At 34.6% G+C, this 72,089-nt stretch overlaps 1 protein-coding gene, 1 long non-coding RNA gene and 1 other non-coding gene across 3 annotated transcripts; all 3 read right to left on the bottom strand.

Moving 5' to 3' along the window:
- Positions 1 to 26,698: 26,698 nt before the first annotated feature.
- Positions 26,699 to 29,321, bottom strand: LOC107950564 (uncharacterized). The gene is made up of 3 exons (XR_001698108.2): positions 29,123 to 29,321; positions 28,785 to 28,838; positions 26,699 to 28,109 (listed from the first exon to the last, which is right to left on the bottom strand). It is a non-coding gene; the product is annotated as an uncharacterized lncRNA (long non-coding RNA).
- A 5,158-nt stretch (positions 29,322 to 34,479) lies between these two features.
- LOC121215731 (small nucleolar RNA R71) lies at positions 34,480 to 34,586 on the bottom strand. Its single transcript, XR_005911707.1, has one exon. It is a non-coding gene; the product is annotated as a small nucleolar RNA R71 (small nucleolar RNA).
- Positions 34,587 to 61,137: 26,551 nt separating this feature from the next.
- Positions 61,138 to 62,533, bottom strand: LOC107950565 (protein SRC2 homolog). Its single transcript, XM_016885444.2, has one exon. The coding sequence runs from the start codon at positions 62,192 to 62,194 to the stop codon at positions 61,259 to 61,261; it is 936 nt and encodes a 311-aa protein (XP_016740933.2). The 5' UTR covers positions 62,195 to 62,533; the 3' UTR covers positions 61,138 to 61,258.
- Between the last annotated feature and the right edge of the window lie 9,556 nt (positions 62,534 to 72,089).

The following is a 72,089-nucleotide window of genomic DNA, read 5'->3' as shown; positions in this document are numbered from 1 at the left end:
TGTTTCATAATTTCAGGAGCCAAACTATCGTAAAATGTGACTAAAAGTGATTAAATGTGATTAATATGTGCTGTAATACGTGCTTTGATATTCATATGATTAATGTGTAAGTATTCATGAAAGATGATTAAATGTGTAAAATATGACATAAGAGTAGAAGATGTTTGGATTATGTTGCATGTATGTTTTGCTGACGCATAATGACTTGTTTACGTAGTGGTTATACTGACCATTCACTGAGCTTGTTGAACTCACTTGTAACAATTCGATTTTCAGTAGTGATGGAACAGTGGTTCGAGACCACAAATTTCTGTCGTGTCGACTCAAAAAATATTATTTTTATAATATTTATATTCATTAAAGTCGTATTAAATTTTGTTTAAGAAATTTTAACGTTTAGATAGTTACTTTAGGAAAAAGGACTAAACTGAAAAAGGTGCAAAATTTAGTAAATCTTGAATTTCCATTGATTTGATAGTTTAAATATGAAATGAAAAGGGACTTATATAATTTAGTCCATTTGGATATTAATGGACCATAATAGGCTTTTAAATTATGGTTTTTTAATATTTTAATTAAGGGAGATTATGTACTTTAGAAAATAAATTAAAGTTTAATAAAATAAAACCAAAATCATCATCATCATCTTTTTGGATGTTCCACTAAAAAACTAAGGCATTTCACCATTTTTGAAGCTTCATATTCGGCTATCATAGGAACCTTGCATGTAAGTCCGTTTTAATTCCATTTCTTGTAATTCTTATGTTTTTGAGATAGTTGTAACTAGGTCCAGCTAGCCCATACCTTCGTTTTTAAATCTATTAAAAATTTTGGAAGTTTCCATTGATGATTATTGGATGTTTTTGATGAATATCATGTATTTGGAGTTTTGATTTTGTTGTTTGATGATTTTGTAAAATAATTTTTGTTAGATTTTAATTTTAGGGTTAAATTGTAAAGATGATAAAATTTTAGGGTTTGATAGTGAATTTAATGTTAATTAGGGACTGTTAAAGGCCTAGTATATTTGAATAGATTTTTTATTTGAGAAAAATGGTTAATTTGATGAATTTTGGGTTAAAGGACTAAATTGTAAAAATTGTAAAAGTTTGGTGTAATTGTGTAAATTCAAAAAATAAAAGGATTTTAATTGTAAAATAGATTGGAATGTGAAATGTAAGCTGATAACTGAGAAATTCTATATTTAGATCAAGATCCCGTAGATACTCGTGGAAAAGGAAAAATTACGGAATAGTCACTGAACTTCTACAACTACTACAATTCAGTCCAGGTAAGTTCGTACGATTTAAAATTTAATATCTATATGAATTGTTGAATAGTATAACATGGTATAATATATATTCAATTGTTAAAAATGAATGATTATTTGAGATATGTTATTAAATTTGATGATCGGGTTGGATTGATCGCTGGATGAGTACAATCGTGATATGGTGTGTTATGGGGATTGGAGTGGAGATGGTTACGGAATGATGTATATATATTACCCGATTAAATCGAGGTTCAGCATTTGTTGCGAACTCTCGTGTTTTATTCTTTGTTTGGTGTGTTTCGGAGGGACTAGCTGTTATGAGCATTGCTGTGTTTCGACTGGACTAGCTTTTATGAGCATTGGTGTGTTTCGGAGGGGTTGGATCGTTTGAGCATCTGGTGTGTTTTTGTTGGACTAACGATGTACTCCTATCCATAAGTTGATCTTCGAATTAAAAATCTCGGTAAGGTAATTTTGTTTAATGGATTTGATGGATTTGCTATAAGTTGAGTATTAAATTGAATATATGTGTGATTTATCAATTGAGATTGTCAATGACAGGGAGCCTTCGTGGTTGAATGGTTATTGTTTGAATTGTTGTATTTACTTCAGTAAGATTTATCGTTTTAATATGTTGAACTTACTAAGCTTCATTGAGCTTACTTGTGTTGTTTAATGTTCTTGTAGATACTTGAAAGGTTGGACGATCTGATTGGCACTCAAGTCACACTATCCAGCTTATTTCGGTAGTTTTTTAAATGTTTGATTTTGTTTATATGGCATGTAATAGACTTTTGTGTAGTTATTACTAATGTTTTGGAATAAGTAAAATGCTAAGCATGATATTATATGTAAAATTCCATCTTATATAATGTATGTGAATGAGGTAGATGTTTCAATGCAAATAGAAATGGTATGTGTTAATGATATGTGTATTTAATGTACCTATGATAGGTACATTGGTTAGGTGTTGATTTGATGAATTGATAAGTTGTGTTTGAGGTTTTATTTTGATGTACAATTGTATATACTTGTGGTACCAATGAGGGCACATTGGTTAGGCACTTAATAGGTTGATTTTGGTATGTTTTTGGCTTGATTAATGTCATTTTGAATAGGTATTTTGGTTGGTATTTGAGTTTCTTAAGGTCCAAGTAAGCTTGAAATGGTAAAGTTGTTGTTTAAGGTTCATTTTGGGTCTACACGGCCTGATACATGGGCGTGTGACTCAGCCGTGTGTGACATAAGGCCAAGCGACACGGTCGTGTGTCCCCTGTAGGTTTAAAAGCATGCAAGTCAGGCAGTTACACGGACTAGCACACAGCTTGGCACACTGGCGTGTGGCTTGGCCGTGTGACCCTACTCAGAGAATTACACGGATGAAGACACGGGCTGGGACATGACCATGTGTCCCTATTTCGAAGGTTACATAGCCTGAGACACGGACGTGTGTCTCAACCGTGTGAGCCAAACGGCCTGGCCATACGATCGTGTGATCCCTGCAGTCCAAAAGTTTTTGACTCTTTCTTAAACTTTCCATATGTTTCCAATTTAGTCTCGGATTGTTTCTAAAGTATTTTTAGGTCCTCAAGGGCTCGATTAAGAGACATTATGAATGTAGTTGAATGTAATTAGACTAAGTTTACATTGATGTATGAATTGAAGGGTTTACTGTTCTGTTTGTACTGTAATGCTTGATAACCTCATTCTGGCGACAGATACGGGTTAGGGGTGTTACATTTCGTGGTATCAGAGTTACGGTTTAGTCAGTTCTCGGATTGAACGTAACGTGTGAAAATGTCTAGAATTACATGTTATATAAATCTACAGTAGTGTGACGTGTTTGATCTGATCCAACCTTTGTTTTTCTTATAGATTGTAAAGATGTTAGACGAATCTAATCGTGCTGACAATGATGAGGTTAATAGTAATGTACCGACCTCTGATCCTGGGACGAGTAGTAATGTTTCGATTCCTCCAGTACAAGAGCATGAACTTAAAAACATGTTTTTTGGTTTTATGAACTAGTGGTTCAACGAGTTTATGCAAATGAGTAATTTGACTCAACGACCTCCATCCCCTGTTATACCTCCGATTGCACCTCCACCTCCTCTTGTGATTGAGCCTAGTCGACATATTCTGATTGAGAAGCTTAGAAAATGTGGTGTTGAAGAATTTTGGGGTAGATCAGAAGATGATCTGGTTAAAGCTGAGTATTGACTTCAGAACATCTTGCGAGTTTTTGAAGAAATGGCTTGCCTTCATGATGATTTTCTTAGATGTGTTGTTTCATTATTAAAAGAGGAAGCGTACAGTTGGTGGATTACATTAGTAGTTGTGGTACCGATGGAGAAAATTTCCTAGGATTTCTTTCAAACTGAGTTTAAAATATGTCGGAAAATGGTATCTGGACAAGAAAATGAGAGAATTTCTTAAGTTACATCAGGGAAATAGATCAGTGGCTGAGTATAAGAGAGAATTTGTACATTTTAGTAAATATGCCCAAGAAATTGTGCCTACTTAAGAAGAGATGTGTATCCGGTTTAAAGATGCCCTGAATGATGAAATTCAAATGATGAACGGAGGTACTAAAATTCAAGAATTTTTTGTCTTATTTGACTGTACACAGAAAATGGAAGAAGTATAGAATCAGAAGATACAATGGGATAGACAGATTCGAAAGTTTCATAAGAAAGGTTCTTTTAAGTCGTTTTTTCCATCACCTGCAAAGAAGAGTAAATAAGATTTTAGTTGAGCTACCTCAGTGTCTGAGCATCTGAACAAAAACAAATCGCATGATTTCAAAGCTCCTACTAAACCAGTTGATAGTATGGGAAGTGTACGGAACACTTAGAATCCCAATTGTAGACATTGTGGAAAAAAACCATCCTGGCGAGTGTAGAGCTAAGTCGGGAGCCTGTTATAAATGTGGGTCAATTGACCACTTTCTTCGGAATTGTCCTAAACAGTTAAAAAAATGAAGAATAGAATGAAAAGTAAATGTCTACATTTCAGAAAAGTAGACGTCCGCGTTAGAATTGTGCTACTAGATTTGCTTGTACAAGGGCAAAATAAACCATTGTTCAACCAGAGGCTAGAGCACCTTCTCACACATATGCTATTCGAGCCAAAAAGAAAGCTGCTACTCGTGATGTGATTGCTGGTATATTTTATCTCTTTGATGTTACTGTTTATGCATTGATTGACCTTAGGTCAACTCATTCTTATATTTTCTCTGCGTTAGTAATGAAAAAAAATTACCTGTTGAATCTACTGAATATGATATTAAAGTTACTAATTCACTAGTTAGAGTGTGATAATTAACTTAATTTATTGTAAATGTCCACTGAAAGTTAGAGGTTGTGAATTCCCTGTTGATTTGATGTTACTACCATTTCGAGAATTTGATGTTATTCTAGGTATGGATTGGCTATTGTTGCATGATGCTGTAGTAAACTATAAACAAAAATGGATTGACTTGAAATGTCAGACAGGAGAGATGATTTCAATTGAGTCTGAAAGTCCGAAAGATGTTAGAATTATTTCAACTATTTCTGCATAGAGATTGATATGTAAAGGTAATGAAGCGTTTCTAGCATACATTCTTGATACCAGAAATTTAAAATCGAAGCTAGATCAGTTACCGGTTGTAAGTGAGTTTACTGATGTATTTCCTGAAGAGTTGTTGGGTCTGCCTCTTGATCGTAGAGTTGAGTTTGTGATTGATCTGGTTTCTAGTAATACACCGATATCGATATCACCATATTGCATGACACCAGCTGAATTAAAAGAGTTGAAAGCACAGTTGCAAGTGTTATTAGATAGGGTTTATTCAATTGAGCGTATCTCATTAGGATGCACTTGTGTTGTTTGTGAAAAAGAAAGACGGCTCATTAAGATTGTGTATAGACTACAGACAGTTGAACAAAGCCACGATAAAAAATGAGTATCTCTTGCCATGTATCGATGATTTTTTTGACCAATTAAAAGGTGCCATAGTGTTCTTGAAGATAGATCTCAGATCCAGGTATTATCAATTGAAGGTTAAAATTTGTGATGTGTCAAAGATTGCTTTCAGAACTCGTTACAGTCATTATGAATTTCTAGTAATGCCATTTGATTTGACTAATGCCCCTGCTACTTTTATGGATCTAAAGAATCAGGTTTTTCAACCCCATTTGGATAGATTTTTTGTTGTGTTTATCGATGATATATTAATTTATTCCAAGATAGAATCTGAGCATACTCAACATTTGAGAATCATATTACAGACTCTGGGAGAAAAATAATTGTACGCAAAGTTTAGTAAATGTGAATTCTGGCTTTGCGAGGTTGGATTTTTGGGTCACATAATATCAACTGATGGGATTCAAGTTGATCCAAATAAATTTTCTACTGTGATGAATTGGAACACTCCGAAGAATGTTTCAGAAGTGCAAAGTTTCTTGGTTTAGCAAGTTACTACCGATGTTTTGTTAAAAAAATTTTGTTCATTGCTTCATTGATGACTAGATTATTAAAGAAACATGTCAAGTTTGTTTGGTCTGATAAGTGTCAACAAAGTTTTGATCAGTTGGAAAATATGTTGACGGAAGCTCCAGTGTTGACGCAGCCTGAGTCTAGGGTAGCATAAATTATCTTTAGTGATGTGTCTGTCAATGATTTGGGTTGTGTGCTAATGTAGGCATGAAAAGTAGTAGATTATGCTTCTCGATAGTTAAAGTCGTATGAAAAGAATCATCCTACTCATGATCTTGAGCTGGCCGCGATTGTATTCACTTTGAAGATTTGAAGACATTATTTATACGACGAGAAATGTCACGTGTTTACATATCACAAAAACTTAAAGTATTTGATGACTCAAAAAGAACTGAATTTGAGACAGTGACGTTGGTTAAAGTTACTGAAAGATTATGATTTGGTTATTGATTATCATCGGGGAAAGGCTAATGTGGTTACGGATGCACTCAGTCAAAAGTCGTCATTGTTTATATTTCGAGCGTTGAAGGCCCATTTAGCTCTAAATGAAGATGGTTCTATATTAGCAGAATTGAGAACAAAACCCCTGTTTTTACAACAAATTCAAGAATTGTAAAACGAAAATTCGAGGTTGATGTTGAAACGACAGTTGGTTCAGAATAATGAGTACTGAGTACAGTGTTGATGATAAAGGTACATTACGTTATCTTGATAGAATTTGCGTTTCGAATGACCTAGATTTAAAACGTGATATTCTATTTGAAGCTCACAGTAGTACGTATTCTATTCATTTGGGAAGCACGAAAATGTATTGTGATTTGAAGCAAAAGTACTGGTGCCGGGTATGAAACAGGAAATTTGTGAATTTGTGGCTAAATGTTTAATATGTCAGCAGGCAAAAGCATAGCATCAGGTACCGTTGGGTTTATTACAACCTGTTATGCTTCTTGAGTGAAAGTGGGAGAGAGTCGCAATGGATTTCGTATTTGGTTTATCTGTAACTCTGAAAAAGAAAGATTCGATCTAGGTGATTATTGATAGATTGACTAAATCAGCACATTTGTGGATCATGCTCATTCAATCTTTTTAACACTTAGTAACATATAGGCATGTTTTGACATGCAAATCACATATTATCATGATGTAACAAAATATCACATTTTAACAGTAATGAATAACCATATATGTCATAATATCACATAACATGAGAATGAGAACAACATACTTTTCACATCAATAATCTAACATAACCATACAACATACTTTCACGAAATAGTCAGTACAGAATCACTTACTTGTATAGTTTGTTTTGACGTATTTATTCTTCCATTTTTAAAATACTCAAAGTATTATCAATCATGTAATAATATTTTATTTAATCATTTTTTACGATATATATTTATATATCTTACAATAAGTTAGACTCAGACTTGAAACTCCACTCTAACGAACGTCTACACTCAAATCTTAACCATAGGAATACAAATATGTTATCAAGTGACTTTCAATTATAAATCATCCTTTTCAAATACCTGTTTATTACACACTAACATCAAATCACCCATTTAAACTTACTCTTATGATAATCATTTGTAAAATGGTTTCATTCCCATTACCAGGATCTTTCCGGAATGGTATTGATCGCCCTTTAATTAAAAATAAGGTAAAATATGTTAATACACAAGGGAAAATTACACTATATGTCTTAAAGATATTCGGCCAAAAGGAAAAAAGTTGGGAAGAAAATAGTGATTTTCATCCCACTATCACTTACTTTGATTCGATTGAATTAGAATAAAAGATGGATCACCGTGGTCTTGAGTTGAAGAGGCTTTCGAATCAAGAGCAATTGATCACTTGGAAAAGTGAGTTAATTGTATAAAAACAACATAAAATTAAAATATTTTACAAACTTAATGAAAATAAAATAAAAAAGGGGTTTCGTTACAATAGAGAGTTGAATAAACCATAAAATAATGAAGAAAGAAGGAAAATCACTAACCGTCGGTGGAGGCGTGACGATAGTGGCGATGGTGGTTCGGCAAGGACTCAACAGAGGAGGAGGAGAAAATAGGGTTGTGGCACAAGAGGAAATAAGGAGAGATTGCAAAGGGAAAAAGAAATAGAGAAGATGAAGAGATAAAAGAAGGTTACTTTCAATGGTGGTGTATGGTGGTGCTAAGCGGCGGTGGAGCAAAACCAAAAAGGAAATGAGAGGCTACAAAAGGGAAGGTCCAGCGGTGGTTCAGTTGGCAAGGATATGGTGGAGGAGAGAAGGAAAATAGTGTAAATGTGGTGGTTGATAGCCAAAGTGAAAGAAAAAAATGAGAGAAAATGGGATGAGTCAAGGTGGTGGACGATAGTAAAGAGAGAAGAGTAAGGAAAAATGTAACAAATGATGATACTCACTTGTCTAGGTGCATTGAATCAGCTCAAATGGTAAAAATAATTCCAAATGGTTTGTTGAGGGAACAATGAAGCAAAAAGGGAATCATGTTGGAGTAAATATGGTATGTTGACTTGAAAAGAAAGGAAATAATCTCCCTTATGCGTGGTAAGAGAGCGTTGGACGGCGGTGTAATAGCATGCAAAAGTTGACCAAAAATTAAATAAAAAAATATGAGAGTGAGGAGATTTGAACCTAATAGTATTAAGAAACTTTTAAAGCTCTTAACCACTAGGCCATTTCACTTTATTGTTCTTTATAGAAAAAATATATCAAATATGGGATATGACTTTTCTTAAGGTTTGAAGCAAAACTGTACATAGAAAATAATACGAGGGAAGGGATTCGAACACTAATCATTAAGGAAAACTCCACCACTACTCAATCACTAAAAAAAATTCGTTTGTGACCACTTTCAGTTCATTAACCCAATTTCTACTAACTCGATTTTTGGGATGTGACATACTTAATACATGGTCCCATTGTGTTGAAATTTTTGAAAGTTTAATAACTCTAATGGTATGTGCAAAAGATTATTTACCAAAATGGTACATTTGGTGCCAAATTAATTCTTGGCTAATTACTAATATATTTGAACATAAAAATGGACACTTGAAAATACTTAATATTTTTTCTAAGTACATGTCATTCTATTCAAAATTTGAAGACATACCCTGTTGTTGCTTGAAGATGTGATGAGATGAAAGCTTGCAATCTCAAATTCAACTCTTCAAATTAATTTCTGTATCTAATCTGCGCACGAAAACAAACCGTACGCTGAGTATACACCTAGTGGTATTACTATAATTCAAATACTGAAGGTAAAAACAATATATATACACATTAAATCTTACCACTATTTTACCTTTAATAAATCATTCATGCATTTAAACTTTAATATTATTTTAATAATATGTATTTTAAATAGCTTCTCTTCATTTTAACTTATATATCTTCTTACTATATTAATATCTATTTCATGCATTTCATCAATAACCATTTCATATATTTCATTTCTGTATCTCAATTCAATAACTTATTCTATTTCATATCTAAGACTTTACAACATTAGTCTTTCAATAACTATTTCAAATTCATTTCAATTTCCCATTCCATCTTAATAATTCATTCATTATTAATGTAACATCCCGATTTTGGGCCTAGTCGGAATAGTAGTTTCGGGACCACAAATTCGATGAGGAAAAATTAATTTTTCTTATATTTTTATGGTCTACGATTTCAAGAAATGATTTTGTGAAAATTTCGTTCAAAAATTTCGACGTTTGGGCACTCAATTTAGTCAAAAGGACTAAATTGTAAAAAAGTGCAAAAGTTAAGTTCTACATGTTAGTGGTGTCCAATTGTTATGAAACTTTAAATTGGAGGTCCTTATATGGTAATTAGACCACTGGTTAAGTTGATAGACAAAAATGGACATGAGATAAGTGAAATAGGAAATTTTTAAGTTGGGGGCAATTTGGTAATTTAGTAATAAAAAGAATTAAAAAAGGAAAAAGATGGAAAAATGTGCTCATCTTCTCCATGGTGAACGAAAATAGCAAGGGGGAAGCCATATTTATGGTTTTCAAGCTTCCAAGCTTCATAGTAAGTGATTCTAAGCCCCGTTTTTAATGTTCTTTACGTCTTTGGAGTCCGGGTAACTTGATTTAGCTTATTCTAGCAATAATTTAACCTAGGGTTTATATTTGGAAAAATACCCATAGGTGAAATGTGTTTATTTTGATGTTTTATGGTAGAATATGAAGCTTGAAATTATGTTAAACAACTTTTGCTAAGCAATTTTAAGTGAAAACGAGTAAAACGACATAATCGGTAAAAAATACCTAATGTTCATAAGTACATGTTAGAGTGGGAATATGATGTTGCCATAAAAGGGAAAAATTTCCAGCATGTCATAAAACATAAGAATAACGGATGAAGTTTAATTTCCGAGCTTTAGAGAAAAAGTGTAATTATGCAAAAGTTTAGGGGCAAAATCATATTTTTTCCAAAGATCGAATCAATGATTTTTTTGATGAATTTGAGTATTAAATAATTTAAATTTGCTATTATAGATCAATAAGAATGAAATTCAGAGTTAGATTGGGGAAAGAAAAAGATAGAGGACTAAGTAGCTAGATTTAGTCAAATTTTATACCGAGGTAAGTTTATGGTAAATAAATGAAATATTTTGATAATTGTTATTAATGTTGTTATTTTTTAGCAATTATGTATTTATTTCATGAAAATATCTAATGTTGACTTTAGTATGAGATGACAGAGAATCAGTGATAAAAGCCCCGTTGAAACATTAGGAATGTATCGGATACAAATGTCATGACATTAAGGGAATGAGATCCATTGTAAGACCATGTCTGGGACATGGCATTGACATCATTGAGATTATGAGAGGTTTCATGTAAGACCATGTCTGGGACATAGCGTTGCCATCGAGATGAGAGGTCCCCCGTAAGACCATGTCTAGGACATGGCATGGGGCACCGATATGAGAACTCCCATGTAAGACCATATCTGGGATGTAGCGTTGGCAGTACAAGAAACATCTCATGTAAGACCGTGTCTGGGACATGGCTTTGGCATGTTATTATCAGAAAAGAGACCCAAGTATCCTTATTATTCCAATGTGGCTTAACGGGCTAGTAAACAAATTATGTTCCATGAAAGTTCAGGTAAATGGCATAAATAGCAAATTCAGGTGAGTTATAAGAGTTAATTGAGAACCAAAATTTCAGCAAGAGAAGAGTAAGTTATAATCATGAGTTATCTAAGTAAACAAGTAAGTGAATGAGTAAGAGATTAAGTAAAGAGGAAATTAGAGATCATGACACTTGAGTATATTTATTTGTGTTAAATGTTGTTATTTATTTGCTTGTAAATTTACTAAGTTTTATGCTTACTTCCTTTATTTTCCTTCTTTTATAGTATTGCAAAGCTAATTCAGGGATCTTAAAGACGTCGGAAAATGCTCACACTATCAACAACAACAACTCGTATTTTATGATGATCAATGTTTGAGCTATGGCATGTATAGGGACTTAGTCATTTTGAATGTATGTCCTTATGATATTGCTAAAGATGATGTGTAAATATATGATAATGTTTAACTATTAAAATGGCTAAGTAAGAATATGTTTTGTCGAAACCTTTTTTTGGGAAAATGGGGTCGACTTGAATTTTGAAAAAGAAAATGAAAATCGGAGTCGCCACCAATCTTTTATTCAGGTGTGATTGGATCACCTTGAAAATAATTTCAGGTCTGCGAATTTTGAGAAAAAAGGTTCGGGAGTCGGTTACGCACGAGGAAGGGTTAGCACCCTCGTGACACCCAAAATTGGTACCGAATTGATTGTTTAATGTCTAAGTGTCGAAATTTTGAAAAAGATTTTAAAATACGATCCTTCCTTTTTTTTAATGTTAATTTTATAAAAGATGCTTGGATAAATCGAGGCGAATGTTGAAGACCTTCTCATCTCAGAGTAATAAACGGTCATGCCCAATGCGTTAGGACACGGCATTTTAGTCCTCGAGAATAAGCTTGTCTTTTGATTTTCAAAACCCTTGCGGTGAAGTTAAAAAGGGATATTCAATTGCTATAAGTCAAATGAAAAATTGAAACCTAATACTTTAGGGCACAATTTCTCAGAATTCCTAGCGTTGAAGATAACCCTTATTGTTTTTTTTAAATCTTCATTTCGAGAAAAACGACATGTCACATCCAATACATTAGGACACGACGTATCGAATTCCTGAGAATGAGTTTTTATTTATGTGTTAATTAAAAACGATATTCGGTTTCTTAGATCCCGAGGAAGATTGGAATCCAATAAGTTAGGACACAATCTTTTCGAGGATCCCAAATTCTGAGTGTCGCGTTATATATCTTGAAAAACCTTTTGAATAAAAATGCTCTCGATACGTGAATGATATTGAACATAATTTTTAAAGCGTATAAAGCGCGATGGGATAACAATGTACAATGTGAAGTGATAATTCTTAAGTCAAAATATACTTTAATGAACACAAATAATCAATCAATATAAATAATTGATACAAAGCACATAAGAGCAATAATCTCACATCATATATCATGCTTACATTTAAAGGCTAATGAATTACAAATTAACACATATGAAATTGTACAAATTTTTAAAATAACTTTAAGAAATATGGAAGATGGGAAAGTATAATTAATGAATTTAAAATAAATAATATATATGAAAATTTGAAATAAATTAAAAATATGGTTAAAAATAAATACTACATAAAATAATAGTATCAAAATAAATTTTAAAGTAAATATCATATAAGAAGAAAATCAATTACATAAAATAATATACATATATTAATTTAGAATAAGTAATATGTAGGGAGTGAAAAACTTCATGTAAGTAATAATATATATTAATATGCAAAAAAGTGAAATAAACTAAATATATGTGGATATTTGAAAGAAGTAAAGCATCTATATAGAAATAGGTATATAAAAAAATATAAAATTTAAAATTAAATAATATATAAATTACGTACATACATATATGTATAATAAAACTAACTTAAAGATAATAGTGAATAATAAAGTAATATATAGGTAAATAGGAAATAGAAATATAATCAAATATAATAATGATTACAATAGTAAATAGTATAGGTTAATTTTAAAATAAGTAATATGTAAAATAACTTAAAATAAAATAATATATAAAGTAACTTAAAATACTTAGGCTTATGAGTTAGGTTAAAATAATAAATAAAAGGTTTAATATAATCTATAAAAGAGAAAATTGGAACTAAAACCATTTGGCAATAAACAAAGTTAAAAAAAAACATATACATACAATAAGTAAGAAGAAACTATAATGATACTAATAATAATAATGGTAATACCAATAAATTAATTAATAAGCTGACCAACAAAAGGATTAAATTGAAATGAAAATAGAAATTCTGGGACAAATCGGCAGTCAAAACAGAATTAACAGGCCACAGATGTAGTTTAAAAAATACGGAGGGCCCAAACTGCAATTGACGAATTACGAGGGGCCAGATTGGAAATATTCCACCTCCCAAAACGCGGGGAAAAATTAAAAGGTAAAAAAGATCGATTTGAAAAGAACATGCAAAGATGTAAGGGTCGCTCGCGCAATAATCCCATCAGACCCAAAACGCGCAGATCCTTCCCTTGGGTCGGGTCACCGCGCGGGTCGAGGGCTATCAGACGGTGTCGTTTCCCTTTGTTACCTAAAACAAATTTTTTTCTTAAAAAACACTTCTACTTTATTTCTTAAAAACAAACAAAAAAAAAAGAAAAACTCTACTAGGGTTTCTGGCCCTAGCTTTCGCGTCGCTCAGAGGCTCCGTCGCTCTCACCACGATTACACCGTCAACGGTGATTAGAGCTGCACTCTAGGGGCTTTTTAGCTCCTCCTCGCGCAGAGCCGAAGGCGCTACCAGGTATGAGTTCTCACTCCCTCTTTTTCTTTTACTTGCTCTATATATATGCTTATATGTGTGTAAATAGCAAAACAGAGAAAAGAAAGAAGAGCAAACGAAAAAGAATAAAAAAACCCAATCGGCAAAGGAAAAAAGAAAACCTTTTCTTGTGTATTGATTTCGTTTTTTTGATACCGTAAGCGTGTAAGGGTTTCTCCTCCTTTTTACAAATTTCTGTTTGGCCTTTTATATAGCCGAATAGAAAGAAAGAAAAAGAAAAAAATCCAAACGAAATACAATGTTTTTTCTCTTTTCTTTGTCTCTGCTGCCTTTGTTTGTTTGCGCGCAGGTACGATCGTACAGGGGCTGACGTGGCGGCACGGAGGTGGCCGTACGGAGGCGCACGTGGCTGGAGAGAACGGTGCGGTGTGGAGGGGAGCCTACAGGCTGCGGCGCTGAGAATTCTGGAAACCCTAGGGGTTTCTAAAAGTTTTCGTTTTAGGCTTCAATGTAATTGGGCCGGGGTATCAGGTTTTAGGTAGGTTAATTTGGGGCTTAGTGGATCTGTAATTAGGTATTGGACCCGAATTGCATTGGGCTTTGTAAAACGGGACATTTTAGTTTATATATCTTTTTATATCAGGGTTTTAATATCTGTATCGGGCCGGGCAAATTTAGACCATTACAGCTGCCCCTCTTTGCTCGTTGTCGTGTAACGGGAATGAAGCAAAGACTTTAAAAATGACCGATTTTGTCTGGTCCTGTTGGACCTTGGTGCTCTTCTTCTTCGAGTTGCCTCATTCTATCCACTGCATCTTCAGAGGTATAGGAATTGGTATCTCGATCTACTCTACCGCAACGTCAGGGAGATAGAATTTGTAACTCGTAACTTTAATTTGTTTAACTGTGATGTCGAGGAAGCAAGATTCGCTGTTGTATCTTCAATCTGTTCCACTACACTGCCTGGAAAGTAAGATTCGCTATTGTAGCTTTAATCTTTCTAATTGCAATATCGGGAAAGCAAGATTCGCCGTTGTGGCATTAATCTATTCCACTGCACCGCTTGAGAAGTAAGATTCGCTGTTGTAGCTTTAATATTTTTAATTGTAATGTCGGGGAAGCAAGGTTCGCCATTGTGGCTTTAATCTGTTCCACTGCGTCACCTGGGGAGTAAGATTCGCTGTGGTAGCTTTTTAACTACAATGTTGGGGAAGCAAGATTCACCGATGTGGCTTAATCTGTTCCACTGCATAGCTTGGGGAGTAAGATTCGCTGTTGTAGCTTTAATCTTTTTAACTGCAATGTCGGAGAAGGAAGATTCACCGATGTGGCTTTAATATGTTCCACTGCATCGCCTGGAGAGTAAGATTTGCTGTTGTAGCTTTAATCTTTGTAACTGCAATGTCGGGGAAGCAAGATTCACCGATGTGGCTTTAATCTATTCCGCTACATCTCTTGGGGAGTAAGATTCGCTGTTGTAGCTTTAATCTTTTAACTGCAATGTCAGGGAAGCAAGATTCACCGATGTGGCTTTAATCTGTTCCACTGCATCGTCTGGGGAGTAAGATTCGCTGTTGTAGCTTTAATCTTTTTAACTGCAATGTCAGGGAAGCAAGATTCACCGATGTGGCTTTAATCTGTTCCACTGTATCGTCTGGGGAGTAAGATTCGCTGTTGTAGCTCTAATCTTTTTAACTGAAATGTCGGGGAAGTAAGATTCACTGATATGGCTTTAATCTGTTCCACTGCATCGCCTGTGGAGTAAGATTCGCTGTTGTAGCTTTAATCTTTTTAATTGCAATATCGGGGAAGCAAGATTCACCGATGTGGCTTTAATCTGTTCCACTGCACCGCTTGGGGAGTAAGATTTGCTATTCTCAGTCTGCCCCACTGTAACTTCAGGGACATAAGACCTGATACGATCCACTCTACTGTAACTTCAGAGAGATAAGATCTATTACTTTAATCCGCTCCACTACAACTTCAGGGAGATAGAATTATTGGCTTCAATCTGCTCCACTGCAACCTCAGGGAGATAAGATTTGCCATCTTCGATCTGTCCCACTACAACTTCAGGGGGATAAGACCTACTTACTCAGTCTGCTCCACTGCGACCTCAGGGAGATAATACCTAATGTGATCTACTCTACTGCAATCTTGAAAATAAGATTCACCGTCTTCGATCTGCTCCGCTATTGCTTAGGAAGACAAGATCTGTAATTTCTCAACCTATTCCACTGCTGACCAGGGAGATAGGACTTATCTTCCACCTATTCCACTGCTGGTCAGGGAACTAGAGCTTACAGTTTTCCATCTATTCTATTGTTGGTCAGGGAACTAGGGCTTACAGTCTTCCACCTATTCCACTCCTGGTCAGGGAACTAGGACTTACAACCTTCCACCTATTCCACTGTTGGTCAGGGACTAGGACTTACAGTCTTCCACCTATTCCGCTGCTGGTCAGGGAACTAGGGCTTGTGATTTCACCGATCCGTTTTCTGGGAAACATGACCTGTATAATTCATTTTAAGAACTTAATTATGCCTAGTGATTAGGATGCCCTGATCAGAATGAGTCAAACACTCCTAACTAGGTATGTATGAATGATGTTTGCATGAATGCAGAATGTCATTTTTTGACAACGATATTTCTTTATCGCTTAAGTTATTGTTGTTCAAAGTTTATTAAGGCTCTATCACTGACGTGCTACAATGTCTTCTTGCTCAACTGGCTTTTCTGAAAAAACACTTAGTCAGATTGCCCCCACTGTAAACCTTCAAGTTCAATCCACTAGAACGTAAAATTTGTACCATCATTCTCTCATTGTAACCAGAGGGTAGAAAGATATGGCTTTTTCTCAACCTTCTCCTATTGTAACTCAAGGATACAGAATGTGAAGCTCTTTGATCTTTTATACCATTCCAAGGGTGTCATACCAAAATGCTTATGTACAAATGAAGACGTTTATCCGATGAAACCTCTTCCTATTGATTGGTGATCATCACTTGCTTGTTCGTTAAAGCATTATCACCGACACGCCATCTTGTCATTTTGTTCAATCGATGCTTTGACAACCAAATCTGAAGGGATAGTCTCAATTTAGACTTTTTCTTCCTAGATATTTCAACCTTTAAACCTAGTGCATTCTAAACAATAGTCTTGCTTCAGGTTACTGTATTATTTAGAAACTTCTAGAGTAATATGCAAAACTTCCATTGTGAAATTTTTATTAGTCCATTAATCATTATTCCAATGCAACATGCTTGCCAAAAGGTCATAACAATAGATAGAATAGAGTTGGCTCTGAGCAAAGCTCGAAAGGAATAAATTATCAAAGATAGTAAAGAAGGATAACAAAGAAATCGATTGGGAATACGTATCTTGGAAACGAACGAAGTGTTCCAAGAACAACAAATTCAATATAAATAGTATAAAAATTAAGTACCCCAGATATCGCAGCTCGAACTTCTCTGTACAAACTTTCTAAAGACCATTTTGAGTTTGACATGTGTTTAGGAGATCTACAGTGCTTTGTCGACGCCCCAAGATGTCGCGTACCCTTTCCTGCCGATTCAGGTATAGCAAGATCACCACATGCCCCAATCTGATCAAAATTCGGGTTGCTCTAATCACCTCATACCCCATTCTGATCAATATTTGAGCCGCCCTTTTCAGGTTTTCAACTCAAATCCCCTTGGGCCTAAGGTGCCCTTTACGGGTTTTCCCCTTAGCCTATCTACTTTTACTTTTTCATTTTTTTTATTTTTCATTTTTTTACTCAAAGTGCCCTCTGCGGATCTTCAGCTTGGTCCTTTTTTCTCCTTTAAGCGAAGTATTTCTTGACTGGATCTGAGTTTATAGGATTAGCAATCTCACTCATGATCAATGCTCCTCTGAAAAAGGTCTTTTTTATAACATAGGGACATTCCCGGTTTGGCAATCATTTTCCTCTACAAAATTTTTGTTTGAGGAAGGATCTTTTTCAACATCCAGCCCTCTCGTGGAATTCTCTGAGACGACCTTGTTTATTATGGGCTCGTATCATTTGTTTCCAGTACATCCAACCCTGATGAATAGCTTTTAACCTTTTTCCTATGTTCAACTGATCACATCGCAATTGGATCCATTCTGCTTCATCCAACTCTAGCTCAACTAATACCCAGAGAGGGGATTTCAATAGGTAAAACTACCTCAATCCCGTAAACCAAAGAGATAGGTGTTGCCCCAGTACAGATGTTCGACAAGCAAGGAAGGCAAATGGTAATTTCTCATGCCAGTCCTTGCAAGTCTCAGTCATTTTCCTTCAATTTTCTTGATATTCATCTCTAAGCAATTTGGTGACGAATCGTGGTGTCTGATTTTGACTTGATTACGAACTCAACTATCGTGCCATTGCTCAAGCTCAACGCATTATCCAATACCATCCTCTCTGGAATTCTCTACCGGCATATGATGACATTGACGCATGAAGCAACCTCTATCCCTTTAATGAAGTAATTAATGATCTCAACAGTGCAGCAATGCCCATTAGAAGCCTTTGATGATGATGACATCCAAGCCCCATTTTACTCAAAATTTGAGTCGCCCTTTTCAGGTTTTCAACTCAAATCCACCTTTGGTCAAAGCACCGTTTGCGAGTTTTCGCCTTGACCTATCCTTTTCTCTTTTTTTCTTTTCTTTTTCTTTTTATCATTTTCATATTTTTTATTTTGACTTTGATTTTTTTCCTTTTTTGTTTTTGTTCTTGATTTTTTTGAATTGGATCTGAACTCTTGGGATTAGGCAAGTCCTTATTACCCTTTTCGAAGAATCTTCTTTGATATCGGATTTCTTTCATAGAGCCTCTTGGGGCGCAACTATGACAGAAAACTTTGGATCAGGATAAAATCCTCACAACATCTTGAAGGGATGGAAACTCGACTTCAAATGGGCAAATCTATGCTGATTCAACAAGAAAGGCATTGCCCCGACAAAGAATTGCATCGTTCATACTGTAAATTTCTGAAATCGTGCTGTTTTGTAGATTTCATTATAAGCGGTTAACCCGAGCATATCCTGGTATGATCATACAAAGACATCTTTGAACTCTAGAAGTAACTCAACAAGGTGTTGTTTCGTATTTGCGGTCAGGTCAATCCTAATCTCCATCAAGCTCACAATTTCTAATGATTCGTTGAAAGGTAGGATCTGTTTATCCTCTTGCTCTACCACCCTTAGCAAGTTCGGAGATAAGCTACGATTTATGTCATTTTCAAAGTCACGAGATCCCTCTAAACGCATGCCTCGCTCAAAAGGAAAATCTAAGTCTGTAGCAGTGTCACTCATGTCATTGATATCTGGAGACCCATAATAAGTACTGAAGAATATACAAAAGAATGTATAAATTCATGAATAATTATTTGTACCATATGTTTATGAATGAATGAATAATAATTTGGAAAAAATCCAAAAGAATGAAAGAATCTGGAATTGTTTGTAAAGAATGAAAATATTGGCTCACTAATAATTGCAAAGATGTATTTCATTAAAATAATAACGTTCAGACATGAGCCTATTTTACAAAGGAAATTTCTATCATTTTTAGGATAAAAACATATTCTGAACATTACTCTAAATAAGTTCTAAAAACTACAAGGCTTTCTTCCACAACCCAATTGCTTAGAACACTCCTAAATTTATAAGGGCGGATATCAAACAAGGTCCCTTCTTCAGTTGCTTTTCGTCAATGTGAACATTTCCCACTCTTCTTCATGCATTGCATTCACTCCATTATCAATTATGATTGGGTAACGGATTTTCTGCACTGGAGTCATCAAACTTGACAACACCAATGTTAATGAGCCTTTCAACAAGATTTTTAAAGACGGTGCAATTTTCTATCGAATGTCCCCTAATTCCCGCATGATAATCACTGTGCATTCACATCATACCACTTGGGGTACGGAGGTTGCAGGGGCTTTAAGTAGAAAGAGGCAACAATGTGCGCATCGAATAAGCGTTGATACAGCTCTTTATACGACATCAGAATTGGTGTGAACTGGAGCTTCTCAGTACTTGGTTTCACTACAGATTCTTGTCTCAATATACCTTGTTGACTAGCGACCCCTTTACCTGGATGACTTACTGACCTTGAGTAGCCTATGTTATTCATCTCATCTTCTTTTCTCCTTGAGACTGATTTTTTGTTACTCTCTCCACCCACTATTCTTTCATTTCTGATGGCGTTTTCAATCATTTCACCATTCATGATTATATCTGAGAAAATCTTTGAAGCACTTCCCAACATGTGCATGATGAACGGGGCTTTCAGTGTGTTGATGAAGAGCATCATCATTTCCTTCTCTAGGAGTGGCGGCTGGACTTGGATTGCAACCTTTCTCCACCTCTGTGCATACTATCTAAAGCTTTCATTCGATTTCTTTTCCAAATTTTGCAAGGTGATTCTATCGGGGGTCATATCCGTTACATGACCGTATTGTTTCATGAATGCATGTGCTAGGTCCCTTCATGAACCAATCTCGGCATGGCTCAACTGGTTGTACCATTTCGACGCTGCTCCAATGAGGCTATCCTGAAAACAATGTATTAATAGCTGATCATTGTTAATATACCCAGTCATTCTCCTATAGAACATGGTGATATGAGCTTTAGGGCAACTGGTCCCACTACATTTCTCAAATTCCGGCATCTTAAACTTTTGAGGGAGTACTAAGTCTGGAACCAAGCTCAGATCTTTTGCATCGATTCCATGGTGACTATCGGCGCTTTCCAGGGCTTTGAATTTTTCCTCCAACCATTTACACCTATATTCCCACAATTTTAGCAATTCCGCGTTCGCCTTTCCTTCTTCAACTGTTTCATCAAAATCCGAGACAGCAAGATTAACCGGATTATCACCAGGGTTAGGACCTGATCCGACCAGAAAGTTCATCGATATTGAAACATCGGTTTAAAACCGCTGAGGTCTAATTAAAACAGCGGATCTGCGAGGAGGTACCTCAGTCTGAACTTGCGCAAGCAGAGGCGTAAAGCTTGGAGGATAGGTAAGTCTATCCTTGTTTTCTTCATCATTTACCAAAGGACCTTTCCCCTTATTTACTCCTTTAGTCAGTAATTGCGTCAGCTCAGTCATCATGTCCTTTTGAGACTCTAGCATCCTTTCTGTCATTTCTTTTTGAATTTTTTCCAACTGCTCATTCATTTGCATCTGTAGCTGATCTTGTATTTCTTTTTGCATTTGCTCCAGTTTCTCTAATCTTTGATCCATTTCCTTAGTTTTGCGACGAGTACCGTAAGGGTGCTTGGTTGGTTGGTTTTCCAAATTAACTGAAATAAGTTTACTCAATTAGACCCTTTCAATGGATTTTAATGCATGAAATGAATGCCTAAAGAGACGTTGAATCTGATTCAATTACATTTAAAAAACTTTACTAGAAGGCAAATTTCTCTACATAAAGCAGACATATATACAGCATCGCCTTCATATTCCAAGAGACAACATCGATCGTTTCCATCATCCGTATGCTAGAAATAATCTCGCCGATAGATGCCACTGCTAGCTCCTTTTCTTGATCTTGGTCGCAATCCATCATCTGCCCATCTTCATAAGGCTCGTCAGCTTCTTTAAGGGAGTTGAAACATCAAAGGATCTTGGTCAATCGTCTTGAATCCTTAGGCCACGAAGTAAAGGTCATGAACTCTTTCATCACCCTTCTTGTGTTTCTCAGAATATATTCAGGCAACCGTATTGTTTTCCACTTTATCAAGGAATCTGTATTCCATGACAAGCTTTCTAAGTTAGTAATCAAACTTGAATCAATATCTCCTTCTTAAGATGCAAATGCAATGCAATCACAATCAAAACACAACAATAGGGGTTAGTACAAAACAGAAGCAAATAAGAAAAACAAAAGTACCTAGTCAGGTAACCACTAAGGATTTAGAGTGGCTCTACCTAGGATGGGTTCTTAAGGTCTTCTATATGCTCTAATTCGAGGTACCCGAACCAATAGATTCCTCGATCTTCACCCATTATAGGCTCATATAGACCGAGTTCGGTTCACGGGAATACATTTCCCTATGGCTGCACGGAGATGAAAATCTCACGAAGATATAGGTACGGATGTATCCTGAAAGTGATCCACTATCCTGCACGGAGGTGAAAACCTCACGAAGGAGTAGCTTCTCACTCCCACTTAAAAGGGTAAGACTAAATAGCATTTATGCAATATGATGCCAAGATATAAAACTCAATTTACAGTAATCATACAAACAAATACAAAGAGAGGATCGTAATTTTCCAAATCAAATTTTCAATTTTCGACAATAAGAAAAAAAAATCAATTTTACGACTTGACTCTTTAAATGTCCCCAGCAGAGTCGCCAAGCTGCCGAAACCTTTTTTTGGGTAAATGGGGTCGACTTGGATTTTGAAAAAGAAAACGAAAATGGGAGTCGTCACCGATCTTTTATTCAGGTGTGATCGGATCACCTTGAAAATAATTTCAGGTCTGCGAATTTTGATAAAAAAGGTTCGGGAGTCGGTTACGCACGAGGAAGGGTTAGCACCCTTGTAACACCCAAAATTTGTACCGAATTGATTGTTTAATATCTAAGTGTCTAAATTTTGAAAAGATTTTAAAATACGATCCTTCTTTTTTTTAATATTAATTTTATAAAAGATACTTGGATAAATCGAGGCGAATGCTGAAGACCTTCTCGTCTCAGAGTAATAAAATGTCATGCCCAATACGTTAGGACACGTCATTTTAGTCCTCGAGAATAAGCTTGTCTTTTGATTTTCAAAACCCTTGCGGTGAAGTTAAAAAGGGATATTCAATTGCTTTAAGTCAGATAAAAAATTGAAACCCAATACTTTAAGGCACAATTTCTCAAAATTCCTAGCATTGAATATAACCCTTATTGTTTTTTTTTAAATCTTCATTTCGAGAAAAATGACATGTCACATCCAATACATTAGGACAGGACGTATCGAATTCCCGAGAATGAGTTTTTATTTATGTGTTAATTAAAAACGATATTCGGTTTCTTAGATCCCGAGGAAGATTAAAATCCAGTAAGTTAAGACACAATCTTTTCGAGGATCCCAAATTCCGAGTGTCGCGTTATATATCTTGAAAAACATTTTGAATAAAAATGCCCTCGAAACGTGAATGATATTGAACATAATTTTTAATGCGTATAAAGCGCGATGGGATAACAATGTATAATGTGAAGTGATAATTCGTAAGTCGAAATATACATTAATGAACACAAATAATCAATCAATATAAATAATTGATACAAAGCACATAAGAGCAATAATCTCACATCATATATCATGCTTACATTTAAAGGCTAATGAATTAAAGGTCAATCAAAGCACCAAACAAATTAACACATATGAAATTGTACAAATTTTTAAAATAACTTTAAGAAATATGGAAGATGGGAAAGTATAATTAAAGAATTTAAAATAAATAATATATATGAAAATTTGAAATAAATTAAAAATATAGTTAAAAATAAATACTACATAAAATAATAGTATCAAAATAAATTTTAAAGTAAATATCATATAAGAAGAAAATCAATTACATAAAATAATATACATATATTAATTTAGAATAAGTAAATATGTAGGGAGTGAAAAACTTCATGTAAGTAATAATATATACTGATGTGCAGAAAAGTGAAATAAACTAAATATATGTGGATATTTGAAAGAAGTAAAGCATCTATATAGCAATAGGTATATAAAAAATATATAATTTAAAATTAAATAATATATATACATTACATACATACATATATGTATAATAAAACTAATTTAAAGATAATAGTGAATAATAAAGTAATATATATGTAAATAGGAAAATAGAAATATAATCAAATATAATAATGATTACAATAGTAAATAGTATAGGTTAATTTTAAAATAAGTAATATGTAAAATAACTTAAAATAAAATAATATATAAAGTAACTTAAAATACTTAGGCTTATGAGTTAGGTTAAAATAATAAATAAAAGGTTTAATATAATCTATAAAAGAGAAAATTGGAACTAAAACCATTTGGCAATAAACAAAGTTTTAAAAAAAATCATATACATACAATAAGTAAGAAGAAACCACAATGATGCTAATTATAATAATAGTAATACCAGTAAATTAATTAATAAGCTGACCAACAAAAGGATTAAATTGAAATAAAAATAGAAATTCTGGGACAAATATGCAGTCAAAACAAAATTAACGGGCCACAGATGTAGTTTAAAAAATACGGAGGATCCAAACTGTAATTTGCGAATTACGAGGGGGGCCAGATTGAAAATATTCCACCTCCCAAAACGCGGCTCAGCAGCACGGACTGAAATGAGACAATCATTAAAAACGCGGGGCAAAATTAAAAGGTAAAAAGGATCGATTTGAAAAGAACATGCAAAGATGCAAGGGTCGCTCGCGCAATAATCCCATCAGACCCAAAACGCGCGGATCCTTCCCTTGGGTCAGGTCACCACGCGGGTCGAGGGCTATCAGACGGTATCATTTCCCTTTGTTACCTAAAACAAAATTTTTTTTCTTAAAAAACACTTCTACTTTATTTCTTAAAAACAAACAGAAAGAAAAAAAGGGAAAAACTCTGCTAGGGTTTCTGGCCCTAGCTTTCGCGCTGCTCGGAGGCTCCGTCACTCTCACCGCAATTACACCGTCAATGGTGATCGGAGCTGCACCCCAAGGGGCTTTTTAGCTCCTCCTCGCGCAGATCCGAAAGCGCTACCAGGTATGAGTTCTCACTCCCTCCTTTTCTTTTACTTGCTCTATATATATGCTTATATGTGTGTAAATAGCAAAACAGAGAAAAGAAAGAAGAGCAAACGAAAAAGAAAAAAAAAACCCAATCGACAAAGGAAAAAAGAAAACATTCTCTTGTGCATTGATTTGGTTTTTTTTTATACCGTAAGCGTGTAAGGGTTTCTCCTCCCTTTTTACAAATTTCTGTTTGGCCTTTTATATAGCCGATTAGAAAGAAAAAAAAGAAAAAAATCCAAGCGAAATACAATGTTTTTTTCTCTTTTCTTTGTCTCTGCTGCCTTTGTTTACGTGCAGGTACGATCATACGGGGGCTGACGTGGCGGCCTGAAGGTGGCCATACGGAGGCGCGCGTGGTTGGGGAGAACGGTGCGGTGTGGAGGGGAGCCTGCGAGTTGCGGTGCTGAGAATTCTGGAAACCCTAGAGGTTTCTGAAAATTTTCGTTTTGGGCTTCAATGTAATTGGGTCGGGGTATCGGGTTTTAGGTGGGTTAATTTGGGGCTTAGTGGATCTGTAATTAGATATTGGACCCGAATTGCATTGGGCTTTGTAAAACGGGACATTTTAGTTTATATATATTTTTATATCTGGGTTTTAATATCTGTATCGGGCCGGGAAATTTGGGCCATTACATGTTTGGTATTATGAATGCCTAGGTGATAGTTTATACCTAGAAATTATGAAAGAGTAAAAATTTGCAATGAAACAGATTTCAGATAGCAGTAATGACGTGACTTTGAAAAATTACCAAGGATAGTATAAAATGAATTATAGGGCGAATGATATATAGAATTAAATCTTATTGAGTCTATTTTCATAGAAAAATAACGGTGTAGAAAAAAGAATTTTATATTTTGAGATATGTAGATTTTAATTAGATATGATCAGAATTGTTTTTGGAGTCCCCTGTTCTGACTTTAGAAAATCATTAAAAATTTTACAGAAAGAATTAGAAGTTATAATTTATATGTTTTGATTCCTTATTGAGTCTATTTTCAGTAGAAATAAGTGGTAGCACCATATGAAGTCTATAAAATGAGATAATTAATTTTTAGTGATGAGAGGTCAGGATTGTCGAACAGTGAAATAGGGGAGACTTTAACTAATAAACTGTACTAATCGGCCAACCCAAAAATTCTGAAAATTTTATGGTAAGAAGGTATATAAGCCTAGTTTCGAGTTATAATTAATTTAATGACTACTACGCAGGTGGACAGTTTTATTGTGAATAGTGAAATAAATTATTCTTATTTGTTTAAGTAATCGAAAATTTTTTAATGTTCCCGGTTGGGACCCAAACTATTTCTGTTGCATGTTTTAGGGTCTCGAGAGTTCTTTTAGGGAAATATTGATTGAATGTGAGTGAATTAATTTTAAAAGTAATTTTTTTATGCTTCGAACTAGTAAGTTAAGTCAAGTAAAGCCTCGTGCTCGACTCCGGCAATGATCTCGGGTAAGGGGTGTTACAATTAATTCCATTGTCAATTCGTTCTTTTATAATCAATTTACAATTATAGTCTTTTAATACTCGATTCATACATTAAATCCATAAATAAATTTCAATAACTTGTATTCAATTAAAATTCAAATATTATTTTACTATTTCAAATCAATTTAATTCAATTCAATTTGCTTTTAATTTCCAATCAATATACCTTCAAATATTCACATCATTCATAATTCAAAATCATTTCTTACTTCAATTCTTTTATTTCCCCCTATTAACATGACTCGGACTTTAGCGGCTACACGGATCCAACCAGACACACCAGTACGACACCCAGTGCTTCATCGGATAGTTCGAAGCAATAATTTACACCCAGTGTCTCATCGGTCAAGCCGAAGTAAGTTGGTACCTAGTACCACATCGTAGGGGTGAGCATTCGATCGAATCGAATCGAATCGAAAATTTTTGAGTTAATCGAGTTTTCGAATCTCATTTTATCATCCTAATTTTATTTGAAATTTTATCGAATCGAATCGAGTGAGATAGAAATCGAATCGAATCGAATTATTTGTTCGAGTTAAGTTTAAAAATAAAATAAAATTATTGTTGTTTATTTTTATGTAATTTTTCAAAAAGTAATTTTCTTTAAAGTTTTTAAACATAATCATACAACAAAAAATTGAAGTAAATAAGTGAATAAATAAAAGTAACACAACATCAACCTAAATAAAACTACATGATTCCAAATAAATAACAAAAATAATACAAAAAGATTATAATAAAAAAACATAAGTAAAAGTCCAAGTAAATAGCATGAGTCGAAATAAACAACATTATAATAAAAAAACAAAATATAAGCATCAAGCTTACTTGTCTTCAATAATCAATTGTTTGAAATTTACTAAAAAGTCATCTAAAACTGCCATTTCATACTTCACAGTTTTATTGAACATATAAACCAACAAAGACTTGGGGGTTCATATCAGCTGCAATCAACTTTGCTGTAATTGCAATCAACCTCAGTATTTATAGTATTTTTGTGTGTGTATATTCAAGTGAATTGGATGAGTAAAAGAGAGACAGAAATAAGGTATATAAATGCCCAAACATCAAAAGAACAATGAGATTAATGAAAAATTGTCTATAGTCACAATCATCAAATGCAAGTTCAACAAATAGTTCCATCCTAAACATAAGTAAAATCCTAATACTGAAATCAGATGCTTCTGAACCTAGTTCACAAGCTGGAAGAACACAGATCCATAAAGTTAGACCACAAATACAATTTTGAAAGTTCATGCTACAATATGTAGGACAACTAGGGATTATTAGATACTGTTAAGTTGACCAATTGAACTATATTGTGAGAAAAACAAGGGAATAGGGATTTAACCGTGTAACATTTTATCCTTTCAGTATGTTAGGAAGCCAGTCGACTTGAATCATAGAAAAAATATGGCTCTTTCACATTCCATATACCTAGCCTCCCTTTACAAGATCTGAATCCAAAACCTCCAAGTTGATGTCCCAAGTTCTAAAAATTATAGTGCTCCTTTATTTACTTGAAATAAGGTTCACCTACATGTTGGAGACACAAGGTGAGGGTGTTTTTAGCTTTGAATCTTGTACCTTTCATCCTGTTATTTCCACCTAATTTCATCTTTCTAAGTTTGTTGAATCCTTTATGAAACATATCAACAGCATGCATGCTAAGGTTACATTAAAGGTAGCTATTTTATGAATTATGAAGTTACAATTAATATGCTTCTTCCATTAGGATTTAAATACCGGTGGGAGTGTAATAGTATTGAATTTAAAACAGTTAAACATTCCATCAAGAAATTCTATGTTAAACAGTTACAACTAATATGTAAGCCTTTTACAAGAGTAATTAGCTAAAGGCAAATGTGTATACTGCATCACAGAAAAAGGAACACAATACAATTATGAAGACCAAAAAGCAGCAAAAGAGAAAAGGAATAAATCAAATTTGGATACAATTAAACAAATATGCAAGGACAGACAGGCAGACACATAAACATATTGCTTACTTGTACAAGTGCGGCTTATATCGCAGCTTCAGTTTGGGAAAGGCATGCTCGTTAAACGCAGGAGATGTCTGAACTAGTATATCTAAAAATCTGTCATCTTCTTTTAACCATTTAACATATGCAAAAGAATGTTTTGAGGGCCCACTATACTGCAAAATGAAGGGGTACAGAAGAAATTATTAGTGGCAAAACATGAACTACTCCTCCAAGGAATCTGATAGGCATTATGCACTGCAAACCAAGCTATGCAACTTTCTAGCACTGCCATCAATATCAATCATTTACTTACATTCAAGAAAAACTCTGCCCTTGTTTTTCCAAACAACATACGACTTGAGTACTTTAAAAGGAAAGGAGGAATCGAAGGGAAAGAAGAGAACAAAAAAGACCAAACTATACTATCTTCTACAATTAATCAATATGCTGGAAGGAACTAAGCACCAAGAGAGTGCTGAATGAAGATAGGAAAAATACGCATGTACATACATGGAAAAGCATATGAGAACTATATGCATTTTCAATTACTAAAATTTCTGTAGTTTAAATTTGAAAATAACTGTACAACGTCAAAAATGAAGCAAGCACTAACATTTGCAACCTAATATTTCATTTTCGTTAGCAAAAAAAAGGGATAAAAAACACCCTTTTGTTTAGTCGAGCATGAAAAATCAAATGAGTAGAAAAACAATGTCGATTCATCACCAAATTATGGAGTGGTAGAATATGACAGTAATGACAATGCTCAAATTGCCTTGAATAATGGAATGTAACTATTTGTTCAATTATTAATTAATAAAAAACGCAAGGGGCGACTGACAAAGTACCTGTGCGTTAATCCCTTGTTCGTTTATATAGATTCGGCCATGTATGTCCAAACCCTGAAAATAAAATTGAAAAAATAAATAAATGAAACGCCTGGTAGAGCAGAAGAAAGGAGTTTGGTTATCGACGATTTGAGTTTGGATTTGGTCCTCAAAGCTTGGATTTGAGTTTGGTTTATGTACCGAAAACTATATCTGAGTTTCTGAAAGAAGTTTCAAAAATTACGGATTATCTTCAAAGATTGGAAGATGAGATGAAGAAAATTGATGGATCAATGTAAGGAGGAAGAAATACAGTGTAAAGAAATACAGTGTAAGGAAAGGAATAAAAGTTAACTTACCTTTGAAATTCAAAGGTAGAATACGTAGAACGGTAGAAGCACTGCTCTAACCTCTGATTCTGGAATTGGGTGGAGCCGTGTGGAGGACCGGAGGTGGATCGGTGGAGGTGGATCGGTGGAGGTGGATTGGGAAAAAAAGGGAAGAGGAAGAGGGCACGGGCTGCTTAGGGATTTTAGAAGTGACATTTGTTTTAAATGTAGTGTATTTTAAAAATAAAAAATATATTTTAAAATTTAAGAAATATGGTTTATGTTCGAATTATTCGAATTCGAAAATTCAACTCGAAATTCGAAAAAAAATTGAATTGATTCGATTAACTCGATTTGTTTAACTTGAAATTTGAATTTTTTTCGATTTTTTCGAACCGAATCGAGTTTTACTCACCCCTACCTCATCTAATCTATCTGAAGTAACAGTATGACACCCAGTGTCACATCGAATCAAGGTCGAAGTATCCCTGAACACTTCCAATCCTATGGCATGCCAACTATATCCGACTCAGGCCGACTAGTTAATAAGGTATTCAAATCATTTTTCTATTTCAAATTCACTTTCTATTCAATCACAATTCAGTTCAAATTCACTTTCCACTTTCTAATCAATACACAATTCAATACCAATACATATTTCAGATATTCACATATAATCATACTTCGATTCAATTCAAACCACTTTTCAATCAATACACAATTCACATATTCACACATAATCATAATTTAATTCACTTTTATTCAATTCATACTTTTAATTCATTTTCCGATCAAATTCAAATCACTAATTATTTTTCAATCAATATACATTTCAAATACTTACGTATTTTCTTCATTCAATTCAATTTGATTCAATTCAAATCATTTTTAATTTCCAATTTGTTCTCATTCAACTTTAATAGCCATAAACATTTTTGAATCAATTTCATTCAAATCAATATTATCATTTCAATTGCTTACCTAATTTACTTACCATGCATTTTAATTAAAATATAACAATTAATAATAAATAGATTTGAATTATAGTAATACAAACCATGATTCTCGTGTCTACTCCTTGTCTATTTTTTCTTTTCCTTTCTTCGTGGATGCCTCGGGTGCTATATTAGCTATGAAAAATTAGGATAATTTAAATTAATCATTAATAAAATATTAATTTATGTCTAATATTTAAATTTTCCTATTTAATTTCTATTCAATTTCTACTGTAAATTCAATTTGGTCCTAATTAAATTCACTTACTTTCCTATCTTAATTCATGCTTTATTTCTACTCAAATTTCAACCAAACTTAGACATAACTATCTAAATTTCATCATAAATACCTAATTTTGAAATTCTTGAAATTTAGTCCCTACTATGCAAAACTTATAGCTTACTTTACAATTTAATCCTTTAATCAATTCTAGCTAAAATTTCTATTAATTAAACCCCTAATTCATTAATTTGTTCAACATGAACTATATTCAAAAACCTAAAAGTTTCCAAAACTTTAACTTGATTTCAACAAAACTTTGTTCCAAAGCTTCTAAAACATTAAAATTAAGTAAAAAGGATTTAATTGACTTAAAAGCTTTTAAGCTTCAAAACCCTATTTCCGCTTCTTTTTTTCTTTTCTTCTTTCCTTTTCGCTGTTTCGAATTGCTCTCTTTTTCTTTTCTTCTTTGTTTTGTTTATTTCTTTTTTTTTTACTTTATCATATATATATTAGTTAACAACAACAACAACAACAACAACAACAATAATAATAATAAATATCTATTTACTTAAAAAGTAATTAAATAAATATATTACAAATGTACAAATACTATTATTACATTTGTATATTTTTATCACCATACACTTGGTTTTAATTTAATCCAATTCGATATTTATAATAAATTAATTTAATAATAAATATCTTTAGTTTAAAATATAAGTAAATAAATAATTATACTACTAATGTTGACATATATTTATTACACATGTGTTTTATCATTACCATACACTTGTCCTTATTTTATTAATTATAATACAATTATTATAATTTAACATAATTAAATTTATAACTAATTTATTTATTTATATTAATTAAACAAACAAAAATTTTAGATTTTTGTTTTGTTTGCCGCCTCAACTTATGCTAAATGGCTTATTCGTCATTTTGGTCCTTTTTATTTTCTTTTAATCTACAATTCAACTTTTACCCTTTATTCACTTTAGTCCTTTTTACTAATTGTTCTTAATTAAGTTAAACTCACCTTATTAGAACCTACTTAGGCACACCACTAGTCTCATAAATATTTCTAATAATTATTTACGAACCCATTTCACTAAGACGGAGGCTCGATATTCAACTTTTCCGATGCCCGTGAATTTTGGGTCATTACACGTTTGCTATAAAAATAAATACCGAAATGGGTTCGTTGCTTCAAATTTTTACGGTTATCCATTTTGGTATTTAATTTTTTTGGATTATTGTGGTAAAAGAACTACATTTTACATATGTTGAATATCTCTTACTTAATAAAAATTTTGTTATTGGGATAAAAAATGGAAAAAAAATAAATAAATGAGATGGTTTTGAAATAATAAACGATCGACTTACATTAGTGTATCCCAAATTATGTTGTTATTTATTTGTTCATATGTGTAAAAGTATAAGTAATTATTAAAAGAATAACAAAATGGTACAAAATTCATTTTCGTTAATTGTTAAGGCGATGATTGAATTTTTTGTGAGAAACTGCAAATATCGAAATGGCTTCTTTGATCACAGAAAAGGATCACATATCAAATACGATTGATGTATCGGTAATAAAATTTTTATTTGTTATTCAGGGATCACCTTATAAGCTTGCGAGTAATTGTAAACTAAAAAATATATAGGATTTTTCCTATATAATTCATCACTTTTTTACTTAAATTTATTGTTAAAACTAAGTAATTGTTTAATAAATTAATGAAATATGTGAAAATATGAAATTAGGGCATAGAAATTATTAAAATGTGATTTTATACTTTATTATATAGTTTTCATGCATAAAATAACTTATTTTATGTTAATTTGAGCATATCATATTTTTAAGCTATAAAGTAGGCCATGCATGATTAAATTAAATAATAAAATTTAAAGTTATATTTAATATTTCATTTTTAATATTTCATTAATAAATTGAGTTTTAATTAATTAAGTAAATTGATTAATTAAAGTGGTTAAATTATATTATTTGGTCCTCTAAACTATCTACTATTTTTGGACAGGTCTGAGAATTTTATTCTAATTGCAAAACTGTCCAAATTGGGAACCAAGTCAACCCAATTTTCGACTGCACAAGGATGTCACAAATCATTTTTTTGGTTTAATTACACAAAGTCCTTGAAGAGTTAAAGAAATCGGAGATTTCCCCGAAGATTTGCTGATGACCGAGTCTTAGTCTTGAGTTGTTGTGGCACTCAAATTGACCAAAAATCAAGGAAAAATCAGCCACGTTTCCTCAATTCATGGCCGGCCACTCTTGGAGGAAGTTTCAAAGGATGAACACTCCTATTTTTAGCAAACTAGCTCCCTTGCCTCACCTATAAATAAGAGCTCATTTCTCACTTTTTCAATCATCCTTCATCCCATCATCTCTCACTCATTCATCATTCTCTCAACTTTTTTAGCTATCTTTCCCCTTCATTACCCTTGCATAAGGATTTTAGCAATTAAGCCTCTTAAAGAACCATTGGTTGGCCACCTTGGAGAGCTATCAGCAAAGGAGCAACGCAAAGAAGCGAAGAAGCCTCGTCAGTCAAAGTCTTGGGTGACAGCCACTCTGAATTGGGTTTAATATTTCTTTCTTTAAATTTAATTTAAAGATGTTTGCTATGTGTTCTTTGTTCTTGTTTACAACAATGATAGCTTAATTTTATTTAAGCTAGGATGATTATTTTGATTAAATAACATTTATTTGATCCATGCTTATAATGTTAATTTGTGCCTCAATCGATCATGTTTTCAATTAAAATCAAGTCTGTATTTCGTTCATACGTGATTGAAATGCACCTGAATTAGCTGAGCGATCCTAACCAGACGACGGCTAATGGGCGCATAATTGAAATGTGCAAGCTCAATTTAGACCCTAACCCGATTGAATTGTAGGTTGCATAACAACTCTAAGCAAGCTCTGTTATCCGCATAGTTTTTAAATTTGTGTGATTAAATTGTTTCAAACCTAACACGTCCCTGTTACCTCACACGAATGTTAAGAAACCCTTAGTAAATAAGGATCAGTAAAATGTGTATTTACTAAGTAAAGGATTCCGAAAAGACCTAATGTGGTTTCCAAACTCATGAAAGATCGAGTTGCCATGAAATGTTTTTCCGAATGTTATTAAGCATGTTGATAATAAATTGAGTTTAATTAAAGTAATTATCCTAGTTTATTTATGTTATAATTGTTGCAAATTGTGTTTAATTTTACTAAAATCTATTTCATTCATATAGTTTGCATACTTAGGATAATTTTCATTAGGGATCATTACATTTAGTTTAATATATTTTAATCACCACTTCTCAACTATATTGTATTTTTATTTATAATTTTACAAATTAAGTGACTTAGCACAAATACAATCCCTATGGAGACAATAACTCAATACTTACTTATTACTTGATAACGACTGTGTACACTTGCAGAAACCCGAGCGTTACAAGTTTTTGGCGCCATTGCCAGGGATTGTCAATTGTTGCCATAGTCATTTTTTTTCGTGAAATTATTTATTTTCAATTTGATTTTTTTCTAACATTGTTAATTTATTCTTTTTAATTTTTTTTGATTTTCTCAGGTGTTTATGAGTATAGATCGAATTATCGATTTACTCCCTCTAGACCCTGAAATTGAGCGAACTTTCAGACAAAGAAGACGTGAACGAATAGCTCAAAGACAAGTCGAGATAGACCTTGGAAATCAGAATCAAGACCAAGGTAATGAAGCCGATCATGTACGAAATCCTATCCTCATTAACGATGATAGGGATCGATGCATCTGGCAATATGTTGTGCCACTTTTCAGTGAGTTAAACCCAGGAATTAGAAGGCCAGATATTGAGGCAACCCAGTTTGAATTGAAACCAGTGATGTTTCAAATGTTACAAATGGTGGGCAAATTTAGTGGTATGCCCACGGAAGATCCACATCTCCACCTTCGATTGTTTATGGAGGTGAGTGATTCATTCAAGATAGTCGGTGTGACTAAAGACGCACTGAGGTTGAAGTTGTTTCTGTACTCATTGCGAGATCGAGCACGAGCATGGCTCAATTCATTGCCACCAAGTTCCATATCTACATGGTAAGAATTAGCAGAGAAATTTTTGGTTAAGAATTTCCCACCTAGCAAAAACGCTAAGTTAAGGAACGAGATCACAACTTTCCAACAATTGAATGACGAGTCTTTGTATAAGGCTTGGGAGCAATTCAAGGAGTTACTTCGTAAGTGTCATCATCATGGGATTCCTCATTGTATCCAATTGGAGACATTCTATAATGGTCTCAATGCACATACAAGATTGATGGTAGATGCTTTCGCGAATGGTGTAATTTTGTCTAAGTTTTATAATGAGGCCTATGAGATCATCGAGAGGATTGCGAGTAATAACTATCAATGGCCAACAAATCGAACAGCTTCAGGAAGACGTGTAGTCAGAGTTCATGAAGTTGACTCTCTCACTTCTTTATCAGCTCAGGTATCATCTATTTTCTCTATGTTAAAACAGTTAACCGCTAATAGTACTAATAATTTTGTAGCCTAGCTACCAAGTCCGTTTGAAGTAGTTTCCTATGTGTACTATGGGGAAGGTCATTCTTTTGAGAATTGTCCATCGAATCCTGAGTTAGTATACTATGTGGGGAACCAATATAAAAATAGGAGTGGACAAGGACCCCAGTCCAACTTCTACAATCCTTCATGGCGTAATCATCCTAACTTTTCTTAGAGCAACCAAGGAAATGGACCAAACAACAACTTATTGCAGCAAAGACCCAACCAATCTCAAGGGTTTAATCAGTAAGCTCCAAAACCACCTCAAGCTAAGGCATCAAATAGTTTGGAGAACTTGTTGAAAGCGTACATGGCAAAGAATGATGCTTTGATCCAAAGCCAAGCAGCAACACTGAAAATTTTGGAAAACCAAATGGGTTAGTTGGCTACGGAGCTTTGTAATAAACTACAAGGAACCTTACCGAACAATACTGAGAATCCAAGTAATTTGGGTAAAGAACATATCAAGGTAGTGGCATTGCGAAGTGATAAGACTCTGGAACCCCGATTGATTGATGTCGAAGATGAGCATATTGAAAAGGAGGGAAGTCAACTAGATGTTGAAGTTCCTACACCAAAGGAATCAGAATTTGCAAAGTCTGACAAGGTAAACCCTGACTTAGTGAATTTAAATATTTTAACATCTTTTTTTGATGCAGATTTACCTACTCAGAAAATTTGTCTAGTTCAGTCGAAAGTTCCATCACCTCTATATGCGCAAAGATTGCAGGTACACAAGTAGAAACAGAATGTGCAATTCAAGAAGTTTTTGGATGTTCTGAAGCAGTTACACATCAATATTCTGTTAGTGGAGGCTTTAGAACAAATGTTGAATTATGTGAAGTTTATGAAGGATATACTATCCAAGAAGAAACGACTGAGTCAGTATGAGATTGTTGTCTTGACAAAGGAGTGCAGTGTGTTCCTGCAGAACAATCTGTCACTGAAATTGAAAGACCCAGGAAACTTTACTATACCCTATAACATTGGTGAATCTTACTGTGGTAAAGCTTTGTGTGACTTAGGAGCGAGTATCAACTTGATGCCTAAGTCTATTTTCAAGATGTTAGGGATAGGTGAAGTAAGACCTATAATTGTGATGCTTCAGCTAGCGGATTAATCGTTAGCATATCCCGAAGGAAAGATCGATGATGTTTTGGTAAGAGTCGATAAATTTATTTTTCCTACTGATTTTATTCTTTTAGATTTTGAAGCAGATAAGGAAGTGCCAATTATCCTTGGGAGACCTTTTCTAGCCATGGGGAGAACATTAATTGATGTGCAGAAAGGTGAACTCACCATGCAAGTTCAAGACAGAGGAGTGTTCAGTTATGGAAGAGATAGAAACCTTGATTTCTATGAAAAGCAATTTTGAAGAAGATCCATTGGAGAAAGCCTTAGATCTTAACCCTTTAGAGGATGAAGAAAGTGAAGAAAACATGGCTTTGATGGAAGCTAATCCGAGAAATTTTATTCAATCCACACGGTTTGAACCGTTGGAGTTGAAAGTTAGAGAATTTATGTAACCCAATTTGTCAATCGAAGAACCACCTACACTCGAACTAAAGGTACTTCCTTCCCATTTGAAATATGTTTATTTATGTGATTGTTCTACTTTGCATGTGATTATTTCAGCAGAACTAACAAAAGATCAAGAGGAACAACTGATTGTTGTTTTAAAAAAATTTAAGAAAGCAATTGCTTGGACCATAGTTGATATTCGAGGTATAAGCCCTTCATTTTGCATGCACAAAATTATTTTAGAGGAAGGTGAAAGAGCTCGAATTGATGGGCAAAGGAAGCTCAATCCTATTATGAAATAAGTTGTGAGGAAGGAAGTGATCAAATGGCTAGATGCGGGAATCATCTATCCTATTTCAGATAGTTCGTGGGTAAGTCTGGTGCAGTGTGTGCCGAAGAAAGGTGGAATCACAATTGTTGAAAATGAGCGTAACGAGTGAATTCCAACGAGAACGATTATCGGTTGGAGAATCAGTATTGATTACAGAAAGTTGAACAAAGCCACTTGGAAGGACCATTTTTCGGATCAGATGTTAGATCCTAAGGTAGTCATGCGATTCCTACATAAGCATGTGTTTACACAATTTAGGACACCAAGAGCTATTATTAGCGGTGAAGGTTCTCACTTTGTGAACAAATGGAGTAAGTGGTTGCTTGATAAATATGATGTGAAGCACAAGATTGCTACTGCCTATCACCCCCAGTCTAATGGGCAAGTTGAAAGAGTGAATCGCGAAATCAAAGGTATCCTTGAAAAGGTAGTTCACCGAAGCAGAAAAGATTGGTCTCAAAGGCTCGATAATGCATTATGGGCCTATCGAACAACATTTAAGACTCCATTAGGAATGACTCCTTATCGGTTAGTCTTTGGAAAGGCATGTCATTTACCATTAGAGTTGGAGAATAAAGCTCACTGGGCTTTGAAGTAGTTGAACTTTGATTTTAAGCAAGCCGACGAGATAAGTATGTTACAATTGGATGAGTTGGAAGAGCTGAGGTTGTTTTCCTATGAGAATGCCAAAATGTGAAAAGAAAGATCAAAGAGATGGCATGATACTCATATACAACCTCTCGAGTTTAAAGAAGGTCAGAAGGTGTTGTTGTTTAATTCAAGGCTGAAGTTATTTCCTAGGAAGCTGAAATCCCGATGGAAAGGGCCTTATACCATCTACCGAGTTTATTCTTATAGGGCTATTGAATTATACGACAATTACAGAGGTATGTTTAAAGTTAATGATCAACGTCTCAAACACTACTGGGATGGTGAAGTTGAGCAAATTGAATCCTCGCTCAAATTAGCAGACCCTTAATTTTTCATGCACTCATTGTGTAAATAAATAAGTAATTAGAACTTATTTTCTTAATTTATTACATTTAATTAATTCTTTCTAAGAAGATTGGAACTTAAGCAGGACCGCTGTGACCCCTCCAACCTTTCCTGGGAATTAATTTAATGTAATTTGTTCAGAAGAAATTTTCTAATTACAATTTTTAAGTTTCATTTTTTTTAGTTTATATTTTAAATTTTTATGTTAATATAGGGGGTCAAATTTGGCGCAAGTACTAATCAGTTTTTTTTAAGATATAGTCTGAGTTTGAGGCCCAAGATAGCAAAAAGGAGGAAAAAAATAGGCTACACCCGAAAAATCCCTAAATCTTTTCTTTGTGCCGTCAACCTCAAATCCCAAAAGAAACCATAGTCATTTTCTTTTTTTTCTGAAATACACGTTTGCTGCCGCAAAGAGATCGCTGTCGCACTATCCTTGCTATCGCAAGATTTTTTCCGTAGCAAGTTATACCAACGTTGCCGATTTCTTTTTTCTCTCTTGTGCAGAAACTCTGCTGAATTTTCGGGAAAAAATACCATGTCTCGCAAAAGAACTAAATCATTAAAGACTACTCCTGAAAACCAGATTGTGGTTAATGAAGAAGTGAAAGAGCGATTTGATTCAATTTTCAAGCATCAACCTATGATGCCGGAAAAAGGTTTTAACCTGAAGAGCAATGATGTGATGGTTGTTCCTATACCAATTAGAAAGATAACCAATGCTCTCAAATGGGAATGATTCTCGTTCACTTCCCGATGATGAACTAGTTCAAGAATTCTATGCTAGTTTGATTACGCAAGATGCTACTGAAGTCATTGTTCGAAAGAAGAAGATAAGTACTACCCTATGATGAGCAAAATCAATTGGGATTTTCTTCAACAAGTGCTTGATGTTGTGACAAATTCGGGATCCAATGGATTATAAGAAAGTATGAGAGCCATTCTTGTTGAAGAGAATACTTGAAACCAGTAGCAAATGTATGGTTTTATTTTGTTTGCTACAGTTTTATGCCTATCTCACATAGTTTCACCATCTCGATGGAACGGATGCTCTTGTTCATGATTGTGCTAAAAAGAAGAAAGGAAGTGCTTATTTCCCATCATTAATTACTTCACTTTGCTTAAGGGCTCGTGTTAGAACACAAGCAAATCTGAAGGGGCAGTATGTTCAATGATGCATTACAAATTATGATCTTGAAAGATTAGTAGAGAGGGTGCATGAATTGAATCAAGGCGAGCAAGAAGAGCCAACTGAGTCGGATACAGAGGAGTCAACAGATGGAACTGAAACTGAAGCTAATTCAGTCACAGACACTGAAGAGGAACAATCTGATAAGGAACTGAACATTCTTGAACCAAGGGTTGTGCCAGAAGAAGAACCAGTCAAGCTAAGTGTTGAACCTGAATATACAACTGTCATGTCGAATTCTGCAAGTACTTCAAGGAAATCGGAGTTGTCAATTTTGATGGATATGTGCAAGTTCATGCACAATCAACAACAAACATACTGGAAATATGATAAATTAGAGATGACTCAATTCAAAATACTTTTAAGAATATCCCTAATACTTTTGTTCCTGAGTTCCCAAATGTTGTCTTTGAGACATGGACGGAAGATACTGACGATGCAAGTGAAGATGGAGCTAAAGAAGACAAGGGGAATAAGCAGAAAAATAAAATGGGGGATTCCTGTCCTGTTATTTATTTAATTATTTTTAGGTCTTTAGGAATTTATTTCTTTCGTAATTAGGATTTAATTTTTGCAAAATAAAACATAACAAGCATGAATAAATACTTCTTTAGAAATAAAAATATTAAGTGATGTGGCAATGAGAATGAACATGTCTAGGATTGGGTTATTAGGAAAGACTTGGTATTTAAGAAGTCTTAATGACTCATCTCTCTTTCTTTACAACCCTACCTGGTGTTCAGTTTTCATTCATTACTTTATTCTCGCAATGAGAACATTGCTTCTTTTTAAAGGGGGTAAAGCAAATTGCTCAAAGTTTTAAAATTTTCAAGTATGTTTCAAATCATTCTTTCATAAGTATGTCTTAATAAATGAATGTTTAGAGAAATTCTTTTTAATAAGATAAATTGTATGCAAGCATGAAGGATAATTTTATCTGAGTGATTGTATGTTATGAAAAATGGAATGTTTTTATGATCTTAGTCTTAAGTAATGTTTGCCATGAAAATTTAGTTTCTCTTGAGATTAGACATGCATGAAGGTTTATATCTTTAGAATTGACTTAGTACCTTTCTTGAGGCAAAATCCTAGGGGGACATAAAATCTAAAATGATATAGGCACAATTTTTCTTTGGATCGTTTGAGCCTTTTCAAGCCCACCTTATAACATTAAACCCTTGAAACTATAATTTTGAGCTTAAAGGCCTGTTCATTGCAGTTAACCTACATTATAAACCAGTTACCATCTTTTTTAAAATTATCCTAATTTTGTGCACCTATCTTAACTAAAGTTGTCTTGGGAATCAACATTTGAGGAAATTTTCAGAAAGATGTATGTGTTCATGCTTAAAAAAAAACAACAACAAAGACAAAAAAAAAGTGTAGAAAAATTTGCTCAGTCTCCAAAAAGAAAATGTATGAGTATGAGTTCAAAATAAGTTTGGGGGAGTTCCACAGGTTCACTTGAAGAAAAAGGTTGAATTTCAAAAAATCCAAGACAAGTTAAAGGTTAAGATTTTGAAACCGAAATGTCCCATCTCTTAAAATCCCCACCTTTAATCGAGCCCAATTACAACCTTGTGAAAGACCCATTGATTTGATGATTATGTCACCTACATTAGTGGAAAGGAAGTATTAAGTTCAACATATGAAGATCATAAATAAGCCTTATGATTGTTTTGCTTGATTGATGAGAAATTGTGTTGAATGAAGAATATTATCTATAGATAGGACACACATGCAAACTATGATTCATGTTGACATATCTTGAAACTTAGAATAAAATTTTCAAAATGTTTGTATATGAGTTACTTGTTCATGAAGAAGATATATGAGCATAAATTTATTGATGCATGATTATGAGACAAAGATTGATGCTACTTACACTCTTAGCAAAATTTGCCTTAGCAAGACCTTGTGCTGTGCATGAACATTACTCGGGACAAGCAATGATTTAAGTTTGGGGGTGTGTAAATTGAAAATTATATATGATTTTTCCTATATAAGTCATCACCTTTTTACTTAAATTTGTTATTAAAACCAAGTAATTGTTTAATAAATTGATGAAATATGCGAAAATATGAAATTAGGACATAGAAATTATTAAAATGGCTTATTTTATGTTAATTTGAACATATTATATTTTTAAGCTATAAAGTGGGTCATGCATGATTAAATTAAATAATAAAATTTAAAGTTATATTTAATAATTCATTTTTAATATTTCATTAATAAATTGAGTTTTAATTAATTAATTAAATTGATTAATTAAAGTGGTTAAATTATATTATTTGGTCCTCTAAACTATCTACTATTTTGGACAGGTTTGAGAATTTTCTTCTAATTGCAAAACCGTCCAAATTGGGGACCAAGTCAACCCAATTTCCGGCTGCACATGGATGTCATAAACCATTTTTTTGGTTTAATTACACAAAGTCCTTGAAGAGTTAAAGAAATTGGATATTTTCTCGAAGATTTGCTGATGACCAAGTCTTAGTCCTGAGTTTTTGTGGCACTCAAATTGACCAAAAATCAAGGAAAAATCAGCTACATTTCCTCAATTCATGGCCGACCACTCTTGGAGGAAGTTTCAAAGGATGGACACTCTTATTTTTAGCAAACTAGCTCCCTTGCCTCACCTATAAATAAGAGTTCATTTCTCACTTTTTCAATCATCTCTCATCCAATCATCTCTCACTCATTCATCATTCTCTCAACTTTTTTATCTATCTTTCCCCTTCACTATCCTTGCATAAGGATTTTAGCAATTAGGCCACTTAAATAACCATTGGTTGGCCACCTTGGAGAGCTATCAACAAAGGAGCAACGCAAAGAAGCGAAGAAGCCTCGTCAGTCAAAGTCTTGGGTGACAGCCACTCTGAATTGGGTTTAATATTTCTTTCTTTAAATTTAATTTAAAGATGTTTGCTATGTGTTCTTTGTTCTTGTTTACAACAATGATAGCTTAATTTTATTTAAGCTAGGATGATTATTTTGATTAAATAACATTTATTTGATTCATGTTTATAATGTTAATTTGTGCCTCAATCGATCATGTTTTCAATTAAAATCAAGTTTGTATTTCCTTCATACGTGATTGAAATGCACCTGAATTAGCTGAGCGATCCTAACCAGACGACGGCTAATGGACGCATAATTGAAATGTGCATGCTCAATTTAGATCCTAACCCGATTGAATTGTAGGTTGCATAACAACTCTAAGCAAGCTCTGTTATCCGCATAGTTTTTAGATTTGTGTGATTAAATTGTTTCAAACCTAACACGTCCCTGTTACCTCACACGAATGCTAAGAAACCCTTAGTAAATAAGGATCAGTAAAATGCGTATTTATTAAGTATAAGATTCCGAAAAGACCTAATGTGGTTTCCAAACTCATGAAAGATTGAGTTGACATAGAATGTTTTTTCGAATGTTATTTAGCATGTTGATAATAAATTGAGTTTAATTAAAGTATTATCCTAGTTTATTTATGTTATAATTTTTTTCAAATTGTGTTTAATTTTACTAAAATCAATTTCATTCATATAGTTTGCATACTTAGGATAATTTTCATTAGGGATCATTGCATTTAGTTTAATATATTTTAATCACAACTTCTCAACTATATTATGTTTTTATTTACCAAATTTTTAATATAATTTTACAAATTAAGTGACTTACCACAAATACAATCCCTGTTGAGACGATAACTCGATACTTACTTATTACTTGATAACGACTGTGTACACTTGCACAAACCTGAGCGTTACAGTAATTTTTTTATTTAGTTGGCATACATTAATTATTACGGTTGAATATCTGGTCATGGTCAGAGTCCTTACCGCGTGCTGATGGGTCGTGTCAACAGTGTGGGCTATTTGTTGGGTGAACATATTATGCCATACTTGGAGGCATTCGGATTCAGATCGGCACCATTGATTTACATGTTTTATTTGAAGTGCGACTTGATCTCCGTATTGGTTAAATGGTGGCGCCCAGAGACCCACACCTTTCATTTGCCGTATGGGGAGTGCACCATCACTCTGGAAGATGTCACACTACAATTGGAGCTCCCCATCGACAGTTTTGTGGTCACAGGTTTTAGTATATTGTTCGATCTGGAGACCTTTTACTATGACTTACTAGGGCACTCGTCCGATATTGGTGAGGATAAATTAACGAGTTTGAGATTTACATGGCTGAAGGCGAATTTCGAGTATTCACCAAATACTGCCGCTGAGCAGGATTTCATGTTCGCCACTCGAGCATATATAATGCATATCATAGGGGGTGTACTCATGCCAGATGCAAATATAAACAAGGTCCACTTGATGTACTTGCCCCTGTTGCAGGATTTATACGTTGTTTATTTGTATAGTTGGGGCTCAGTAGTACTAGCTACATTGTATCGCAAACTTTTTCGAATGACAAAGCATCATGGACATAGGCGGTTGCTTGGTATTACTGCAGTCCTAGATGCTTTACAGGATGTTATTCTTGGCATCAATTAAGCACTAAACATATGTCTTTCCACTCATGAATAGGTGATAAAATTTAACCATCACAACAAGAATTTTGCTTTGTCCAATATGGAAATTTGTTTTAACAAGTTTAATTTTTTCGTAGACGTAGTACTTCTCTGGGTATCTAGAAGTCATATACGTTTCCCATTTATCGATAAATGATCGAGACACACGTCGGGTCCTGAGTATTTTTTTTATAATATTCAATATATGTTATTAATTGTGTTACTACCTCCATGTCATTTGAATCGTGTTACTACTTCAATGCTATTAATTGTGCAGTTCATCTAGATGTCGTACTCATTACCAGACATTGCGCAAGTTATTCCCCCATTTGCTCACATCCACTCACACTTGTGGTGCATTAACGTACCCTTGATGAATTTCCAAATGGTCAAGTGGTATAATGAGGATCGAGTATTGCAACAATTCAGGTGCGTCCAACATATTTTACATCTTTTATAGAGTTTGAGGGTTGTATATGGAATTAACAAATGGGGGAAGCACGACAAGAATTCGACATTGGAGCATGAAGAATTTATTATATTATGTAACAACCAGACGAGGCGGAGACCTTGGATGGATTATGCATTGTCTTGTACATGGCATGTGGGAAACCCTTTTTATTTGGTGGGAAACACTGCTAGTCCCTCCACATATGGAAAGACTAAGGCACCTTTCCCACTGCATGTCACATCCGTCTTCTGCACCCGAACCGGAGCTCGCACCTGAACCGAAGCCCGAATTGGACCCTATTCATGACAGGTCTTATTTACATTCTGAGGGTAGTTATTATCATCTGAACCTAGGGGTGATAATTATTTTTTGAGCTCATCAGGTTTCGCATATCAGTTGAAGATTTTTTGTTCCAATTCAAATCATATGGATCCGAAATCATTGATGGTGTTTGATACCTTCAGCTTGAACCCACCCTAGTACTCAACCCCTTTAGGGCAAACCTTTAGGACATACGATTTCTCGAGTCTGTTTAGCACACCCCAAGGTTTGTCGACAAATACCTTGAATGATGACATCCGCGAGCAACCTCAACATGAATTTCGACCGCCACAATGGTATACCCCTAGGACGACACCATCCAATCATCAATTTTAAAGCTTGTAATTATATTTACTACATGTAATTTGCAATTTAAATTTTCAAGATTGTGTTAATAATAAAATTTTTATTACAAGCCCAAACATGAAGTACAGTCTAGTCATATTCCACCTGATTGCGATGATTATCCAATATGGTAGAGTAAATGCGGGCATTTATTCCGGTTATAACCAGCTACTCTGCACACACCACAAATTTTATCATCGATTTTCTCCCTCATGTCCATTTTATTATGGATCCTAGTGACTTACGGGCGACCTTTCAACTTCCTATATAACTTTTTGTCAGGGAAAAGCTCGAAAGTCAGCGGAGACACTTCGTATATAGACAGATCACGCAGGATAGGAAACTCATTTTCCCAGATATGTCATGTGCACTTGAGAGTGTACACCTCATCGATATATTGTTCAGCATTGATCGAGGCGCGAGCACAAGCTGCAATTATGTGCGCATTGGCGTAACGAAGTGATTGGAACCTTCCGTAATTACGTCGTCTATTTCGAAGATCAACTTCGTAGGACCTAGGTAGGGTACCGGGTCAACGATTGATGGACTTCTAAACTAAAAAAGTTTCTAACTGTCGAGAATATATTTCTACATTCATCGACCTAGATCTCTTATGTTTCACATCCATTGCCTTCCTAACATCTTCGAAAAACACGTATCCCACCTCCATCTAGTTGACTTGTTTTAGCCCCGTTCTTGCATCAATGTAGCCAACTTATAGAACGTAACTAAGAAAATAGATGAAATCGGAAGATGTCGTGTTCGTCTCAATACGGAGTTAACTGCCTCAGCCAAGTTGGTGGTCATTTCACCATATTGAGCCCCATCATTGAAACTTAGAGCCCATTTCCACGATTCCATGGTACCCAACCACTCTTGAAAAGGAGTATTCGTTTCACTTTGTATGTCACCCACAAGTCTGGTCATCTTTTGCCTAAAAAGGTATGGCTTTAACTCGTACACTTTGTATGTATTAACAAAAGACAAGTTGCAGTATGCAAAATTAATTTGTTGTAGTATTAAAAACATTTAAAACATATGTTGAAACTAAAATTTACCCATTTTTACAACTTGTCTCCGCTAGTCTGCATTTTTTTAATCTCGGTAGAAGTTAGTCGCGATATGTTGGATGCAATAAATGGATCTCCACGAAACACTGGTATGCCTAATCGCATTAATTATTCCCTTCTTTCTATCAGATATGATGTAAATATTGTCCTCTTTAACAACATACATCTGCAAGTTCATCAGGAAGAATTCTCATGATTCTATGTTCTCCTTGTCCACGATGTCAAATGCTATTGGGAGCAAGTTCTGATTCCCTTCTTGAGCAACCACAATAAGTAGTGTCTATATATATTTTTCGTATAGCCAGGTTCCACCTACCTGTACAACCGGCTTGCAGTGGAGAAATGCCCACATGCATGGATCGAACATGCAGAACATCCATTGAAAAATTCTTCTTCCCGGTTGTAGTTGGTTGTCTGGGTCGTAATAAGGTCATATTTGTAAATTAATGACAGTCTCTGGCATGTACTCATGTATAGCAGCTATCCGCTCATGTAACTCATTGTACGACACATCCCAATCTCCGTACAACTACTCTATGTCCATCTGTTTAGCTATCCATCCTTTCTGGTATGACACTCGGTATTAAAATCGTTCTTGCATTTTAAAAATCAGTACAAAAATAAGAATGGCCGGCATGTTCTTTACCTGGCATGATGCATGTGTAGATAATTTTGGAATCAAGTTTACGGTGATCTTGCATCATACGTGTTGAAGTGCATGTGTGAGGTCCAACAAATTTTTGAATCTCCTACATTTGCGACCTTTGGTTAAATGTGGCTTGTACCTGTCAATTGCTGCCTTTTGCTGACCACCAACACCCGGCAATATATAATGTTGGTTTAAACATAACAACTTTATAATCAACCGACACATTTATGCTATACTGCTCAATGGAAAATACACACTCTTCTTTGGTAGCAAATTTTTAGCCCACGAACAACTTCTCATGTCCAAAATCTGTTGCCAACCGGTGAGCAAGTAGTATATCGGGGTATTCTGGGAATTTAAACGCATGCGCCGCATCAGATCTATGATCAACATGTGTGCCCCAAGATTATTGCATATCATAATGCCTCGATTCGGGTTCCCAATTGAAGATACATTAACATTTCCATCATCATTCGTGCCTTCGTTATTGATATCATCCAGGACCTTGTCTAGATCGAGATCACTATACTCTTCAACCTCGTGATTAGAAAAACCATTATTATCATATACATCATCGCCATCCGCATCGGTCTCAATCACCACCGAATGTATTTGTAAACGGGAACCTAGATTAAGGTTCTCAGACATAGGTGGAGCATTAAAATCGATGTCGATACCGCATAAAGTTGATTTCCTATCAATGTACGCTCTCAGAACCACTGTACACGGATCTTGAACTCCACATTCTTCACCTAATGGAGTGGAATCTTCAGCTGGCTCCACATTAATAAACTCAGCAAACAACTAAATCAGATCATTTTTGTGACTCTGATCCCGACAATAAAGTGCGACCACTGTCTTCATGTCTCCATGCCTTCATTGTCTACAAGTTCCATCTCGGTGAATTTTATGAGATCTATCGAAACTAAAAATTTGTGTAATAGTCTCGAGATCTTCCTCCCACAACATCTAAAATTTTTTGCACTGATCATTTCTTTCATATCATCAACCGAGACATTTCTATTAAATCTCATTAGTATTTGTTGGCGACATTCAAATATACATCCAACTATTGTTGTCAAAATTACTCCATCGAAATAAACTCATATGAAAAATTGATTATCCATCTTTAATAATAAATCTGTAAAAATAATTAAATTTCTAAATATTTAATTTTTTTAAAAAAATACTAAAAAAAATTTATATATACTAACATTGAATTCTTCTCTGTTTTCTCTCCTTCTACAATCAATTTTTCCCCTTCTATTATTATACTTCAAAAATGTTAAGAAAACACTACTTTTAAATAGGTTCAGCACGGGTGTTGCCTCTCTCTTACCCTCCACCGGTGCCACCTCTTTCTCACCCTCCACTGGTGTCACCTCTCTCACCCTCCACCAATTAAATCGTATTTCTACACTAGAAAATACTAGTGCCGCCCATTTCTCTCCCTCCACCCCTCGATTCCGTTGCAAACATACCATTTTAGTAAATAATGGGATTGGCATACCATTTAAGTATTTAATTTTTATTTTTGTATTATGTAGGTAAAAAAGTCTTTTCCGCAATTGCACTATTAGCTGGAAAGCCACTTTACAGGCCATTGTGGCATTATCAACTAAAGAGGCAGAATATATGTCTATCACAGAGGTTGTGAAAGAGGTCATTTGGTTGATACGTCTATTCGGGGAGTTGGTTGATAAAAACAACAAGACTATTGTATATTGTGATATTCAAAGTATCATATATCTCATTAAAGATTAGATGCATCACGAAAGAACAAAACACATAGACATTTGGTATCACTTTGTTCAGGAAGTGGTTGTTCAATGAGATGTTCAGTTTCACAAAATCGGCACAAAAAACAATCCAGGCGATATGAAGACAAAAATTCTTTCAATTTCCAAATTCAAGCACTACTTAGACTTGGTAAGTATTTGACAAAGATTGAGTTAGGCCCTTCACGGGGCTCGGTAAAGAAAGCGTTGCAAAAATACGAGTCAAAGTGGAGGTTTGTGGAGTGTACCTCGCATTTTGACCGAAATAGAGTCGACATCTTGATGAGGAAGAGTCGACGTCCTAACAACACGACACACGACGTCCTAGTGAGAAGAAATTGGCATCCTGACGATGCGATGTGTAACATCCCAATGAGTCGGTAAACAACGTTAGGACATGGAGACGTGTTCCTTACTAAAGCGTATTTCTTCTCCTAGTCAAACTTTGTTATCCTTTTCCATACTAACTCTGATTATTTTATGGATATTTTAGTCATATATTCACAGAATTTCAGCCTATAAATAGGTCTTTTATCAACCCTAAAAAATTATATTCAACAGCATAATTTAGAGAGAATTTTGTGGGAATTTAGAGAAAATTTTATATTTTAGATTTGGCCATACAAAACAGATGCAACACTTCACTTTATTGAGAGAAAATGAAATGGTTAAGGAGTTAATTATTAGGCTTTCAAAAAGGAATTATTAATAAAAACAACTCATTAAAGTTGAACATCTATTTAGCCAACATTCACAAGTTCTACAACATATTAAAATTACCTTAAGAAAAAATATTAAAATATTCTATTAATAAAATATGAAAGATTATATAATACACTCAATGAAAAGTTTAGATTTTACTAATAATGTTAAAGGATGACAACTACTCCTTTAAAGATGTAGTGAAAAATGAAAGGATTAAATAATGATTTGGTCATTGAAGTATATTAATTTTCGCACTTTAAAATTTAAATTTTTTGAGTTCATTTTGAAACTTAAAATATTTATTTATTATAAGTTATGGTTCATTTTTTAACACTGTTTTTTTAAATAAAAAAAGACATTTTTTCAAATGTGTCACATGGATTTTGTAGAACTTTTGTGCTTTAATTTTATAGGCTCATTATGATGTACTTCAAATGTCAAAAGAAGTATCTTCATTTTAAGTGTTTTACTGAATTGGTGTCGTGGGTCAATCGAGCACCAACTTAAGCTTCTTTTGGATGGGTGGTATGTTTACCTCTGGTAAAGTTAAAAACAACAGTAATGACGAGATTAATTATTATAGATGCGAGATTGGATATTGTAGTAATGCGACTAAAAATAGTAATGAGGTGTGCGTTTAGATTTAAACGTTGTTGTAACAGTGATGTGAGAATAGAAAATGCTTATTAATGACATTAGATTAAAAATGATATATAATAAATTTTTTTAAATTATTTTATTTTTATGAAATTATTAATGTGAATTTGTAATTTTATTTAATAAAATATTATTATGTATTATAATATTTTTTATAACATTTTAATTAATTCTGGTATCATTTTAAATTATTTATTATATTAAATGATAATTATTTTTAATTATTTTTCATAGTTAATTCATTTCTTTATAATAATATGAAGTATTATTTTCACAATTAATATCATACTTAGATTAAAAGAAGGATAAAAACTTTAGGTAAGAAAATATTTCAACTTTTGAAGAAAAAGAAGTAAATCACAGCTAAAAGTATGGTCATTATTGTCAAATTAAAAAATTTTCATTTTTTACTACACTAAATCGGAGGTCATTTCTGGGCAATTTACCAATAAAAGCCCTTTTTTTCAAAATTTACCGAAATAGGCCCTTTTTTTGATTATTTACCAGATTGGTCCATTTTCCCCGAAATCACGTCCACGTCAGCGCGATGTCAGGGGACGCGTCAGAACATCGTGGCCACGTCAGCGCGATGTGCTGACTCAGCAGGAAATCGCGCCCTAGAGGAAACAATTTCCTGCCAAGTTAGCACATCGCGCTGACGTGGCCGCGATGTCGGCCCGCGCGTGAACAGTGCCCAACGGTCAAAAATTTGATCGTTGCCCCCCCAACGGTCAAAAAAAAGAAAACTATAAATACCCCCTACCCCTTTATATTTTTTCACAAACAAATCCTCTCTCATATTTCCTCTCAATTTCCTCTCAATTTTCTCTCAATTTCCTTCCAAAATTATCATAAATCCATATTTAATTTCAATTTCCTCTCAATTTCATTCCAAAAATCTCTCAAACCCATATTTAATTTCAATTTGCTCTCAATTTCCTTTTTTAAAATAGTTTTAAATTTTTTTATATTTTTATAAATCGTAAAAATTTCTACGATTTCATCAATGGCCGAATCATTGACTCGTCTTGATAGGCATCACATATCGGTGGAACAAATGGAAATGGTAAGTGTTAAATTTAATTTTTAAATATTATTTAAGAATTCTTTATTTATGTTTTTTTAGATAATTATTAATTTATTATTTGTTATAAAAGTCTGTAGATCGGGTATTGGAATGCAATATCCGGAACATGCATGGTCCTCCATCACCGTTGGTAGAGAACTACCTGCGGCAAGCGGGTTTTTGGCACGTGGCAACGGTAGGCCAGTGATGCAAGTTGTACCCGAAACTAATCAGTGCGTTGATCGAGAGGTGGAGACCCGAGACGCACACATTCCATCTTCCATGTGGAGAGTGCACTATCACTCTAGAATATGTGAGTTTGCAATTGGGATTGCCGGTCGACGGGAAGCCAGTCACCGGGACTGCTCAATCTAGCAATTGGGAGGCGGTGTGTTACGAGCTTTTGGGCGCTATTCCGGATAAAATGGAGGGAGGTAAGATCGAGATGGGCTGGTTACATGACACATTCCCTGATCCGGATGAAAATTCAACCGAAATTGAAAGAATCCGATATGCTCGGGCATACATTCTTCAAATAATTAGAGGTTATCTGATGCCCGACACGTCACAGAGCCGCGTACATCTACGATGGCTCCTGAAAATCGTAGATTTTAGAGAAGCCGGTGAATTTAGTTGGGGGTCTGCCGTCTTGGCAACGTTGTATCGGGAGATGTGCGGGGCGAGGCGACCGAGGAGAGCGAAAATCGGAGGTTGCCTGTCACTACTGCAGTCATGGGCACGGTTTCGCTTTCCATTTCTATGTCCTCGAGTGGACCACCCATATACATTCTCACTCATAACGAGGTAAATTTTATATTAGATTTTACAATTATTATGTAGATTTTAAAAATAAAAGTATGCTAAAAATTTATTTAATTAGGTGGAACCATCCGGCAAGTCATGCTCGATTACCTATCGAACTTGAAGATATACGGCTTCTATTAGACCAACGATCAGAAGCACAAGTAAGTATTATTGCTAATAGATATTTTGTATTTAGTATTTAGTATTTAGTATTATGTATATAACTAATATTTCTATCATGTTCATATAGTTTCAATGGACACCATACGAGGATCCGGCAATTCGGGCAGTAATACCGGAAGAGTTTTTACAAAATCCGAACTCTTGGCACGTCAAAGTCGTGCTGATCAACTTCGCAACCGTAGAGCCGCACCAGACAGACAGAGTGCTACGACAGTTTGGATGTAGACAACCGATTCCCGTGGACCCTGAGGAGTTTGACGATCACCACAAAATCGACCTTCGGCTATTAGGTACGGATTGGCCTAGATACTGGTCCGGGTACATAGAAATGTGGGAAAATCGGCATGAATATCAACCTACTCGGGAACCAATCATCGCTCCGGAGTTAGTGTGCGTTCCAGAATACATGCCATGGTTTAGAATCCATGGCAAGCCATATTTACTGACGCCAGAGGAGAGGCAGCGGCAAATACGTGTCGGAAGGGAAAGGCGTAGACCTCTAAATCCAAGAGGACAAGACTACGAAGGCAGCCCCTCAACGAGGCCCAGACAGTCACCCGGCTCATCATCAGCGGCCATGCAATCACCGTCCCGCACGAGAGCACCGACGCAGTCACCTGACGCAGCAATTCAACCGATGATACCCACGCAACTGCCTTTTTAGATGATTCCAGGTACGTTTCCTAGCCCTTATATGTACTCTAACCCTTACATGTATCCTTTTCCGAATCCTATGGCAAGTTGGAGCCAAATGCCCGGTTCCGCTCCACATCCTGTTATACCGAGTGGACCGCCGCTATATAGGCCAGCGGCGCAGGAGGGATCGCAAGGGGGCCGTCGAGGAGCTCTCATTTTTACCAATCCCCACCAACGTATGACTTTCAAACACTGTCGCCGTTCATGATGTAAACACCTCCACATACACTATTCTTTGAAGGTGGATCATCGTCCCAAGTCCGACAACCAGATGCCGAATCGGAAGAACCAGAATCACCACCGGAGGAAGAACAACCACCGCCGGAAGCTAGAGGAAGGAGGAATCCAGCACGTAACCGTCGACGGCCGCCATGTGGAACCAAATCCCCCGGGCATAGACATTGATTGTCGTATTTAAATTTATTATTTGATGTAATAAAATAGAATTTTATTTGATGTAATATGCATAGAAAGTTTTTCGAGTTATTTTGATATTATTTAATGTAATAAAATAGAAGTTTATTTGATGTAATAAAAACCCTAACCTAAACCCTAATTAAAAACCCTAACCCTAACCTAATTTAATTAAAAACCCTAGCCCTAACCTAACTTAATTAAAAACCCTAACCCTAACATAACCTAATTAAAAACCCTAACCCTAACTTAACTTAATTAAAAAACTCTAACCCTAACCTAATTTAATTACAAACCCTAACCCTAACCTAAATTAATTAAAAACCCTAACCCTAACATAACCCAATTAAAAACCTTAACCCTAAACCTAATTTAATTAGAAAACCCTAACCCTAATCTAATTTAATTAAAAACCCTAACCTAAACCCTAATTAAAAACCCTAACCTTAACCTAAACCCTAATTAAAAACCCTAACATAACCCAATTAAAAACCCTAACTCCAACCTAATTTAATTAAAAACACTAACCCTAACCTAACTTAATTAAAAAACCCTAACTCCAACCTAATTTAAATAAAAACACTAACCCTAACCTAACTTAATTAAAAACCCTAACCCTAACCTAATTTAATTACAAACCTTAACCCTAACCTAAATTAATTAAAAACCCTAACCCTAACATAACCCAATTAAAAACCCTAACTCCAACCTAATTTAATTAAAAACCGTAACCATAACCCTAACCTAATTAAAAACCCTAACCCTAACCTAACTTAATAATTTTTCATAATTTGATAATTTTACTAACCATTAACACAATTTTTTGACTTAATAATTTTACTGTGTGCATGGCAATTTTAATAACCATTAACACAAATTTTTGACTTAATAATTATAATTTTACATAATGTTACATAATGGGGGAAGTTGTACAAATGTGGCTAGTACGTTGATGGTGGAGAAACTCGGATTGGCCACCACCAAACATCCCCATCCGTATAAACTCCAATGGCTTAACGATGGTGGAGAATTGAAGGTAACAAAACAAGTGCTCATTTCATTCACAATCGGAAAATATCAAGATGAAGTGATGTGCGACGTTGTACCGATGCATGCGGGACATCTTCTTTTGGGACGTCCGTGGCAATTCGACAAGCGAGCAATTCATGATGGTTACACAAATCGATTCTCTTTCAAACATATGGGATGAATGGTGACTCTAGCTCCGTTATCACCGAAACAAGTGTACGAAGATCAACTCAAAATGAGGAGTTCGATTGAAAAATCAAAAGAAATCGAGAGAGAGTAAAAAAATAAAAAGAATAAAGAAAAGAATGAAGAAAAGAAGAAAAACAAAAAGATGAGTGATAAAAAAAGAGAGAGTGATTCAAAAGAAAAAGAAATGAGTGATGAGATTGAAAAAAAGAATTTGTTTGTAAAAGAGAGGGAAGTTCGAAAATCGATGCTATTGAAACAACCATTGTTGGTTCTTTTGTACAAGGAGAGCTTGCTTGGCACTAACGAATTTGATGACAAATTGCCTTATTCTATTTTGTCTGTGTTGCAGGAATTTCAAGACGTATTCCTGGAAGAAATCCTGAGTGGGTTACCACCTATTCGTGAAATTGAACACCAAATCGATCTTATGCCGGGAGCCGCAATTCCAAACCGACCTGCTTACCGGAGCAATCCTGAAGAGACGAAAGAATTACAAAAGCAAGTAAATGAACTCCTTGAAAAGGGCTATGTGCGTGAAAGCCTTAGTCCATGCGCCGTGCCTGTTTTACTAGTTCTGAAGAAGGATGGAACGTGGAGGATGTGCATGGACTGCCGTGCTATAAACAAAATAACTATCAAGTATCGTCATCCTATACCACGATTGGATGATATGCTTGACGAGCTAAGTGGCGCGAGTTTATTTTCAAAAATCGACCTTAAGAGCGGTTATCACCAAATACGGATGCGTGAGAGAGATGAGTGGAAGACTGCGTTCAAAACGAAGCATGGGCTTTACGAATGGCTCGTTATGCCATTTGGCTTAACGAACGCCCCAAGCACATTCATGAGGCTTATGAATCACGTTTTAAGACCTTTTATTGGTAGATTTTGTGTAGTATACTTCGACGATATATTGATCTATAGTAAAAATTTGGATGAACATATTTTACATTTAAAATCTGTTTTGGAAGTATTGAGAAAAGAAACCTTGTATGCTAATTTGAAGAAATGTGATTTCTGCACTAACAAGGTTGTGTTTTTAGGTTTTGTTGTTAGCTCGGAGGGTCTTGAAGTCGATCAAGAGAAGATCAAGGCAATCCAAGAATGGCCCCGTCCGACGAATGTCTCCCAAGTTCGAAGTTTCCATAGACTAGCAAGTTTTTACCGTCGATTCGTGCCAAATTTCAGCACCTTAGCCGCACCTTTAACCGGGGTTATTCGTAAGAATTCCAACTTCATTTGGGGAGAGGAACAAGAAAAATCCTTTTTGAAAATTAAAGATTGTCTAACTCATGCACCGTTATTAGCTTTGCCTAACTTTGATAAAACTTTCGAGTTAGAATGTGATGCATCAGGTTTAGGCATTGGAGCTGTGTTGATGCAAGATGGTCGTCCTATTGCCTATTTTAGCGAGAAACTGAATGGTGCTGTCTTAAACTATCCAACATATGACAAGAAGCTCTATTCGTTGATCTGAGCCTTAGAAACGTGGCAACACTATCTTTGGCCCAAGGAATTCGTCATACACACCGATCATGAGTCCTTGAAGTATTTAAAGGGGCAACACAAGTTGAATAAGCGACACGCTAAGTGGGTAGAATTTCTCGAATCTTTTCCCTACGTTATTAAATATAAGAAAGGTAAGGAAAACGTAGTGGCTGATGCACTATCTCGAAGGTATGCGTTGCTAAATATTTTGGATGCTAAGTTAATGGGGTTTGTATTTCTTAAAGATTTATATGTCAACGATGCTGACTTTGGTGAATTCTTTAGATTATGTGCAAAGGGAGCCTACAAGAAGTACTATCGACATGATGGGTACTTATTCCGAGAAGGAAAGCTTTGTATACCCCAAGGTTCCGTACGAGAAGTGTTGATCGAAGAAACCCATAGCGGAGGATTAATGGGGCACTTTGGTGTTGCTAAGATATTAGCTCAATTGCACGAACATTTCTTTTGGCCCAAAATGCGACGAGATGTCGAATGATTTTGTAATAGATGCATTGCGTGCAAACGGGCTAAGTCACGAATTAAGCCCCACGGTTTGTATAAACCATTACCTATTCCTGAAACCCCTTGGTCTGATATCTCCATGGATTTCGTGCTAGGTTTACCTAGGAGTAAGAATGGCCGAGATTCAATATTTGTGGTTGTAGATAGGTTCTCAAAAAATGGCCCATTTTATAGCATGTCATAAAACTGATGATGCCGTTAATATTGCTAACTTATTTTTCAAAGAAGTGGTCAGGTTGCATGGCATGCCTAGAACGATCGTGTCCGACCGATACGCAAAATTCCTTAGCCATTTTTGGAGGACACTATAGGGGCGTCTTGGAACGAAGTTGCTGTTTTCAACCACTTGCCATCCGCAAACGGACGGCCAAACTGAAGTGGTCAACCGGATTCTATCTACATTGTTTCGAGCTATTATTCAGAAGAATGTGAAGGCTTGGGAAGAATGCTTACCACATGTGGAGTTTGCGTATAATCGAGTTGTTCATTCAGCTACCAAATTTTCTCCTTTTGAAATTGTCTATGGTTTCAATCCATTAACTCCACTTGATTTATTGCCATTGCCTTCTAATCAACTTGTTCATGTAGATGGGAAGCGCAAAGCTGATTTCGTCAAGCAATTGCACCAACGAGTTCGAGACAATATTGAGGCCAAGATATGAGCAACATGCTAACAAAGGTCGTAAGCGAGTTGTGTTCGAACCGGGAGATTGGGTTTGGTTGCATATGCGCAAGGAGAGATTTCCTATGCAAAGGCGATCCAAACTTCTTCCGAGAGGGGATGGACCGTTTCAAGTCCTTGAGCGAATTAACGATAACTCCTATAAATTGGACTTGCCTGGTGAATATAATGTTAGCGCGACTTTTAACGTTTCTGATTTGTCTCCGTTTGATGCAGATTCCGATTTGAGGGCAAATCATTCTGAAGAGGAGGGGAATGATGTGAGCTTGCCTACGAACCAAATGGAGAACGAACAAGAAGCCATTAAGCTGCCCATTGGTCCAATAACGCGAGCTAGAGCTAAACGATTCAAAGATGCTATTTTAGCAATGGTGGAACGGGTTGAGGAAAATGATAGCAAGGAGTTTAAAAACGAGCTGAACATATTCAACTTCTTTGAAGCTGAATTTCGTTCTAGCTAATTAATTTGATGACTGGAATTTAGACCATTTAAATAAACATTTAAATAAGTTTCATTACAGCTTTTAAATATGTCTTAATTAATTTAAGTGTTTAATATGTCTTGATTTAGTTAAATTAAAGATGTCTTGATGTCATTTAGTTTGTCTAAATTATTACATGTTTCAAATTTGTCTAGCCGAATTTATGTGTTATGATTTGTTAATATTTAAGTTGTCTCAATGTTATTTAGGATGTTCACATTATATTTTAATTTAGTTCAGATGAATTTGCTTGAAATTAATTAAGTTCATGTTTATTTTTAGGTGCAGCCGAATTTGGAGATGAATTGGACAGATTCATGCATGGAGATTCAATGAATTTGAAGATGCATGTGCAGCTGAACTAATGCATTAAAAGCTGATTAATTTTGGTGTTCTTCAAGTCAACTATTCGGCCAAGAGTGATCAAGTTTTTCATCCTTTCAAGCTTGGCCGATTCTCTTCCCAAGGGCGTATAAAAGCTGTTCACACTATGTCTATTCAGTTCAGCCATGTTCACACTTCAAGGCTCTTCAAAACCGTCCATTCACACTTCTAAATGGCTGTTCAAGTTGCCAATTAATGCTGGTAATTTTTCATCAATAGTTGCTTCATGAATGACCTCATTAAACTCCATTGGCCGAATGTAGCTGCTGCCATTTTTTTTCCAAGTTCATTGAAAGCTCTTCCTTGGTCTCTATTCAGCCGAACCTTGATGCAAGCATATACATGAATTTAAGCTGAATTTTTGTTCAATTTTTGCTTAGAAATTAAGTCTAGAATATGTCCATTCGGCTACTAGACATTAGACTATAAATAGTTGCTTAATTTCTTGTAAAAGGACTTTTGACAAATTTCTGAATGAAATATCATTTTAGTGAGGCAATTCACTCTCTTTATTCTCCCAAGCTCAAATTGACTTATCTTCAACAAGTGGCGTCAATCTGACTTTGTTTCGAACTTATCACCATTGGTGTGGCGTTCTTCATACCATAGGTTCCTATTTTGCTAAATAGAGGGTCTCGGTTTTATCCCAAATCTTTTCTTTCTTTGAAACCTTAAGCCCCGGGTCCTTATTTGCTAATAAGGGTTCGACTTGTTTTCATTGAAATATCCAGCAAACAACACTCCATCAAACTCCCTTGTTTCCCAAAGCCATTTAATTTTAAACACCAAGACTTGAATTTATTTCAAGGCCGACACTACCTAATTTCGATCGGGAAATATTACGACTCGTTATTTCATACGAAACGAGCTCGTATCAAGTATACCTATCGAACATGAAGGTACCGTCAATTTTTACCAACGGCTTGCAGTATGGAAATGCATCTCGGCATTGCTTAAAGGTCCAAAACAGGCATTTGAACACTTGGCATCTACGTAGCAATCGGCCGTTGTAATACACATGTTCCGTTTCAAGGTCTGTGATGGCACCTGGGACGTATCTCTCTAGCACCTGACACCACTGCCATATTTCATTATATGAGGCGTCCCACCCACTATGCATCTTCTCCAACGCCTTTTGCTTAGCTATCCAAGCCTTGCGGTAAGAGGGCGTATACCCCATTTGGCTACGGATAATGGCAATTAACACCGACACTGAAGTCCTAGGATCTACTTTTATCGTGGGCAGTATCAAGCTAGCTAACATAGCTGAATCCATTTTGGGATGATCTTGTGAAACACCTACAGAGGGAGTACATTAAATAATGCAACATTGCAAAAAAAAAGTATTATTCAGATACATTCAATATTGTACCTGCAGCACATGTATGTGGACCTTTGTGCTTTTTTATCTCCCACAACCCTGTCCTTTTCCTTAACGAGGCGTAGATTTTCCATGAACATGTGCCGTCTTGCACTGCACACTTTGCCTCAAACTTATCAGATTTTGATTTAACGACGTGGTAATTAACGCCGTTTTTTATGCTATGCTGTTTCAAAGCACCAATAAAACTATCCTTGTTGGTAAACTGATTACCAACTTCAAGTTCACCGAAATCTACCCCCGAACTTGTACGATCGCGCAACCGGTGTGGTAGATCTGGAAACTCTAACGCATCATCTGTAGACAGATCGACATTATGCATGTGGGTTGGAGGTGAGTATGCTCTGAATCGTGGATTTTCTTCATCATCTGGACTCCTTTCAGCATCTTCACCTTCTGTTGGAATAGGCTCCGATTCAGAAAACAAGCCAACTTCTGCACTATCCGGCCCGGGCTCTCGAGGTGGATCCACATCGGAGTCATCTTCTAACCCACAATCATCTGCAGCGTACGACGTCCCCTCACTGGTTGACGTCGTAGGTAGTACGTCATCCCTTCTTTTGGGCATTTGATAACGCCCCAAATTGGATGTAGATTGCCATCCACTAAAACTTGATGTCATTCCTCAATACGTATTTCCAGCATCAAACGTCGAGCCATCGACGTACATGTCCCATCCACCGACAGAGTGTCTTACGGGGGATGTGCATTCGATACCGCTACCAAACATGGGTTGTTTCGTATTTTGTAACCCGCTAACCGAGTGTCAGCCAGGGGTCGTGTATACATCTCGAACACCGGACGAAAGTACATCAGTTGGCGACGTAAATTGTACATATAACTCAATATAAGTTGCTCCACTAGCAAGATGAGTCTACACCATTTCCTCCAAGCTACAAGCACCTTTTATGTCGAACGAGTCATATGTCACCGGATCAACACAAGAACAAAATCGATACTTGATTGACAGAACTTTCATTGGCGTCGTTCCAAAGATTTTACGCCTAATTCTTTTACGAAGTTCTGTCAAATCTATGTTCTGGTTAAATGACAGTCACACCATATTCTTCGACAAAAAAATAACACCATTCTCGGTGTGGCAAACCTCACCATCGTAGTAAATAACAGCACTAATATGTTCACTCATTTTGAAACTCTAACTTTTTTAGCCTCTCTAAATTGTTTCTGCTATGACTTATGCATTCTAAGAACATTTTCTGCCTAATTTATAGCCTCAGCCCAAACTTGCTACTGTAGCAAAAATTGCGTCCACAAGGGCGCGATTTCACAATTTCTTCTCAAATAGCATCCTGGTAGAAGCGATTTTATACTATTTGTTCAGAAACGTCAAAAAAAATATTTCTTACATGACCTACTGTAGCAAAATCGCGTTCATGAGAGCGCAATTTCACAATTTCTTCTCAAATAGCATCCTGGTAGAAGCGATTTTATACTATTTGCTCAGAAACGTCAACTCGAAATAATTTATTTCGGGACCTAAAAACCCTAAAAGCCTGAACCCTAAACCCTAAAAGTCAAAAAAACCAAACGTGGAAAAAACGTGAAAATCGCGTCCCCCGGAACGCGCTACGTGGCGTCAGGACATCGCTTCCACGTCAGCGCGACTTGCTGACATGGAAGGAAACCGCTCCCTAAAGGACACGATTTCCTATCAAGTCAGCAAGTCGCACTGACGTGGCCGCGATGTCCTGACGCGTCCCCTGACATCGTGCTGATGTGGACGCGATTTCGGGGAAAATGGACCAATCCGGTAAATAATCAAAAAATGGGCCCATTTCGGTAAATGTTGAAAAAAAAAAGACTTTTATTGGTAAATTGCCTGTCATTTCTCTAGGTTTGAAGTACAAAAATGTTTCATAACTCACCTCAGAGGTAGAGGTAGAACTGGGTTTAATATCCCATCCGATACTAATTCAATTTAAATAATAAAAAGTATTTTTAATTTAAATTTAATTATAAAATATATAAATATCTTTTTAAAATATCTTTTTAAAAATTAAATAAATTTTTTGGGTAAATCAAATTAAGTTGGCCCGAAAATGGACCCGGACATGATTTTTTTTCTTAGAATAGAGTCTTGACCCGGTTAATGAACAACTCTAGGTAGAAACTGAATCAAAGGGGCCTTAATTATAAAATTATTAAAATAATTCAATATACAAATTAAATTATATTTTTATGAAAATATTTTTTCTTTTTTATATAAAATTATTGTAAGTAATAATCAAAACATAAATTGATTTTTTTTTAATTTTTAAAAATGTATTTATTTTTTTTCATAAATCTAGTTACTTAACAGCAAGTACATAAATTTACAATTTTTGATCGTTAAATACACAATTTTATCATTCATCAGCAAATAATAATAATAATAATAATAATAATAATAATAATAATAATACGTAGCAACTCAAAAACATTTGCTAAAAATTGACCTCACCAACCATTCCCAGAAGATGCATGGTAATTTCCTTCCACACTCTATTCCTGCCAACCACTCGGCCAAGTCTCCAACGGTACGTCAGCAGAGCCGAGCTGCGTCCCATCAGGTGCACAATAACCAGGACCACCCACATAAGGGGTGAGACCCCATATATTGGACCCTGGTGGAGGAGGTGGGTGGCGGTAATAATAAGGTCCGCCATATGCCGTGGCTGCGGGGGGTGGGGGAGGATATGGCAGAGGCGGAGGCGGAGGCGGAGGCGGGGGCGGCGGAGGTAGCTCATAGTAACCATTTTGTGGCAGAAAATAATTAGTTTCTTGGATCAGATTCAGATGCTGACTTCCAGACGATGGAGAGTGAAGCTGATGAGGTCCCTGCACCAACATATCTTCTAAATCTAGAATTGGATAATGGGCTTTCGGCGATTCGCTCTCAACTTCCAATGAAGGCTCAGGCGCAGGGGAGTGATGATAAAATAGAGGATAGCCAGTTATCAGGCTCGCCGGGGTTTCCACCTTTGAACCCTCATCCTTCCCAATATTCACCACCTTAAAAGAGAAATTCAACTCTCCATTTGCTTTGCCATCCGTAGTCCGTACCTGGTAAGTCACAAATCTAACAACTCCATTATTAGACTCTTGGATCAGATCCAGTAAAGGAACCACAACTTCCCCGATTGTTTTGTCCCCAAACATGGCTCCTTCGTGGCGCAGATCAAAGTGAACAAACATTTTATCGCAATCCCGAAACAAGTCGTCGCTAACTTCAAACCGTATCGTATGGTTCCACTCGGGATTTCCATCGCCTTCTCTGTCAGTCGGTGTCCTCTTAAGCTGTTTCCGATCCGTTTTCTTGTCATCATCACCCGCAATGTAAACAAAGGCATAGACTGAGAGCTTCTGGAAGAAGTTGAATGCTTTAAGAGACTTGCAAGAAATTACTCTTAGTTCTATGAAGCCACCGGTGGATTCCATGAAATATAAAGCAAAGAAAAAAAATATTCTGATATACTTGGGACAACATTTACAAGTTATTCATCATTAAATTGCTGGGGGGGGGGGTTTGGGCCTGAAAGTAACACTTGAATAAAGTGCCTAATAGCTGAAAAATCTTAACGCTTAAGCCAATTTCGCAAAAATACAAATTCTGAAAGGAATGCAATCGACCAGCCCATAAAGTCTGCTGAGAGAGCTTGGATCTAGGGATGTTATTATCTTTCTTTTTCTTTTTTTCATACTTTTGAATTTTGTATTTAATCTAAGGCGTTTTGGAAAATATTTTTATCTTTTGTTTTTATTTTTAATGCTTTTATGTGTTTTTAAGCGCGAGAATAAAGTAATTATGCGGATAATTATAAATAATTATATTCAATCCAATTACATTATTCAAATTTAAAAAATTATTTTATTCAATAATAATTGTATTTCATTTTTAAGACATATATTTATTTTTTAAAATAAAATGATATGTTATAGGGAATACTAGAATAATTAGATAAAAGACTTAAAAAAGTTAAAAAGACCCTTAATAAAAAAATTAATTGACCCCTTATTAATAATAATAATAATAATAATAATAATAATAATAATAATAATAATAATAATAATAATAATAAACTCAATCAACTAAATCCTTCCATTAGCAGGAACCATTAGTTGACAGGTTTGACCGTTAACGGCTCTGGCATGACTAATAACAACCACCTAGAGATGACATGTGTTATGTCATATCAGCAAAAATTTAAAAATAAATTTAAAAATAATTTAAAATAATTAATAAAAATATATTAATTAAATGAACCTAGGCAGAAGGTTGTTCAGGTTAATTTGAATTTAGACAAAAAATTGTCTAGATTCATTCCAGACGAGTGCAAAAATATAAAAAATATAAAAATATAAAAATATAAAATATGAAAAATTCAAAAAAATGTATTCATAATTTATAAAAAAAAGTTAAGAATTAATACAAATGCGCATCTAGAATGAACTTGAACAACCATTTGTTTTTATTCATTTTCAGGAGTACAAAACTATAAAAACCTTAAATTTTATAAAAATATTAATAATTCTAAAAATATATAAAAAATAATAAAAATTATAAAATTATTTCACTATTAAATATAGTAAAACTTAAATTATACTTTTATGTCAATATTATCAAGAAATATTTAAAAATATTTTGTATGTGTTTAATTTTTTTCATATTTGAATTTTTTAAGTCAATAATTTTTTTAATTTTTTTCATACTTAATTTTTAGAATATTTATATTTTTAAAATAATTATTAATATTTTATAATTTCTAATTTTTTTAATATTTTTGCATTCCTCTAGAATGAATTTAGATAAATGGTTGTCCATATTCTAATGAATCTAGACAATCATTTGTCCAAATTCATTCCATATGTAATTTTTATTAATTTATTTTAAATAATATATATTTTAAATTTTTCTTGACGTGACATGCCACATCAACATCCTTCCACGTGGCATGCCATGTATCATTTACTAGTGGTTGTCGTCAGTCATGTCAGTGATGTTAACGATCAAATCAATCAACTGACGATTTTTGTTAACGGGAGGGCCTAGTTGATTGGTGTTTTTTTTTTTCATTAAGAGCTCAATAGGGTGCACTTTTTTTTAAAGGTTACTAAGGGCCTTTTTGACCCTTAAGCTTAACTAAAATTGCATAAGATATTTATTTTCCCTTTTTTTTTAAATTAACTCATAATTGAATTGTAAAAAACTTTATTGAACTAACATATTATATCAATTATTTGATTTTGGGTTTTGTTATTTGTTTAGATAATTTTTTTCTCAAGTATTATTGATATTTTTTATAATAATTAATATGTTTTTCAAAATTTAAAGTTATGTACTTATGTATTTACAATTTATACTATCAAACATAATATATGGAATTACAATGTAATTACAATCTATCAATCAAACATGTTTAGAGAATTAGAATTCCTTATAATTACAAGAGGATGTAGTTACTATCCTCATAGTTACACTTTCATCCAATTACTTTGTGGTGTCCAAACACACCCTAATTCTCAAACTTTACCAAGATTTAAGGATTGAAAGGTTGAGGTGAAGGTCACGTCCTTCTAACCTTGATGAGTGCTCTTTGGACACCTACAAAGAAGAGGCAACCATGAGAAGGGCATTGGAGGTTGTCCTCTAAGGCACACTCTAATGGTTTAGTCATGTTGTGTGAATAGAGTAAAGAGAGTAATTTATTGTACTCGAAAACTACACTAGGTTCAGTTCCCAGGAAAGATTGGAGGGGTCACAGACAATCCCACTGGAAACTCAACATTTTAAACAAAATCTCCCTCTAATGTAATTTACTATCACAATATATCACTACAAATGTACCCTACGAAATATTGAAAGAAAAACAATAACAACACCGGAGTTTTAACGAGGTTCGACAAATTACACCTACATCTTCAGACAGTACCAAATATGTTAGAGTTGTGTGACCCAAATTCTAAGATATTTCTTGTAAGTCGAATTAAACAAAATATATTTTCTTTCCAGAAGATTTAGTATTTATTAGTAGAATATATTTAACATTTATTAGCATAGTTTATTTGACCTACTAATTTAGCCTATAAATAGGTGCTTTTACAACCTTAGAAAATACACCCATTAGAGATTAGAACTCATAACACATTTAGAGAATTTTGTGTTTACGTTTTGAGGGTTCTTTATTTTCTGGTTTTCGGGGTATTCTTCTTTTGTACTCTTCGTTCTTTTGCCATTATAGTAAAATTATCTTTTCTCTTGGTTTTTTATTCTCTTTGGAAGAGTTTTTCCACGTTAAATTTGTGTGCTCAATTTCTCAATTTATTCCGCTATTTTTTTTACTTGTTTCTTAATCGGGTCAATCCTAACAAAATATATTTCACTACAAAAGATACAAGTGAAAATTACAAATAGGAAAAGAGAAAAATTGGCAAATTTTGGAATGATTTAGAGGTGGAGAGACCACCTCTATTTATAGTAGTACAAGCACTTTACCACCTTATCAAATTTCCACATCATCAATCTCCTTGCAAGACAACATTTGATAGTGCCTTCAAAATTCAATCTTCAAGTTTTAACATTGATCAATTCCCAGAGTCTCTTGTACAAAATGATACCAGACATCAATGTGCTTCGTCCTTGCATGATAAACTTGATTCTTTGCCAACTAAATAGCACGATGATTATCGCAATATACTTTAAGATACTTCTATTTAAATTCCAGTTCACCAAGCAACCCTTGAAGCCAACTTGCCTATTTTACAGCCTCTGTGATTTCCATATACTCCGCTTCTATAATAGATAAGGTAATTGTTGACTGTAAAGTAAACTTCCAACTAATAGGCGCCTTTGCAAGAGTAAACACATAACCAGTAGTTGACCATTGTTTATCCACATCACTAGCATGGTTTGAATCATAATATCCAACCACACCCTGATTAACTTCCTACTCAAAATAATCCAATATCCATCGTATTATAGATATACCGCAAAATCCATTTAACAGCTTGTAATTCTCCTTTCCTGGATCATGCATATACTTCCTCACAACCTTAACTGCTTTTCCAACAACCTTGAATCCTTCCGGCTAAGTCATATAGATTTCCTCTTCCAAGTCTTTATGTAAAAAAGTAATTTTTACATCCAACTGAACTAGTTCCAAATCCAACAATGCCACCAAAGCCATTAAAATTCTAATGGAAGAATGTTTCACAACTGGAAAAACACATCATTGTAATTAATTACCTCCTTTTGGGCATAACCTTTCACCATCAATCTTGCTTTGTAGCGCACCTTATCTTGGCCAGGAAATCCTTCTTTCTTTGTAAACACCCACTTGCACCCAATTATCTTCTTTCCCTTCAGCAGACTAGCTAGCTTTCAAGTCTGATTATTATGAAGGGATTGCATTTCTTAATTCATGGCAATCCTCCACATTTCTTCTTCAGAACTATGAGTTGCTTCATCAAAAGTAATAGGAATGTCATCAGCTACAATTGGTAATACGTATTCCACCATATCAGCAAAGAGAGCATGCTTTCTAATTATTCTCATTGGTTTATTAGTTGCAATTGATTCAAGTTGCTATAGAAGTTCTTGGGTCTAAACCTCCTCTTCACTAAATCCTCCCTATTAGAGTCTACTTCTACCATAGCAGAATCTTTAACTTCTCCATTTGTTGGAATCATCACTTTTTCAAACTTCACCTACTTATGAGTATCATCTGATTGCTCCTTTTGCACCTTTGAAAACATAGTAGATTCATCAAAGATGACATCCCTTTTAAAGATAATCTTCTTCGTTTTTGGACAACAGAGGTGAAAACCCTTATGCGAGAAGAGATCCCTAAGGACATTACTTTCTTAGCTCTTGGATCCAACTTCGATTTCTTAACATGATAGTATGCAGCGGGACCAAACACATGTAATAAATCATAATTTGTAGCAGGCTTCCTAGTCCAATTCTCTAATGGTTTTTCCCTTTAATTGCTGTAGATGGTAGGCGATTAATGAGATTGCATGTATGCGTTATAGCCTCATCCCAAAACTCTCTACCCAATCTAACATTGGATAGCATACATCAAGCTTTCTCCAGTAATGTTCGATTCATTCGTTCTACCACCCCATTCTGTTGCGGTGTATGTAACACCCCATACCCGACTCGGTCGTCGATCCTAGATACTAGGACACCACACCACTGTCTCACATCATGTTCATATCAAATCGTTATGTTATTACACATGCATCTTTTTTATATATATTTATTAACATAGCATTCACATGAATTGCCAATCATACATTTACTTTTTATCGATAAAACGTGTCAGCATTCGTTCAATAAACATAAAATAAGTACTAAACTTACATTAGGAACACTTAACAAAATTTCTTAAAATTTTTACGTAGGTATCAATACTGAAAATAAGGTATCGATAATTCTCTCAAGTGGTATCGATATCACTTGGAAAATCGATACCAAACTAGCATTTTGTTTCTCGTTTTAAAAGCCTAACTATCGAAAAATATCGGTACTACTGAACAAGTATTGATAATTTCACCCCAAGTAGCAATACTCGTGATAAAATATCGATACCAACTAGCAAAACTGACTTCCTGCACTTCAAAAATTTTAGAGGTATCATTTTAAAAACCCAAATATCAATACCTCTATTCCAGACCTTAAAAACACAATATATATCAGCACATAAATCATACCAAAATAGTTCTAAACGTCATGCATCAATTACCTCGCAAAATAAACACCAAAATGTCCCAAATAGCAATCCCAAACATCATATTCTAAGCCCACAAATCATCAAGATTAACATGCATGCAATCAATTAAAGATCATAGCAAAACTGACATAAAATCTACCAAATTGCCTTTTATTCCCAAGAACAAAAATAAGCAAATAACACCTCCTAATAGTAACTAAAAGTTTAGCTTGGATCACCCCTCGACCACACCGCTCACAATGACACTACTTGTCTACAATGGATAAAAAGGAGTGGGTGATGTAACACCCCTAACCCGTATCCGTCACCAGAATAGGGTTACAAAGCATTACCGTGCAAACAAAATAGTAAACCTTTCAATTCATACATCAATGTAAACTTAGTTTAATTACATTCAATTACATTCATAACATATCTTAATCGAACCCTCGAGGCCCTAAAAATACTTTAGAAACAATCCAAGACTAAATTAGAAACATATGGAAAGTTTAAGTAAAATTAGAAAAATTTAGACTGCAGAGGTCACACGGCTGAGACACACACTCGTGTCTTAGGCCATGTAGCCTTCGAAATAGGGACACATGATCTTGTTCTGGCCCATGCTCTCACTTGTTTAATTCTTTGAGTAAAATTTAGACTTGCATGCTTTTAAACCTACACGGGACACACGGTCGTGTGTCACACACGGTTGAGTCACACACCGGTGTCTCAGGCTATGTGGACCCAAAATGAACCTTAAACAAAAAGTTTAACATTTCAAGCTTACTTAGACCTTAAAAAACTCAAATACCAACCAAAATACCTATTAAAAATGTCATTAATCAAGCCAAAAACATACCAAAATTAACCTATTAAGTGCCTAACCAATGTGACGTCGTTGGTACCACAAGTATATACAATTGTACATCAAAATAAAACCTCAAACACAACTTATCAATTCATTAAATCAACACTTAACCAATGTACCTATCATAGGTACCTTAAATACAAATATCATTAACACATACCATTTCTATTTGCTTTGAAACATCTACCTCATTCACATACATTATATAATATGGAAATTTACATATAATATCATACTTAGCATTTTACTTAATCCAAAACATTAGTAATAACTACACAAAAGCCTATTACATGCCATATAAACCAAATCAAACATTCCAAAAACTACCGAAATAAGCTAGATAGTGTGACTTGAGTATCGATCCGATCGTCCAACCTTCCGGGTATCTACAAGAACATTAAACAACACAAGTAAGCTCAATGAAGCTTAGTAAGTTCGACGTATTAAAACGATAAATCTTACCGAAGTAAATACAACAATTCAAAAAATAACCATTCAACCACGAAGGTTTCCTGTCATCTACAATCTCAACCGATAAATCACACATATATTCAATTTAATACTCAACGTATAGCAAACCCATCAAATTCATTAAACAAAATTACCTTACTGAGATTTTCAATTTGAAGAATAACTTACGGATATGAGTACATCATCAGTCTAACTAAAACACACCAGATGCTCACACGAGCCAATCCCTCCGAAAAACACCAATGCTTATAAGAGCTAGTCCAACCGAAACACATCAATACTTATAAGAGCTAGCCCCTCCAAAACACACCAAATAAAGAGTATAACACTAGAGTTCACAACAAATGCTACACCTCAGTTTACTTGAGTAATATATATATACATCACTCCATAACCATCTCCACTCCAATCCCCATAACACACCTTATCACAATTGTACTCTATCCCGCGTTCAATCCAACCCGATCATCAAATTCAATAACATATCTCAAATAATCATTCATTTTCAACAATTTAATATATATATTATACCATTATACTATTCAACAATTCATTTAGATATTAAATTTTAAATCGTACGAAGTTTCCTGGACTGAATTGTAGTAGTTGTAGAAGTTAAGGGACTATTCCGTAATTTTTCTTTTTCCACAAGTATCTATGGGATCTTGATCTAAATATAAAATTTCTCAATTATCTGCTTACATTTCACATTCCAATCTATTTTACAATTAATACCCTTTTATTTTTAAAATTTATACAATTACCCTAAACTTTTACAATTTTTGCAATTTAGTCCCTTAACCTGAAATTCATCAAATTAACCATTTTTCTCAAATCAAAATTCTACTCAAATATACTAGGCCTTCAATCGTCCTTAATTAACATTAAATTCACTATCAAAACCTAAAATTTTTTCATCTTTACAATTTAACCCTAAAATCAAAATCTAACAAAAATCATTTTACAAAATCATCAAACAACACAATCAAAACTCCAAATACAGGATATTCATCAAAAAAAATTCAATATTCATCAATAAAAACTTCCAAAATTTTTAACAAATTCAAAAACGAGGGTACGGGATAGCTAGACCTAGTTGCAATGATCTCAAAAACATAAAAATTACAAGAAATAGAATTAAAACGGACTTACATGCAAGGTTCCTATGATAGCCGAATATTAAGCTTCAAAAATGGTGAAATGCTTTAGGTCTTCGATGGAACATCCATAAAGATGATGATGATTTTGGTTTTATTTTATTAAACTTTATTTACTAAATTACATAATCACCCTTAATTAAAACCTTATAAAACCACAATTTAAAAGCCTATTATGGTCCATTAATATCCAAATGGACTAATTATTATTTAAGTCCATTTTCATTTCATATTTAAACTATCAAATCAATGGAATTTCAAGATTTACTAAATTTTGCACCTTTTTCAGTTTAGTCATTTTTCCTAAATTAACTATCTAAACATTAAAATTTCTTAACCAAAATTTAACACAACTCTAATGACTCTATAAATATTCTAAAAATAATATTTATGAGTTGATGCGATAGAAATTTATGGTCTCGAACCACTATTCCGTCACCACTGAAAATCAGGCTATTACAACTCTCCCTCTTAGGAAATTTTGTCCTCGAAATTGTTACCTGAGAACAGATTCAGATATTGTAGTTTCATCGATTCATTTGTTTTCCATGTAGCTTCTTCTGTACCATGATGATGCCACAAGATCTTTACTAGCGGTACTCATTTATTCCGCTATTCTTTTACTTCCTGAGCTAAAATTCTCACTGGTTCCTCCGAATACGTCAAATCTAGCTGTAGTTCAATCTCACTATGAGGAATCACATGCGAAAGATCAGATTTGTACCGTCTTAGCATTGAAACATAGAACACATTATGAATTTTCTCGAGTTCATAGGGCAAAGCTAATTTGTAAGTTACAAGGCCGATTCTTTCAACAATCTCGTACGGTCTAATAAATCTCGGACTCAGCTTTCCTTTTCTGCCAAAACGTAACACTTTTTTCCACGGGGAGAGTTTTAGGAATACTCGATCATCAGCAGCAAATTCTATATCTTTTCCTTTTAGATCCGAATAAAATTTCTGACGATTAGGAGCAACTTTCAAGCAATCTCGAATAACCCAAACTTTGACTTCAGCTTCTCGAATCAAATCAATTCTCAACATTTTGGATTCACTCTATTCAGACCAATACAATGGTGTTTCACTTTCTTCTGTAGAGAGCTTCAAGTGGTGTCATTTTTATACTAGATTGATAATTGTTATTATAAGCGAATTCAGCTAACAGTAAGTACTTTTCCCAACTACCTTCAAACTCGAGTATACAACATCTCAGCATATCTTCTAGAATCTGAATTAGTCATTCTAATTGCCTGTCAGTCTGAGGATGAAACACTATGCTGAAATTAGTCTAAATGCCAAAAGCCTCGTAAAGTTTACTCCAAAATCTCAATGTAAATCTCGGATCATGATCAGAAATAATGGATGTTGAAACTCCGTGCAATCTCACAATCTCGGATACATATAATTCTGTTAATCTCTTAAGTGAGAAATCTGTTCAGACTGCCTAAAAGTGAAATTTTGTATGAAGTTAAAATATGTTTATGTGGCCATATCACATGCATGGGGTAGAACATGTGTAAGGAGGAAGTACTGGCAGTTTATCTACAATACTGGTAGCTTCTCTGCACCAGTTTATCTGCACTACTGGTGGCTTGACCACATTACAGGTTGTTTATTTACAATACTAAAAGCTTTTTTGCACTACTAGCATTTTATCTGCATTACTGGTGACTCAACCACATTAGTGAGAGCTTGTCTGCATTATTGGTGGTTTGTCCACAAACTGGAGTGTTTGAATGGACGAGTCCTGGGAACTTGATTTTGGAGTGTAACAGTGATGGGTAGATTTTTAAAACAAATTTGCTTAAGTGTTTTATAAAAATCACATTACCGTGATCATGTGCATAAGGAGAATTGATTATGTTGTATGATGATTATATGCTCATTGTTATTTAATTGTTGAATAGACTCACACTGGGCTTTAAAAGCTCACTACTTTAGTTTCATAACCTTTCAGGCAATACTCGAACTTAGGACTTAGATTCAATATTCAATGGAGCCTCTCGGATGGTTTTTAATAATAAGTTAATAAATTATTGAGATGTTATTTTTGGACTTTGGACATTGGACATTTTATTTGGGTGTTTCTTTATTTTAACTATAAAATTTACATGCATGCATGCAAA

The sequence above is a fragment of the Gossypium hirsutum genome, chromosome D03 (assembly GCF_007990345.1).
Source record: "Gossypium hirsutum isolate 1008001.06 chromosome D03, Gossypium_hirsutum_v2.1, whole genome shotgun sequence".
NCBI classification, from domain to species: domain Eukaryota; kingdom Viridiplantae; phylum Streptophyta; class Magnoliopsida; order Malvales; family Malvaceae; genus Gossypium; species Gossypium hirsutum.
This window is presented reverse-complemented; position numbering and strand designations above follow the sequence as displayed.

What these genes read in the sequence shown, in the direction of transcription:
- LOC107950565 (XM_016885444.2), bottom strand. Translation starts at nt 62,194, where the DNA reads ATGGAATCCACCGGTGGCTTCATAGAACTAAGAGTAATTTCTTGCAAG.